Here is a 72,089-nt window from a genome sequence, read left to right on the forward strand (position 1 = left end):
AAGGGACTTATTTATCAGTGTATTTATGTGCTGTTTAGATATTTAAAGGGGCATTAAAGACAGAGATTATAATTTGTAGTTTTTTTCTGATGATGAAATAGATTCAAAATGTCCAATATAAGAAATTTTTCAGTTAAAAATTTAGTATTTGTAATATTCAAAAATTAAGTAAGTACTTTGTATTTTTGTTTGGAAGATAAAAATTTACAGGCAAGATCTTGGGAAAATTGATAAAAGTAAATCTATATTATAAGAAGTGATTTATTACATATCTGTCTTTAGTTCCTCAAAACTTAATTTACTAAATGAAAGATGACCCAGTATACCTTGTGGAGCAAAGGAAAGACATGATGGTTGATTTTGTGCATATTTCTGGGTTAGTATTTCTTCACATTCTATAGTTATCACAAACTCTTAGTGAGTTCACTCAACAAAGGTTTTGTCATTCAGGTAGAGCCATATCTTGTCTTCTGCATTGCCAACACACCTTAATAGGTTTCCAGTCTTAAAGTTTTCAAGCATGCCCACAAAAGAAGCAACCAAGCCCTGGTTGTTTAAGTACACGCCAGTGAGCAGCCTCATTGTCAGTCTTCTGGTTTAGGCTCTATCTCTCACCCTGTGAACTTTATACACAGGGTACCTGAAACTGAGACAGAAGATGCTGAAGCCTAAATGTCTCTGTATTTTAGCTAGTCCAAAAGAGACAGCAGTGACAACTATGAGTTAAATCCCTCGCAGAGGAATTTACTGGCACTAACATTTATAGAGGTTTGCGACAGAGGTGACAGTAGACAGTTCAATAAAAAAAATAAATAAATAAAAAAAAATAGACACTGCCCCAATGTGGTAGTCCCACAAATTCTGATCAGAAAGTATAAAGTATCTATCAAAGTAAAAATATATTTGTCTTTCTCATTACTAATGTAACATTTAAATACACAAGGAGGTGGAAATGAATATATTCTAAGAGAGGTGAGAGGTGATAGTTAAGAAAAAGAATTGTAGAAATAGAATATAGTGCTTGTTTCCAAGATGGTTAAACCTTATTGGTTCTTGGGGGTAGGGCATGGTTTTAAGAAGCAGTAATAGATAAACAATAGGCTCTGGTGTTACTATGAGAATATCTCAAGGAGACAAATACAATGTTTTAAAATAAATTGTACTTTAGTCACTCTGACTCCCCTTTGAGGTTTCACAAGGACTGGATTAGTTGTGTCTTGTTTGGTGATGACTTTAAATGGTTCTTTAAAAGGAGGAGAGAATCACCATTAACTATCCTCACCTCAAAGAGGATTGTAAATATATATGTGTTGGAGCATAAGGGACTAATCTCTACAGATGATGCTGGCTGATGTAAAGAAGCATTACTTAAGCTTTCTTGTATGCCATGCCCTATTGAGCAAGTTCATCTTAATCCATGGTTTTCCAAAAGTCACTGTGAAATATGTTTCTTCCAAGATCCTTTGTTGTATTACAACCTAATTACAGAGATGGGCACTGTGGTGTCCATTTAATGCTTCCCAGATGGTTCATACGTACATTTACAGTTTGCTGGCATCACACATGAGTTGTTTCAATGAATACATCCTGAGGCAAGTGCTCTGTGAAGACCCCAGCCCAGGCACTTGAACACTTAGACCTTATATCTTTATAGGGACACCTTTATCTGCGTAAAATCCTGATTAGGGACCCTAATTAGAAAGACATGACTTCCTTTGTGTTACATGTTACCATGTCTGAAAATAACAACCTATATATAGCTCCTAGATTCTTTGATTTGAAGATGAAAATATTAACTAACAGATATTCATATCTCTGCCTGATGTCAAATACTAAATTAGCCACCAGTTGGGAGGTTAAGTTTGAACTATTGCCTGACTAGCGTTTGCTAGTTCTACATTGATGTGGATGAAGATCATCCCGTACATGAAATCAAACTGAGCAGCACACTCAGAAGAATTGCAAGACCTAAGATCATAACAGAGAAATAAAGCTCCAGTAAAATAACATAATGCAAAAAAATGCACAATAAATTAAATATTCTACTTGAACTTTTTACTTCCACATAGTCCATGCTATGGCTTCAGAGAACAGCAGAACATTTATTCTGAGACATCGCTTCTTTCCCAAATCAGTTCATTGTATTTTAACATGACTCCTATGATGGAGATATCATATCATGCACTTTCCCTCCGTAAGTAAAAATCTGTACCACATTTTACCCGAGTTTCTCTTTAAATTGATGCCTTTAGTTATATAGCTTCATTTTGGTTCTAGCATTGACAGGTACATTGTGGCAATGACATCATGTGAATAGACTCTTGCCTTCAAGTCAACAATATACCCACTACATCATTTTTAATATGTCTAAAAGTAGAACCAAAAGAACTGAATAAGAACTTCCCAGCAAAGTGCTCCCTGTGTGAAAACAAGCTCACATTCATCTCCTATGCACACCCCCAATCCCCCAAATGAATGGGAGGATTTTCTGTTTCTGTTATGGTAAGCTGCTGTGACAGCAACTGAAGATGTTTAGCAGGCTGTTTCATGACTGCTTCTTATGATGACATCACGGTGCACATGAGAAAAGCAGTAATGGTTCAACTGAGGCATATCAGGTTCTGGAGGTTTTTACTTTAATTTGAACCTGGCCTTTGATTTGAAGAGTGAAAGAATCAATTTATAATTTTGCACCTCTGTATGCCGTTCCCTCTGTCTGTCTGATTTAAATTGAAATTAGTGTCATGGGCATTCTGCCACCCGTTTATTCCTTTCATAATTGAAATGTCTGAATTTACTCCAAAATGACAGATTTTGCTACCAGCTTGATGCTTAAAGAGGCTCTAAGATACTTGATGCACTGATCTCCGGCATGATTTCTAACTTTGTTAGTATCTGTTTTAACCCACTTTGGACTACACATTTTCCAAATCTATTATTTAGGTTAGTAATTTAGAAAAATCATTATATTAATCTAACGACATGCTTGATTTGACTTTAGAAAAAACTTAGATTTTGTTTTTTATATAGCTCATGAAACAAAGCAGTACTCAATAAAATTTGTAGTACATGGTGAAAGATACTGCACATAGAAATATATATGTGTGGTAAAAGAAATACTCTAATTCCTTAAAAATGAGACTAGCATTCTTCCTAATAAACTGTCACAATTAAAATTGTAAATAAATGTACATGTTTACATATCACGGTATTAGCACTACTCTTTTTATTATAATTTAGTAAAAGAATGTTACAAGGTCATGATTATATTACACTTTCTATTGGAGAAAACATGGCTTTCATTTTACCCCCAGAGTGCAAATCACTCAAATTCCATGGTTACATTAATTTGTATTTTTGAAAAATAGTAAATCTAGCATCCATGAGACATATACATTGTGGCAAAGACAATGTTTTGAAACTATTACAAGCTTGCTAAGAAGTCTGACACATGTAATGATTATAAAACCTATAGATTTTATACCAGAAAATTTAAGAAAATTGTATCTGTGTGTACTTATAATTTTGTAGTAAACATTTAACACAATATGAATATAATATATGCTCATTAAAAGTAATTATATTTTTTAATTTTAAAACTTGTCTAATTTCAGAATGCAGATAAATTTCAGAATCCATGGCTCTACCACCCTTTCCTGTCTTTCCTATCAGCCAACCTCTATGATAATGTTGGAGAAGTTAACACATCAGGGACCTGAGAATTGATTCTTGAAGAGAATATTCTCCCCATCTTCAAAAGAGAGGGTGGGGGGAGAGAGAGAGAGAGAGAGAGAGAGAGAGAGAGAGAGAGAGAGAGAGAGACTCTTTTTAAATGGTCACTTTTCAATTGGTGATTATTAAAGATGGAGCAGAAAACCTCTTTTGTTTCTGCCTGATTTCTCTGTTTATATTTTTTCAGTTGTGTTTTCATTATTATTTGACATTTGTCATGTTCTTGAATTGGTTTTGATGGCTAATTACAGAGACTATTCAGTTGTTTAAAGTCCATCTTACAACAGATAACACCAGCTGCATTTCTATTGTTTCACAGTTTTGCATTCATCTCTTGATCCATCAGTTACAATGTGATAGAGAATTATGTAATTGTAACACACTAACTTTTTTTGCTGTGATATTTGGAGTAATATAGTCTGCAGATATAACTGGCTCTAACACTTCATCTTGCCTTGCTTAGGTGAAATTAGTTTTATAGGCTGCCCTTAGCTCCCAGGGAAAGAGAAAAGCCAATTGGATGCAATGCTAATTGAGAAATCTCCCTTTGTATAGGTCCTATGGCCCATTCACATAGCCATATTATTGTGTTATTTCCTCCTGATATCCGGGAGTTTCTGCTTTCTCTTTCATTGGCCTTAATTTTCATTATGTACTGCTATTTCCAAGTGAGGCTCATGTGTACCTATCTTTTCTCCTTCATTGGAAGTGGGTAACACTAAACACTGAATAATCAACTTCTTTGCAAAAAGATTAGGTATGTAATAGCTTCTGAACACTGAATATTTTCAACATACATTGAATATCCAAACAAACATGCATTCTTATAGATGTCTCTCTCTCTCTCTCTCTCTCTCTCTCTTTCTCTCTGTATGTATATATATATATATCAGATATATATATCTGCTTAATAAAAATTACTTCATAACAATGCTGAAACATTTTTCACAAAGAAGAAAATGATATGTGTGTCAAATGCACATGAATACATTTTACAATTTAGTTTTTATTGGTCTAATTGAAATTTTTCATTGATATTTTTAGATATTGAATTCTACTAAATCTGGAGATTATTAAGAAAAACATAACTTATTCATCATATTACTAGCAATAGTGCTAGTAGTAATTGTCAGCATAAACAATTTCCTTAAAATGAAAACTCTTAGGAGACATCAATGACTTCCACATAGCATGTGTCTTAGAGTTTCTTTTGCTATGAAGAGATACCATGACTAAGCCAACTCTTACAAAGGACATTTAATTGGCGCTGGTTTACAGGTTCAGGAGTTCAGTCCATTATCAAGGCAGGAAGCATTTCAGCATCCAGGCAGGCATGGTGCAGGAGGAGCTGAGGGTTAGACATCTTGATCTGAAGGCAGCCAGGAGAAGACTCTCTGGAATGCAGCTATGTGCATAAAATATTCAAAGAAAATGTAGGTAAGAAGTTTAGACAAAAGAATGGTTTCCAGAGCTGAGAATGTAAGCCATTTGTAATGCTTATTGAAATAAGGAAGGACACTGCCTTTTAACCTAACAGATATTCTTTCCTCCTCAGAGTGACAAATACCTACAACAATTAGAAACTCAGCAATGAAAATTGAGGACGAGAAAAACATTTTTTTAAATTGGTTACCATGTTACATAAATTAAAAGGACTGAATTCTAAAAAGGCCTCTGGGGAAGGAAAGATTACAAAAGACTAAGCAATATCACCAGGAGGAATCACCTTGAGTTCTAAATAGTGCTCAATATGCACACCTGGGAAACTAAATTAGACCTAAAGCCAAGTCCACTGTTTGGTTTCTTCATATTCTGAGAGGTGACTTAGGTTTATTTTTTAAAAAAGGCAAGCTACTTGTGATTTAGCTTCCTTCATTGTTCAGTGAGGAGATGAAAAGGACATATATGTCTCACAGAATACAATAAATAATAGTAACTATGCAGAAATTTCTGGTGGCAACTACAACTGAGAATGACCACAGCAGGCAGGAAGGAGGCTAGTGCTAGAGTAGAATGACCACGATAAGTTAGAAAGCATGTAATGGGAGATTGAGAACACACTTGGAATGAAAAGCAGTTTACTTATTTTTTGTTTTTTGGTAAATATATTAGTGGACTTTCTATCAAATAATCCCAAAGCATATTGGTGCACTTTTTATCAAACAATTCCAGGTTTTGAGATTGCTACTCCATATATATGCTAAATTTTTATGAGCCATTTTTAAAATTTCTAGAAGGCAAAGGGACAATGAATTTGGTAACCAGCACAGAGCAATGCTTCACCCAAATAGTAACAATAAACAAAATATTTTTGATATGCTTTCAGAGGATTATATTTTCATGGAAGGGGGATGAGTGTCCCTGAGTATGGAGGAGACCGCACTTCATGTGGTATTAACTTGAGAGTGAACAAAGCTTCACTGAGTTCCTGTCTCAGTCTCCAAATTTCAAGAACAGAGTGTGGCTTTATAGAGGATCTTTTATTATAGAAAGGGAGCTTAAAGGGAAGCTTAAATTGATTAAAAGGCAAACTCCACAGAGAAACAAAGGCTTAAGAGAACACCAATGTGAGGTTTGCCACTAAACTTCCTGTTAAGAGTTGTTTTGTGTTGATGTTGTTTTCTCTTTGTTTAATTTTATCAGGAGTTGGATCACCAACAGGATAAAAACTGAGGCACCTTTTACTGGGATGGATTGAATCACAGAACATATCTTGAGCTAGCCAACTGGAGAACTCTGTACACTGCATGTGACCCTTTCACCTAACAAGAGAAATGGCAATGTTCCAATCACAAATTTTCCATCCAATCTGGCATGTTTGACACCCACTCTACTCATTTTTGACTCCTGTTTTGTCACCTGCCCACCTTGACAGTCAGTGTCTGCAAGCCAGTCTTAGAGTCCTTTACTTCCTGGAATCTATCAGCTTCATGTTCTCATACTCAGCTCTAAGCCCTTTTGTTTCTCATCCCCTGTCCCATACTTTACTGTTGACAAGTCATCCAAATACGTTATACAATGACCCAAAAGGTCCTTAATGAAAATTTTCGATCAGGTGCATTGGAAGACTTTTCCTTCTTGGAAGGAAGGAGTTTTAAAAGGTAATTTTATGTAATTCTTAAGCATAGCCTAATTTTAGGCTAACAATAATTCAGTTTATGTTTTTTTAGACCTACAGTGTTTTGGTGCTAAATAAGCAACTTTAAGTTGTCCAGAGATTTTCTTTTCCTCGTCCTCTTCCTCCTTTTCCTCCTTCTCCTCTTCCTCCTCCTCCTCCTCCTCTTCTTCTTCCTCCTCCTCCTTCTTTTCCTTCTTTTGTAGTAGTAGATAAGTACACCATTCTCTATATTTTGTGTATAAGTAAGTGGAGATGCAGAGTGCTATCACTTGTCTCTGGAAGGAACAGGGGCAGATATCCAGGCACAGCTTCTACTCATTTAATCATGGATGACACAACTAATGGCTCCATCTACAAATCGGCTCAATCAATACAGTTCATTTCTGAAGCTCATTCACGTGTTATTGTTGGACTGCTTGAACATGCAGTTTTCCCAGGCAACCACAATGGTTTTTGAATTGTTATTTGCTTCAAGACCCTCTCGGTATATTTCATGGGTATTAAAATTTGGAAATAAAAACGTTTCATATCTTAGTCTCTCATGGAAAGAGTTTGAAATCTTAATTTTAATCTTCAGCAAGAAAACTGGTAACACTGCAGAAAACAGTGTAAATTGCAAACATTTTTATCCAGAAAGTATCAGAGAAATGGATGCTCATAGTCTCCTCTAAAACAGTCAGACAACGTTCCAATAATCAGAGAAATAAATCAAGGAGTGTTGCTCTAGCAAAAGCTGGGTAAAAGCCATATTTTCTAATGTTTGTTCTTTTTCTAAAAGAGAAAGTACTGAGAAGAAAGCTGTATTTGTGAACGTCAACACTAGGAGACTTCATAGTTATCTGTACAGTTCTCTCAGTCAATGCTGAGAACCGCTCCCCCCAAATCCTTGTAGTCATGATTGTGTGTCCAGTCGACAATTCCTTAAGGTTTTCCCTCTTATTTTCTGACTTCATCTACAAAGGCATCTTTGTAATATGATACTGACAATTTCATTATTGACAAAATAGTGTTGAAAAGTTATTTGTAACTTCTACCTTGAGAAAAATGAATTTGAGAAATATGGAATTTCTAGACAATACAGACATGGTCAACATGAGACTCTGAGAGTTGGTGAGAAGGCATTTGGGCGAGGACCCTGTACTCTGAGAAATAATTCAAAGCACATACTGGTTCTCTTTTTCATCTACAACCTCATTTTATGCTGAAAAAAGAAACATAGCAATTTCAAGAAAGCACACAAAAGCAAAATCAAAAGCACAAAGTCTCTACTTCGTTAGTCAAAGACCAAGCAAAAACCATTATAACAAAGGAAACAAATACAAATAACTATAGGTAGCATTCCCTTTATTCCAAAGACTACAGAAAAAAATAAAACAAAACAAAAAATCCAAAACTAAAACCAAAACTCAAACCACCTCACAGCCAAAAGGTGTTCTTTAGTACATCATACCAAAAGAATTGGGTAAATAGCTTAGACTCTACCTTTATCAAGGTCTACCAGTCATTCCACTAGGCAAAACAAAGAAATCTTATCCAGGACTGTACTTTCAGACCAATGATATATTCCTGATGTGAGTGGAAAAGAGTGGTGCAGGCCTAATAACAAGGGACATCTCTCCATTTTGTTGCAATGAAGTCAGATGTGGTCTAGTCGGAGTCAGGAAGTTCATGCCTGTGATGATTAAGATTGTCCCATGTTGCTGTGGGAGGAGGCTACTTTACTATCAGTGATTTGGAGCCCCTTCTTCTTATGGAGGTTCCTGTCATTCATCGCAGTAACAACAATTCCACCCATGACACTGGCTATCAGTGGAGTAGTGAAGAATTTGGATTTCTGCTCCCAAGTAGTACTGGGCAAGAATCTAAATCATTTCTTCCAGCATTTGAAAAACTGTGTGCTTAAGCACAATATTTAAATAAGATCCACTCACAATAAAACAACTAAATGTAAAGATTCCAATGGAGCAGATAGTCATCATGCCAAAGACCATGAGGAATCCGAATGAGAAATGAAAACACACCCAAATATGGCTTAAAAAAATCATCTGACAAATGTTTTAAAATAGTCATAACAAAATACTTAAAAATAAGCTATTGTGAACATCCTTTTAACAAGTTTAAAATAGACACTATGAAAGAAATACAAATTACAAAGAAAAACTAAATGGAAACTTAGAAATAAAAATTTACAAGACCAACAATAACAAACTCAATCCATGTCCTTCATAAAGATATATAAAGATAGGGAAGCAAGACAAACAATGGGAATTACCCAGTCAAAACAACCAAAAAAATAGATGATAAAACTATTACAGGAACAACAGAGATTGTAGAAATAATTCAAACCAAAAGCAACTTTTAGAAAGAGCTGGAGACAAATAACTCAGCAATCATGGATAAATCAATCTACAGAGATCCATTCACAGAGAAACCATGGAAACCAGAAAGAAGTGTTATAAAGTAAAAGAGGTGGGTGCCAAATTAGATGTTCATGTTATTACTAAATTAAGGAGAACTTCTATTGATTTTTAAAGAATGTACACATGGACCAATTGACAAACTTCTGGCTTTGATATTATACTAGAGTTAGGGTCTAGTGATTGGAGAAAAATGGGGGAGGTATAAATAAGTTACCTGGGCAGTCACTGCAATCTCCTGTGAACACATTATAAACACTGAAAAGTACCTGTTAAACGGAATTGGTCAGATTCAGCCGTAAGTGTAGAGGAACAGTTACCATGCCAACAGGTTTGTCCCCTTGCGTTGACAGAAGTTCAGTTCCAGCTCATTAGACTGCATGTTTTCCTTGAGTGACTCTACCTCGGGAATACGTCTATGGAAAAGGAATTTATCTACCCTACTGTTGGGAGGGATTTGCTAGGATGGACATCCTGTCAACTCACCCTCAAGCCACAGATTCACTTGTGAGTTTAAAGTCTACTTTATAAAACCTGTTCCTGGAAATACTGCTTTTTAGTTTCTTTAATATGTATTTGGGCCGCAAGTGGTAGGTTTTGCAAACCCCTTCAACTCCAGTTGTTTTAAATAGAAGCCAGTGTCTCATCGCGTAGTCATAGTTAGCATGGGATTCTATGTATAAACCAGACTGGCCCTGGACTCGTGACCACCTTCCCGATTCTGCCTTGCTAGTGCTGGGATTAAAAGTGTGGACCACAAAGCTCATCAATTTCACCTGCAACATTTCCTTAATGCCCTTAGAATAAGAAAACGGAAGCGTGACTAGAAGTGCCCACAAGAATGTATCCAGTTATCCTTAGAGACAGAAAGAGGGGAATAATGAAAACAGGGTTGATCTATGATAAAAAAATCTTACTGATGCAGACATTGAGTTGTTGAGGCTGCGGAACAGAAGAAAGAAATACATTTAATGGAGAGGGTTCCAGAGAGCTGAACTGAAGTGAAGATTCATATGTCCATGTTAATCTGGATTCAATTCACTCTTACAGTCTGAATCCCTTCTGCCTGTTTCTGTAGGAAAACACAAGGCTATACCAGGGTTATTGTTTCTCAAAGTCCAGTTTGAAGAAGGCTTAGCTGAGCTGTCACTGTGGCACTGCTCGGGGGTTGTGGAAACTCTCAGAGCTGGGTCTTGGTAGGAGATGTTCTTACTGTGACTCTCTGAAGGGACAGTGAGTCTCCAGTCTCCTCCTTTCCCTTAAGTTTGCTTCCAAATTAGAATGTGAGTGGCTTTGATCTGCTAGCTTCTCTCCTCTGTGCTTTCCTGGATGCGTCGAAGTGACAACTTCTTAGACTTGTGGTTCAAGATTAAAACAGAAAACAAAACAAAACAAAATAATATGAACTAAAAATCAAAAATAATCAACAGATATGAACCATCTAATAAAGAACAACAACAAAACCACAACACTACCTTACCCACACACCCACCCCCACATGCTCTTACAGAAAACTATTGTTTCCCTGTATAGGTTGAAATGCTAGGGTTTTTTGTTTTTTGTTTTTGTTTTTTGTTTTGCTTTGTTTTGTTTTTTGCATTGTAACTGAGTTTTCTTTTTTTTTTTTTTTTTTGGAGCTGGGGACCGAACCCAGGGCCTTGCGCTTCCTAGGCAAGCGCTCTACCACTGAGCTAAATCCCCAACCCCTGTAACTGAGTTTTCAACTATATTTTTGAAATAGTGTAGATTTTAAAGAGTGATGACTAATTTAAGTTTGACAATCATAGAAACACTAAGTGAGAATTTATTGCTATAGATATGTTTTTAATGTGTATATGAGTATGTATTACTGTATTTGTATGACATGTGCACAAGCATGTTTTTAGGTGTGTGTACATGTGTGTATGTACATGGAGAAGTAAGAGGAATCACTTGCTTCCTGACTCTACCTCAGCACACTTCCTGTCTCTACTTTTCCTCAGCACAGGGGCTATGGGTGGGTAAATCTATGCCTTTTTTTTTAAGTGGGACCTGGAGATTTGAACTTAGGTCCTCAAGTTTGCTTAGAAAGTGCTCTCCCTCGCCTTATTCCCTTTGTTTGTTTTTCATAATGGATTATTTAAAGCCTTTTCTGGTAATTGCCACTGCATCAGTCCATTGCAGTGAATTCCTGACTTAAATGGTCTTTAGCTCTTGGTGCCCTCTCCCTAGACTACAAGAGCACTTCTTACGAAGTACTTTGCATCAGGTAGTGGTCCCTAAGGAATCCATTGAACATTTTTAGAGTGTGTCTACTAGATGAGATGCATCAGTTGAAAAATCAGGTAAAGGACAGAATTATAAAATCACTTAAAAAGAGAAAATGGATTTTTTTTTCTATTTCCAAATCAAGCAAACAAATAAACTCAGTCAGGGAGCTGGAAAATGCAAATAATTTTAAAACATTATTCCTCTTCTACCATCAAATGCTGGAGCAATTTGTGGATGGTCTCAGTAAAGAAGCATCGGCCTACAGATCTGCCACTGAATTAAGAGCCTCAGGGGCACAACTCAGTTTAAATACAAGAATGGAGCATGCTTGGCTTTAACACTCCAATCACTGTGATTTTAATCTAATGAATATGTTAGTGCTCTTTCCTTTTGTGGAGTACAGTTGAAGAATATGTAATTCGGTGTCATTGTGATTTCACAGAGAGGAAGCTAAAAGTGATTTGCCTATTTTCAAATACATTGCAAATCATTTGGAAGACATTAGCAAATGGCTTGTGTGGGCCCCTGACTTTTTAAAGTAGACCACCCGTAGAACATTTTTTGAAGGTTATAATTTATGTTAATGGTAAGAACAGGACAATGAATCTTTAACGTCTTAGATTCAGGTATTACACTGAGTGGAGTACTAGGGAGTGGGAAGGGGTTCAAAGTATGTGGTACAAAAGAACTTTTAGGTGATTTTTGTAGGTTCTACCTAAGCCAGTGTTAATATAAAAATTGAAAATGTTGATGGGAAAATTCTAGTCTTTTACAAAGGAGATATTGGACTGCTATGTTTCCTATCCATTCAGTGAGTCTAGGCAATCAGCTTTGCTGGATGAATAAACTGTTCACTCTTTTTTTTAATACTAAGCAGAACATGTTATAGTCAGAAAAGTTCTCTTTACAATTTGTACTTTAAAATGTCTAATTATGTGAATTCATGGTCTGCATGTAGGCATGTGCATATCAAAGCATGTGACCACAAGGCCAGAGGCATTTGATTCTCCTGGAGCTGGGGTTATAGATGGTTGTAAGACACCTAGTCTGGATGGATATCTGGGATACAAACTTGGATCCTTCTGAAGAGTAATGTCTTCTCTTAACTCTTCATCTCTCCAAGCTTTAGAAAAACTTTAATACCATTATCCATGCTTTAAGATTTATCACCATGGGCCAACAAAATGGCTCAGAGGGTAAGGAGGCTTGCTGCTAAAACTGATGATCTGATTTCCTAATTCCCCAGGTGGTAGAACAGAAATGATTTCTGTGTGTTCTTCTATGACTTCCATAAACATGTCATGAACACGCATACACACACACACACACACACACATACACACACGCACACACACACACATACACACACAGACACACACACACACACACACACACACCATTGAAACAACACTAAAATTCAAAGATAATTTATCTGGGGGTTTCATTAACTAATCTGTATTTTGAACATATTTGGTTTATAGGCTAAACTTTATCTTTGGTTTAATATTTTCCATCTTATTTAGAATGGCGAGGAATGGCTGGAGAGATGGCTCAGTGGTTAAGAGCACCGACTGCTCTTCCAGAGGTTTTGAGTTCAGTTCCCAGCAACCATATGGTGGCTCACAACCATTTGTAATGAGACATGATGCCCTGTTCTGGTGTGTCTGAATACAGCTACAGTGTACTTATATATAATAAATAAATTAATAAAAGATAAATAAAATGGTGAGGAAATGCTGCTGAACTCCTGGAATGTGAATAAATTTTCTGTCATAATCCCCAAAAGAAACATGTTCGAAATATCCTTGTTTTAAGACACTAAAGCTTTATTTAAGTCTTCTAACCTTCAGAAATATGGGATAATAAATATGTATTGCCTATGTTACTAAATTTGTCCTAAGTTGTTAAAATAATAAGAGGATGCTAGTATACATAGTTTGCAAGAATGTTTTAATGATTATGTTGAAGTTAATATGGCATATTTGAAATGATGGGGACATTGAAATAAAAATGCACAAAATTATATTAACAATTTCTTTCTAATTACTACTTACTGACAGTATGAATTCAGGCAAAATTGGTGGCAATCCAAGTGTCCAATGGTTAATAAATGAATGGATGAAGAAATGGATAGTTGTCTCTCCATAATTATTTTGCCATGAAGAGAAATGTGATTCCAACGTGCATTATGATGTGAAAGGTTTTTTTTTTTCATCTTTATTAATTTGAGTATTTCTTATTTACATTTTGATTATTATTCCCCTTCCCGGTTTCCGGGAACATCCCCCTAACCCCTCCCCTTCTCCTTCTGTATGGGTGTTCCCCTCTCCATCCTCCCCCCATTACTGCCCTTCCCCCAACAATCACATTCACTGGGGGTTCAGTCATGGCAGGAGCAAGGGCTTCCCCTTCCACTGGTGCTCTTACTAGGCTATTCATTGCTACCTATGAGGTTGGAGCCCAGGGTCAGTCCATGTATAGTCTTTGGGTAGTGGCTTAGTCCCTGGAAGCTCTGGTTGGTTGGCATTGTTATTCATATGGGGTCTCAAGCCCCTTCAAGCTCTTTCAGTCCTTTCTAAGATTCCTTCAACTGGGGTCCCATTGTCAGCTCAGTGGTTTAATGATGGTATTCTCCTATGTATTTGCTGTATTCTGGCTGTGTCTCTCAGGAGAGATCTATATCTGGTTCCTGTCGGCCTGCACTTCTTTGCTTCATCCATCTTATCTAGTTTGGTGGCTGTATATGTATGGGCCATAGGTAAAGCAGGCTCTGAATGGGTGTTCCTTCTGCCTCTATTCTAAACTTTGCTTCCCTATTTCCTCCCAAGGGTATTCTTGTTCCCCTTTTAAAGAAGGAGTGAAGCATCAGCATTTTGGTCATCCCTCTTGAGTTTCATGTGTTCTGTGCATCTAGGGTAATTCGAGCATTTGGGCTAATGTCCACTTATCAATGAGTGCATACCATGTGTGTTTTTCTGTGATTGGGTTACCTCACTCAGGATGATATTTTCCAGTTCCTTCCATTTGCCTATGAATTTCATAAAGTCATTGTTTTTGATAGTTGAGTAATATTCCATTGTGTAGATGTACCACATTTTCTGTATCCATTCCTCTGTTGAAGGGCATCTGGGTTCTTTCCAGCTTCTGGCTATTATAAATAAGGCTGCTATGAACATAGTGGAGCACACGTCTTTTTTATATGTTGGGGCATCTTTTGGGTATATGCCCAAGAGAGATATAGCTGGATCCTCAGGTAGGTCAATGACCAATTTTCTGAGGAACCTCCAGACTGATTTCCAGAATGGTTTTACCAGTCTGCAATCCCACCAACAATGGAGGAGTGTTCCTCTTTCTCCGCATTCTCGCCAGCATCTGCTGTCACCTGAGTTTTTGATCTTAGCCATTCTCACTGGTGTGAGGTGAAATCTCAGGGTTGTTTTGATTTGCATTTCCCTTATGACTAAAGATATTGAACATTTCTTTAGGTGTTTCTCAACCATTCAGCATTCCTCAGCTGGTGAATTCTTTGTTTAGCTCTGAACCCCATTTTTAATAGGGTTATTTGTCTCCCTGCAGTCTAACTTCTCGAGTTCTTTGTATATTTTGGATATAAGCCCTCTATCTGTTGTAGATTGGTAAAGAGCTTTTCCCAATCTGTTGGGTGTTGTTTTGTCCTAACCACAGTGTCCTTTGCCTTACAGAAGCTTTGCAGTTTTATGAGATCCCATTTGTCGAGTCTTGATCTCAGAGCATAAGCCATTGGGGTTTTGTTCAGGAAATTTTCTGCAGTGCCCATGTGTTCGAGATGCTTCCCACTTTTTCTTCTATTAGTTTGAGTGTATCTGCTTTGATGTGGAGGTCCTTGATCCACTTGGACTTAAGCTTTGTACAGGGTGATATGCATGGATCGATCTGCATTCTTCTGCATGCTGACCTCCAGTTGAACCAGCACCATTTGCTGAAAATGCTATCCTTTTTCATAGGATGGTTTTGGCTCCTTTGTCAAAAGTCAAGTGACCATAGGTGTGTGGGTTCATTTCTGGGTCTTCAATTCTATTCCATTGGTCTATCTGTCTGTCTCTGTACCAACACCATGCAGTTTTTATCACTATTGCTCTGTAATATTGCTTGAGTTCAGGGATAGGGATTCCCCCAGAAGTCCTTTTATTGTTGAGGATAGTTTTAGCTATCCTGGGTTTTTGTTATTCCAGATGAATTTACAAATTATTCTGTCTAACTCTCTGAAGAATTGGATTGGTATTTTGATGGTGATTGCATTGACTCTGTAGATCGCTTTTGGTAAAATGGCCATTTTTACTTTATTAATCTCACAATCCATGAGCATTGGAGATCTTTCCATCTTCTGAGGTCTTCTTCAATTTCTTTCTTCAGAGGCTTGAAGTTCTTATTATACAGATCTTTCACTTGCTTGGTTAAAGTCATACCGAGGTATTTTATATTATTTGAGACTATTATGAAGGGTGTCGTTTCCCTAATTTCTTTCTTGGCTTGTTTCTCTTTTGTGTAGAGGGAGGCTACTGATTTATTTGAGTTAATTTTATACCCAGCCACTTTGCTGAAGGTGTTCATCAGGTTAATAGTTCTCTGATGGAACTTTTGGGATCACTTAAATATACTATTATATCATTTGCAAATAGTGATATATTGACTTCTTCTTTTCCAATCTGTATCCCTTTTATCTCCTCTTGTTGTCTGATTGCTCTGGCCAGAACTTCAAGAGCTATCTTGTATAAGTAGGGAGAGAGTGTGCAACCTTGTCTAGTCCCTAAATAATTGTGTGAGTGAAAGTTTTCAGTATGAAAAACAATACAATCTTATGAGTCATTCTGTCTGATATGTTCATATTAGCCAAGTTACTAAAGAGTCTTAGTAGTCCAGGGCTTACACACATGGAGGGATTGAAGGTGTGTGATACAGGGGAGTTTTGGGAGGGGAGAAGTTCAATGAAATATCCCATGTAACGGGAAACTATTTGTTCGTTCTACTACGTGAAGACATAGTATCATCATCTATGAACCAGAAAACAGGGTTCTCTAGAAAACAAACTAACCATTATCCACTGTCGGTTTTAACTTGAACTTCTCACACTCCATGTTTGTGAGGAAAATTTTTCATTCACAAAACAAGCAACTAAATAAGAAAAAGAAGAAAACATATAACATTGACTCACAATGATTTTACAATTTAAGATTTACCAGTATTGATTCGAAAACTGTTTTGTGAATTATGTATAGAGGAATTTTAATCCAGCAACATAGCTCATAGCAAGGGTATGGCTGGAATACAGACATGCCATTAGTACACTCATTAGATCTGTAACAGTGAAGGAAAAGTTAGTTTGTAGAAGGAAGCAGCATGTTTGTTAGTGACATCTAATTGAGCAGCAGACAAAGTGATGAGAAAGATTTGACAGAATGAATCAGAAATAGGATATGCTCAGTTCACAGGAGAATATCAGGAGAAGAGCGTTTACTTAAAACCAGCAAAAGTGAAAAAATGGCGATATGGTTTATGGTGTGTTTTGTGTGTATATGGCAGTTTTACTAGGACAGTTTTATAGACACAGGGTGCAGAGAGGAAACAAGCTAGGCGCAGGTGAAGACAGCAAGCCAGAAAATGAGAATGAGCCAGAAGATTAGAACATATTGCCTAAGTTTGCATGAGACCAGGCAGAGCAATTCAACAGAAGTTGAATAAGTCAGCTAGGAAGATTAGATTATATGGAGGCTAGAAGCTTCCAGGCCTAGGCCTAGCAATAGTTAGAACAGAGAAAGAAATGCCCTGGGCTTAGACCAAGGCATGTATTCTCACACATTGGGTCTGTCTCTCATCCCATCACTGTATCTGATGAAAGAGATATTACATTTACAATTATGAATCAGGAAAACCATTACCAAAACATTATTAGGAACATCATGTCTGTAGAACTGTATTCTGCCTGCACAGAGGCTCTCTGGTCTTGGTGTTCAGCCATCATGTTGGAATTTTGTCTTCAGGTCACATTGGTCATTAGTCTTTTGTTTCTCTTGTGGTTTTGCTGTTGTGCAACGGCAGGCATTGTTCGACTACCAAGGATGGCTTCATGACACAGTCTTCATGTATGACCTTACAAAGTGCGTATTATGCCCTGACACATAATTGATGGTTTAGCTGAAATTATACACAGGTTGGACTCATTTGTATTCAATTTTCTGAAGCTGTGCCACACTGGATTGATTTTTTTTTAAATAATAGAGCAAAAATCCAAATAAAGATTCTTGGATGACATTTATTTTACTGCTATTCCTCTGCAAGCATTTAGAACTATGTTTCCTTTACTTATATTGCAAATGTATATTGACTAATTCATTAAACTCCTTCTACCCTGTAGGTTCTAGGACTCAAACTCAATTGGCCAGGCTTTGCAATCGGAACCTTTACTATCTGAGTCATCCCCCTTGCTCTATTTCTTTGTTTTGAATTGACACATTTATTCTTCTTTTTAAAAAAATTTTTATAAGATATATTTATTTACTTACATTTCAAATGTTATTCCCTTTCCCGGTTTCCTGTCCATAAACGCCATCCCCACCCCCACCCCCATATGGGTGTTCCCCATACCCACCTCCAACATTCCTGTGCAGTGCACTGGGGGTCCAACATTGGCAGGAACAAGGGCTTCCCCTTCTACTGGTTCCCAAACAAGGCTATTTTCTGCTACATATGCAGTGGAAGCCCTAGGGCAGTCCATATATAGTCTTTTAGTAGTGGTTTAGTCCCTGGAAGCCCTGGTTGGTTGGCATTGTTTTTCTTTCTTTTCTTTTTTTAATCTTTATTAATTTGAGTATTTCTTATTTACATTTAGTATTAGTTATTCCCTTTCCCGGTTTCCGGGCCAACATCCCCCTTCTATATTGGTGTTCTATCCCCATCCTCCCCCCATTACCGCCCTCCCCCCAACAATCACATTCACTGGGGGTTCAGTCTTGGCAGGGCCAAGGGCTTCCCCTTCCACTGGTGCTCTTACTAGGATATTCATTGCTACCTATGAGGTAGGAGTCCAGGGTCAGTCCATGTATTGTCTTTGGGTAGTGGCTTAGTCTCCGGAAGCTCTGGTTGGTTGGCATTGTTGTTCATATGGGGTCTCGAGCCCCTTCAAGCTCTTCCAGTCCTTTCTCTGATTCCTTCAACGGGGGTCCTGTTCTCAGTTCAGCTTGCTGCTGGCATTTGCCTATGTATTTGCTATATTCTGGCTGTGTCTCTCAGGAGAGATCTACATCAAGTTCCTGTCTGCCAACACTTCTTTGCTTCATCCATCTTATCTAATTGGGTGGCTGTATATGTATGGGCCACATGTGGGGCAGGCTCTGCATGGGTGTTCCTTCTGCCTCTGTTTTAAACTTTGCCTCCCTATTCCCTGACAAGGGTATACATGTTCCCCTTTTAAAGAAGGAGTGAAGCATTCACATTTGATCATCCCTCTTGAGTTTCATGTCTTCTGTACATCTAGGACAATTCAAGCATTTGGGCTAATAGCCACTTATCAATGAGTGCATACCATGTGTGTTTTTCTGTGGTTGGGTTACCTCACTCAGGATGATATTTTCCAGTTTCATCCATTTGCCTATGAATTTCATAAAGTCATTGTTTTTGATAGCTGAGTAGTATTCCATCGTGTAGATGTACCATATTTTCTGTATCCATTCCTCTGTTGAAGGGCTTCTGGCTATTATAAATAAGGCTGCTATGAACATAGTTGAGCATGTGTCTTTGTTATACGTTGGGGCATCTTTTGGGTATATGACCAAGAGAGGTATAGCTGGATCCTCAGGTAGTTCAATGTCCAATTTTCTGAGGAACCTTCAGACTGATTTCCAGAATGGTTGCAATCCCACCAACAATGGAGGAATGTTCCTCTTTCTCCACATCCTCGCCAGCATTTGCTGTCACCTGAGTTTTTGATCTTAGTCATTCTCACTGGTGTGAGGTGAAATCTCAGGGTTGTTTTGATTTGCATTTCCCTTATGACTAAAGATGTTGAACCTTTCTCAGCCATTTGGCATTCCTAAGCTGTGAATTCTTTGTTTAGCTCTGAACCCCATTATTTAATAGGGTTATTTGTCCCCCTGCGGTCTAACTTCTTGAGTTCTTTGTATATTTTGGATATAAGCCCTCTATGTGTTGTAGGATTGGTAAAGATCTTTTCCCAATCTGTGGGTTGCCGTTTTGTCCTAACCACAGTGTCCTTTGCCTTACAGAAGCTTTGCAGTTTTATGAGATCCCATTTGTCGATTCTTGATCTTAGAGCATAAGTCATTGGTGTTTTGTTCAGGAAATTTTCTGCAGATTTTCAAGTTTTGTTGAATATAGGCTTTTGTAGTAGGATCTGATGATTTTTTGAATTTCCTCTGATTCTGTAGTTATATCTCCCTTTTCATTCCTGATTTTGTTAATTTGGACACACACTCTGTGTCCTCTCTTTAGTCTGGCTAAGGGTTTGTCTATCTTGTTGATTTTCTAAAAGAACCAACTTTTGGTTCTGTTGATTCTTTCTATGGTCCTTTGTTTCTACTTGGTTGATTTCAGCTGTGAGTTTCATTATTTCCTGCCTTCTACTCCTCCTGGGTGTATTTGCTTCTTTTTGTTCTAGAGCTTTTAGGTGTGCTGTCAAGCTGGTGACATATGCTCTTTCCTGTTTCTTTCTGCAGGCACTCAGAGCTATGAGTTTTCCTCTTAGCACAGCTTTCATTTTGTCCCTTAAGTTTGGGTATGTTGGACTTTCATTTTCATTAAATTCTAAGATGTCTTTAATTTCTTTCTTTATTTCTTCCTTGACCAGGTTATCATTGAGTAAAGCATTGTTCAACTTCCATGTATATGTGGGCGTTCTTGCTTTATTGTTATTGAAGGCCAGGTTTACCCCGTGGTGGTCTGATAGGACACATGGGATTATTTTTATCTTTCTGTATCTGTTGGGGCCTGTTTTATGACCAATTATATGATCAATTTTGGAGAAAGTACCATGAGGTGGTGAGAAGAATGTATATCCTTTTGCTTTAGGATAGAATGTTCTATAAATATCTGTTAAGTGCATTTGGCTCATGACTTCTCTTAGTCTATCTATGTCTCTGTTTAATTTCTGTTTCCATGACCTGTCCATTGATGAGAGTGGGGTGCTGAAATCTCCTACTATTATTGTGTGAGGTGCAATGTGTGTTTTGAGCTTTACTAAGGTTTCTTTTATGTATCCAGTTGCCCTTGTATTTGGAGCATAGATATTTAGGATTGAGAGTTCATCTTGATGGATTTTTCCTTTGATGAATATGAAGTGACCTTCCCTATCTTTTTGATGACTTTTAGTTGAAAATCAATTTTATTCTATATTAGAATGGCTACTCCAGCTTGCTTCTTCCGACCATTTGCTTGGAAAGTTGTTTTCCAGCCTTTCGCTCTGAGGTGGTGTCTGTCTCTGTCTCTGAAGTGTGTTTCCTGTAGGCCACAGAATGCAGGGTCCTCATTGAGTATCCAGTTTGTTAATATATGTCTTTTTATTGGGGAGTTGAGGCCATTGATGTTGAGAGATATTAAGGAATGGTGATTATTGCTTCCTGTTATATTCATATTTGAATATGAGGTTATGTTTGTGTGCTTTTCTCCTCTTTGTTTTGTTGCCAAGTTGATTAGTTTCTTGCTTTTTCTAGGGTGTAGCTTGCCTCCTTATGTTGGTCTTTACCATTTATTATCCTTTGTAGTGCTGGATTTGTAGAAAGATACTGTGTAAATTTGGTTTTGTCATGGAATATCTTGGTTTCTACATCTATATTAATTGAGAGTTTTGCAGGATACAGTAACCTGGGCTGGCATTTGTGTTCTCTTAGGTCTGTATGACATCTGTCCAGGATATTCTGGCTTTCATAGTCTCTGGCGAGAAGTCTGGTGTGATTCTGATAGGTCTGCCTTTATATGTTACTTGACCTTTTTCCCTTACTGCTTTTAATATTCTTTCTTTATTTTGTGCGTTTGGTGTTTTCACTATTATGTGACAGGTAGAGTTTCTTTTCTGGTCCAATCTATTTGGTGTTCTGTAGGCTTCTTTTATGTTTATGGGCATCCCTTTCTTTAGGTTAGGGAAGTTTTCTTCTATGATTTTGTTGAAGATGTTTACTGGTCCTTTGAGCCGGAAGTCTTCACTCTCTTCTATACCTATTATCCTTAGGTTTGATCTTCTCATTGAGTCCTGGATTTCCTGTATGTTTTGGACCAGAATTTTTTTTTTCGTTTTACATTAACTTTGACAGTTGTGTCGATGATTTCTATGAAATCTTCTGCTCCAGAGATTCTCTCTTCTATCTCTTGTATTCTTTTGTTGATGCTTGTATCTACAGCTCCTTGTCTCTTCCTTTGGTTTTCTATATCCATGTTTTTTTCCCCTGTGTTCTTTTTTCATTGCTTCTATTTCCATTTTTAATTCCTTCAACTCTTTGATTTTGTTTTCCTGGAATTCTTTCGGGGATTTTTTGATTCCTCTCTATAGGCTTCTACTTGCTTATTTTTGTTTTCCTGCGTTTCTCTAAGGGAGTTCTTCATGGCTTCCTTGAAGTCCTCCAGCATCATGATCAAATATGATTTTAAATCTAGATCTTGCTTTTCTGGTGTGTTTGGATATTCAGTGTTTGCTTTGGTGGGAGAATTGGGCTCTGATGTAGCCATGAAGTCTTGGTTTCTGTTGCTTGGTTTCCTGTGCTTGCCTCTCGCCATCAGGTTGTCTCTGGTGTTAACTTTTTTCTGCTATTTCTGACAGCGGTTAGATCATCCTATAGGCCTGTAGACCTGTTTTCCTGTTTTCTTTCAGCCAGTTATGGGAGCAGAGTGTTCTGCTTTCGGGCTTGTAGTCTTTCCTGTCTACTGGTCTTCAGCTGTTCCTGTGGGGCTGTGTCCTGAGTCGACCAGGCAGGTTGCTTGGAGCAGAAAAGTTGGTCTTACCTGTGGTCCTGTGGCTCAAGTTTCTTGTGGGGGGCTGCTTTTGAGCTTTCCATGAGTGCGGCAACCAGGAGGTCCTGTGCCACCTTTTCAGGGAGCCCCCATGCACTGGGCTCCCAGATGGCTTTAGGTGTTTTCCTCTGGAGTTAGAAATGTGTGTAGAGTGTAGTCTCTTCTGGCTTCCCAGGCATGTCTGCTCCTCTGAAGGTTTAGCTCTCCCTCCCATGGGATTTGGGTGCAGAGAGCTGTTGATCAGTCCCTTCAGGTCTGGGAGGTGTCTGGACTGTGGGGGACCTGCAGTTCCAGTGCCCCTGTCTTCCAGTTCCCAGAGGCTGTATACAGTTTCCTCTTGGGCCAGGGATGTGGGCAGGGGTGGGCAGTATTGGTGGTCTCTCCCACTCTGCAGTCTCAGGAGTGCCCACCTGTCCGGGAAGTGAGCTTTCTCTCCCAAGGGATTTGGGAGCAGTGAGCTGGGGGCTGGGAAAGCCAGGTTGGGGCACCAGCTAAAAACTGGAAGTGTTCTGTCCCAGAAGAATTTTGCCTCTGTGTGTCCTTAGACCACCAGTCAGGTTGCTTGGAGCAGAAAATTTGGTCTTAACCTGCGGTTCCGCGGCTCAAGTTTGCTGGTGGGTGGTTGCTTTTGAGCTCTCTGTGAGGGCGGCAACCAGGAGGACATGTGTTGCCTTTTCCAGGCATTGTTTTTCTTATGGGGTTGCAAGTCCCTTCAGCTCTTTCAGTTCTTCCTCTAATTCCCCCCCAAGGGGGTCCTGTTCTCAGGTCAGTGGTTTGCTGCTAGCATTCACCTCTGTATTGGACATTCTCTGGATATGTCTCTCAGGAAAGATCTATATCCATTCCCTTTCAGCATGCACTGTTTAGCTTCATCAATCTTATCTAGTTTTGGTGGAGATATATATATATATATATATATATATATATATATATATATATATATATATGGGTCACATGTAGGACACGCTTTGAATGGCCGTTCCTTCAGTCTCTGCTCTAAACTTTGCTTCCATATCTCCTCCTATGAATATTTTTTCCCCTTTCAAGAAGTAGTGGGAGCATCTGCCTTTTGGTCATCCTTCTTCTTGTGGTCTATGGTCTGTGGATTGCATCTAGGGTAATTATATACTAAAGTACATTTATTAGATAACTGTATAGAGTATGTAATGAGCAAATCTGGGTAATTAACACTACTGTATCTTTAAAGATTTAGTATTTGGGGAAAACTCTAACCTTTCCAGTTACTTTAAAATATGTCATATAAACTGTTATAGACCATATTTGTCTGTATTATAAGGCCTGATGCCTCATTGTACTTTGTTTCTTCTCACTTATTTGTACCCACTTCCCCAGTTAGTACCTTGAGGTAATATATAGTTTCCAGTTAATTGTTGTTAAATTTTACTTCTGCTTTCTAACTGCAATGATATGTCACTGCTAACAATAAGTATCAAAGTAAAATTACAAATCCATTCCCCAAAATAGAAGAGTATAAGTTTCTGTATAGAAAAGGCCAAGCAAGGATGGGAAAGTGTCTTAGTCTCAATAATGTGACCAGGCAAGCGTGAGTTCATGAATTTAGATCCCTAGGAACCATACAATAAGGCATCAAAAAGCTGGATATGGAAGCCTGTGCTTGTAACTTAAGCTCTGGGGAATCAGAGACAAAAGATTCTTGACATTGCTGATCAGACAATATAGATAATTGAGAATCTCTAGGTGAGAGATTCCCATCTCAAAAACCAAGGTGCAAAGTGATAGGGGAAGACATATTATATTGAAAGTTCGTCATCATCACATGCATCCACATACATGATGATATACCTACACACACATACACACACACACACACAAACACAAATGCACACATACACCTGTACACACATACACCCACACATACACATATACCCATGCACACAGCTATACTATACACACACAGAGACAAAGACTAAATAAATATACAAGTAAAGAAGGAGAGAAACAAGTGATCAAAGAGAGAAGAAAACAATCTGGATATTTATTCTTCAGTAAAATCACAGGTGATTTCTCCCTCTTCAGCAATGTAAATATAATATTTTGAAAATATTATCATCTTTCGTATTAAAAAATTGGTAGTCTATACCTATTCTGAGAAAAATGCAGATAGCTGGTAGGTGTGTTAAAGTTAAGAAGAATGTACAGGGTTTCATGTTTTTCAGTTCATTTTAATGATACCTTTGTTTTATTTGGATTTGCTTTCGGGGAGTGGGGGTTACATAGACCAAGCTGGCCTAGAACGCACTCTGTAGCTCAGGTTAGTCTTTAACTCATGATCCTTCTACCTCTACATTTTCATCCTGTGGCTGGATCTAAATCAATTACAGACAGTTTTCTTCTATGATATAACCCCTTAGAGTCTGATCTTTCTCCAGTGGATGAGCATACGACTGTGTGTGCACTGCCACATTATTGGGCTCAGTGGGTTAACAAAGAACAATGAAGCTCCAAGGAAGACCTTGCAGGGTAGAACTAGCAAGAAATGAGGGTGAGGAATCATGGGTTGATCTGAACAAATGCATTTAATACATGCATGAAATTCTCAAAGAATAAATAAAAATGTATTTTCAAAAAGAAAGCCTTGTATTGACTTACTGCATTAATAATCTTGAATATTAGGTCACTCTTTCTTATTATGACTATTCCTAGCAGCAACAATTAGAATGTATAATGCACATAAGCTAAAATGTGAATTAAATTCTCATGTAATTTCTAACATGACCAAGGACGTGTCATGGTTACCAAATCTCAGCAAGGCATTCAAGACATACCAGAGGCTGAGTGTATATTTTATGTTACTTACTAAGAGGATTAGTCCTGTTCTTTGTGAGTAGCATCCAGTAATACCTCACCAAGCTGGCTAACAGTGTATTGATCCATAGAAATTCTGTCCTAGTTTTATTTATATTGCTGCGATAAAACATCCCAACAAAAGGGAACTTAGGGGATAAAGGATTTATTCTAGTCTACAATTGCAGGTTTTAGTACATCTCTGTGGGAATTGACAGTGATGTGGGCTGAAGGCTCTTCAAGCAGCTAATCATGTCACATCTACAATCAGGAACATAGAGAAATAAATGTATTCATGGTTAGCACTCAGCTACATTTCCCTTATCTCTCATTTCATTTTAAGATTATATCATAATTACAGTATCTGCCTCATCTTTCTTTCCTTTCTTTAAACCCTCCCATGTGGTCCTCCTCCAAATTCATGACCTCATATTTTACTGACACTTTCTAGTGGTTATAATACTAACACACACACACACACACACACACACACACACACACGCACACACACGCACACACACACACACACACGCACACACACGCACACACACACACACACACACACACACACACACACACACACACACACACACACACACACAGTGTGGCCAGTGACTTCATTTCTGACTTTCCTGAACTACATGACAGGGGAATGGGGAGAGGATAGTACAAGCATTTTTGTTCATGCTCGCCAGTCTCTGTTACCATGAAAAAGTAAAAGGTTGACCGGAAACATGCCTGTGATACATACCTACTAATCTTACATACATACATATCTTCTGACTGACAAACACAGTTTGCTTTTTAAATATTAAATAAGTAACTTAGTGAATTCATATCATCTCAAAAATATTTGATTTATATTTCTGTGGATGACAAGAGGCTGTCAAGACTGATGAAATGGAATTACTGACAAAAATATTCAGTGACTCTTCATGCTTCCTATGCATGTGCAGAGATGGACAGCATATAGAAGTGTGCCTCTTCGTCCTCTCTTTTTGCCTGCATGCTGTGTGACAATAGCTGGTAGTGTGAGAGTAAGGAGCCCACAGAGCAGCAGAACCATATTTTACTTCTTTTGAGTTAGGATGATCTTCTCAGCTTATTTTTCTCAGGAAATTGAAATCTTGATAAATAAAAAGTAGCTGTTACAGGACCACAAGATATGTAGAATAAACTAGTTAGGTAGTGTTCAACATATCCTTAATTCTAAACAGCAACTAACACAACAGAGAGAAGACTGGGTGCAGCACCTGGAGATGTCTCCCTCTGACACTGGCTCCCTCTGTTACTTTATAAGGACAGTTCCTGTGTCCAACCTTTATGTCTTTTAATAAGGAGCTTACATGGAAATAGGAGAGACTCATATGAGCCCCCCAAATGGACAGGAATGATCCCTATGCTTCCATTCTGAAGGGTGATTGGAAACACTGCAACCCCACTGATGGCATATTAAAGAAAAACCTGTAGTTCACATGACCGACTGTCATGAACAGAACATATTTCTGTGATCCCTGAGAAATGCACATGCAAGGATATTACAAAAAAATTGAGCTATTGGTAATTGTAGAATGACTGAGACACATATACATACTCTGTGTGTGTGTGTGTGTGTGTGTGTGTGTGTGTGTGTGTACACCAAGACCTTGTATGGATCTGAAACTGGAGAGTTAGGAACTGTGGTGAAGTCTCTGGCTCTTAAGCATGTTCTTTCCCATATTCCTTTATGTAGTAGCTTTGTTATACTTTCCCTATCACTTAACAGTTTACCTTTGCTTTCTTGTCATGGCTATGCTCACTTCTATACAAATTCTCTTCATAATCTTAGCATGTCACTGGTGCCACTCAGCTCTTATTAACCACAATGTCACTCTTTTATCAAAGTATTGAAGAATTAAAAACTGCATTATTTTACCTGATTATCTACTTTCTCCTAGGTTACCTGCCCACCCTTAAGAAAGTATTGGCAGAGTGGGTGTGCATGGACATAGTCGATATATTGTACAGTGGCTTTGCTATAGGGAAGTAAAACACAAATGAAAATTTGAACAGAAGTTCTATAACAAATACTGGAGGCAAGCAGCTCATGTAAAATGAAGTCTTATTTTTGCAAACACTTGCAGAGGTTCCTGCTCTGGATTGCTTACACCATTGCTTTCAAGAACCTCAAGGTATGAGAGAGCTTAGGAAGCTGGTGTTGTCCTCATACAGAACCAAAATTAGAAAAACATAAAGCATGATGACAAACAGAGAAGGAGGTATCAAAAGTAACTTCTTGAGCTGGCAACCAGTGATGTACTTTCTCAAATAAGTGGCTACAAACACTTATTGATCTTTATAGACTTTTTGTTTTAAAGTCGATTTTAATTTTTTATGTATTTGCTTTACATCCCGATCACTACTCACCTCCTAGTCACCCCTTCCACAATCTTCTCTCCATCATCCTTCTCCTCCCAGTAGGTGGGACACCTCTAGGTATCCCCCCACCCTGGCACTTCAGGTCTACATTGAGGTTAAGCTCTTTTACCACTGAGTCCAATCAAGGCAGCCCAATTGGAAGAACATATCCCACCTACAGACAATAGCTTTGGAGATGTTCCCCATTCTAGTTGTTTGGGACCCACATGATGACCAAGCTGCAATTCTGCTACATATGTGTGAGGAGGTTTGGTCTAGCTGATGCACATTCTTTGGTTAGTGGTTCAGTCTCTGAGAAACCCAAGAGTACAGATTAGTTGACTCTGTAGGTTTCCTGTGGAGTCTTATTCCCTTGACGGCTAGCAATCCTTCCTTCTATTCTTCTATAAGAGTCCCCAAGCTCCATCCACTGTTTGGCTGTGACGATTTTTCATACTCACCAAAGAAATAAATCTACCAAGATAATACCTCAATTCTGAACATCTATGTCCCAAACATAAGAGCACCCACATTTGCAAAACAAATATTGCTAAAGCTTATACACACATCAAATGCCACATATTAATAGTGGAAGACTTCAATACTCTATTCTTACTAATTGACAGCCCATCCAGAAAAAAGCTAGACAGAGGAATAATGAAACTAAAAATCATTCATACAATATTTTACCCAAACACAAATGAACAGATTTTCTTCTCATCACCTCATGGATCCTTCTCCAAAACTATCACAAAGCAAGCCTCAACAGATACAAGGAAACAAAAAAGGCTTTGCATCTTATCAGACCACCATGGACTAAAGCTGGAATTCAACAACAACAACAGAAGCACCAGAAGTCTACATACGCATGGGAATTGAACAGTTCTCTAATTGATCTCTGGGTCAGGATAGAAATAAAGAAATTAAGGACATCCTAGAAATCAATGAAAATGAAGAAACAACATACCCAAATTTATGGGACACAATGAAAGCAGTGCTAAGAAGAAAGTTCATAGCACTACACACCTCCATAAAGAAATTAGAAATATTTCATACAAGCAATTAAAATGTAGACCTCAAAGCTCTGGGGGAAAAAAGAATCAATTCACCCAAGAGGAGTAGAAGGCAAGAAATACTCAAAATCAGGGCTTAACTCAAATAGTTAGAAATGAAGTAACAATACAAAGACTCAACAAAACTAAGAAATGGTTCTTTGAGTAAAATCAATAAGATGGAGAAAACCTTAGTCCAACTAACCAAACAAGAAAGCCAGTATTTAAACAAACAAAATCAGTAATGAAAAGGGAGCCATGTCAACTAACACTGAGGAAATTTAAAAAGTCATTAAGTTTTACTTCAAAAGGTTTATCACAAAATCAGAAAAACTTAACAAAATGGATAATTTTCTAGACAGATACCACTAAAAAAAGTTAAATCAAATCAGGTAAACTCTTTAAATGCCCTATCACCCTTAAAGTAATAGAATAGTCATTAAAGTTCTCCCAACACAAAAGGACCCAGGGCCAGGTGGTTTTAGTTCAGAATTCTACCTGGCTATCAAAGAAGAGCTAATACTAATACTCTTCAAACTATTCCGTAAAATGGAATCAGAAGAAATACTGTCAAATTCATTCTATGAGGCCACATTCACCCTGATCTCTAAACCATACATAGACTCAACAAAGAAAGAACTTCAGACTTTATCTTATGAACATTAATTCAAAAATACTCAATAAAATACTCATGAACCTGAATCCAAGAACACTTCAGAAACATCATCCATAAAGATCAAGTAAACTTCATCTCAGGTATGCAGGAATGGGTCAATATATGAAAATCCATTAATATAGTCCTTCTAGCTCTTGAGTGTCATCTAAAACTTTGTTTTACTCTTCCTTAACTTCTAACTTAAGATATTTTGTGGTTTTTATACATTTATATTTATAATTACACATCAATTTACATATTATTGTCACTTATTCTCACACAGTATGATTTAACATGTAAATGAAGCTATTTTGCTTGTGTTTAATTTTTGACTTGTTGCTGCTGGTGCACAATATTGAGGATCTTTCTGGAACAGATCCTCCTCAAACCTCAAAGCAACCTAGGGGAAATAATATTAATTACCTATAAAAGCTGAACTAAAACTGAGGAACAACATCAGAACTTACTATCTGTCTATTATTTTTATTTGTTTCCTTCTGTGTCATCTATTTCAGTCTGAGTAGTTGCCTGGTGTAATACAAAACACATCAGCAGCTCCAATAATAAACCAGCTACAGAGATTCCTTTATTTCAATGGTCCTACAGCCAATGGAAAGGCTTGAACTCTTAGATGGAAGCTGTTGGTTTATAGATATTTGCAGCATTGCAAATGCCAAACTTGACCCAGGTTTGATGAACACGCTACTTTGAAAGCCTCAGAATATGGTAAAGGGACATTAGGATAAGGCTTTCAAGAGAGGGAAGAAATGAAATGGATGCTATTGTAGATATTACTCAAGAGATACATACGAACATTCTTAATTTTTAGTTATTGATCTCTTCTACAGCATCCTTTGTGAAAACTCTTACCGCTTCTGAGATATTTCAAGACATGTCAGTACATCAATAAATAAGGTACAAATTAACTTTGAAATTGTTTTACATTATTTTCTCTCATAATATTTGTTTGTCTTGTATCTCCAGTAAAATGTTGAATAACAATAATACTAGAAAGTCATATTGATTAACAACTATAATGAGACTGCTTTCCATACTTAATGACAAACTCCAAATGCAATCTTTAATTCCTAATAGCTACATTTATTAAGATAAAGAGATCCTCTTAAGCACTAAATTTGGTTTTTTATATTTTCAATAAAAATTTGTTAGATTTAATGAAATGTTTCCTATTATATTAAAACCATCTGACTTTCTATCTAAAACTGTAAAAAGTTAAGCTGCTACCAGATGGATGCAATAAATCTTCACTTACTGCCATATTTGCTTCATATTTTTATTTGAATAAAAACAATTTGGATACAGTTAAAATCTCAATGTAACTTAGAGTTCATGTATAATTCTTTACTATCAACCTTCCAAAAATGAGAGGTTGGTTATATATTGAGTGGAGGATTTCGCCATTCATATTGCTACAATGAAATCTGACTATAACAGTGTAAATGTATGTATTTTGAATAGCTGGAGAGGAAGGGCAATAATGAAAATGCAAATCAAACTACATCTTATTTTACCACTAAAAGAGCTACATGCCACTCTGTGTGTCAAAATCTGCTTGTTTTAGTTTGTGTTTTCCAATAATTTTATATTTCATACTCTTGTAATAACTCGACTCCTGCTGTACCTTTCTGGGCTTAAATACCATTATAGTTTTGTGTTCTACCCGGCTGCTGTGTTGGGGTAACTGCTACTTAGGCAGGCAGAACGCAGAGATGCCAGACTGCATTCACCCTGCACCACCACTGCTGGGTGCTGGGATCAACGGAAGCACTGATGCACCACTCAGGGGATAGCAAAACGCAGCTTAAGATGTGGGAGCCTGAAGCCGGTGTTCCCAGGCTCCCAGGCATCCAGTTGAGCTGGAAACCACTTGGAATTGGAAACAAAGGGTTAGGGGGTCCACTGGCCTGTGATGAGGTCCTGGTGCTGGGGGCTCCCATCCTCCTGGATATCCAGATGCTACAGGGTTGTGGAGAGTGGGGGAAGGAATGAGCCTGCAGGCTGAGGGTGAGCCCAAGGATGCATGCTCAGACTTCTGAACATCCAGACGCCACTGGAAGTCAAGGAAGAACAGAATTGGAGGGAGACCTGCAGGCTGAGGATGAGCCGGGGATGGTGGAAGGGAGCTCCAGCTTGGCTCATTGGCGAAAGTTCCTAGCTAAGCAGTGGTTGTCTGGGAATGCAGAAGGGTTTTCTGTGGGAGACCTAGGCCTTCTCCATGCTCCCTATGGCAGTTCTTGATGAAAGGAGAGTCCTTGGTTCCGAACTGTTAATTGATCGTTCATTGTGGAGAATGGGTGCATTCCACCTCCTCAGAGTGGACCGGAGATATTAAATACCTTTTTGCAAGAAGAAATGTCCAGGAAGGGAGGCTTATTGGCTAAACTCTCAGGGCCTCTAGAAATATTAGATTGGAGCACTCTTGGGCTATGTGACCACAGGTTACTATCCTATGTGGGAAGTGTGGCACGTGTTCCAGGCCAGGAATCTGGTAGGGACCAGGGAGCTGCCTACTGTCTAAGGTCAGTGCCTGTGTGCTGAGGACTCTGAACCCACTCAACATTACCGAGTTTCCTGTCAGAGTCCAGTGTCCCATTACATTACATTAATGGTAATTAATGTTGTTTCCACAGATACAATTCATAATGAATATTACTGCGTTGTTTGTAGTACAAGCAGAATCTTAAAACAGTAGTTTATATATGGTTTGTGTTATGTTGAAATCAGGAGTGACCCTGATTCATACCAAACAAACCTTATAAATTATTTTTTAAAATATTAAAAATATTTTTCTTTTAAGAATAATATTTAAGAGCTGAAGAGTAATGGTATTCTACTTTGGAGAAGGACTATTTGGATTCTAGTTACTTAATCTCATTCTTGATTTACTGATTATTCAATATCTATGACTACACAATGCTATAAATGCTTGCTGAAGCACTATACATGCAGAGTAGTATATAAAATGTATGGCTAGACTTTTCAAGTCAAAAACCTCTAGAAACATTTTCAAGTTTCATTATTAAGCTTTTACATTCAATAAATGAATGCATTCCACTTACAATCTCCCTTGGCTTTGAGATGTAGAGTAAAGTCTTTTCTCAAGATTTGTCTTCATTCATTTGAAAACCTGATAGAGGATTATATTAATGGTTCAGATCTTCTCTGTCAGTAAATATATACATTAATATATGCACAAAGAAAGAAACCGCAAGCACAAATAAAGTACCATGAACACTCTTTCATTCTTTTGAGGATAAGTATTCCAAGTCTCTTAAATTTTGAAGAAGTATGCCTATTTTTTTTTTGCAGGGAGTTGGGCTGTGTTGTGAGAGAATTGCAGCTTGCATTTGGACAGACCACACCAAGTCAATGCAGACCCTCGTGGGAGAGGTTTATTGTGGGGTAAAAGGACAGAAGAGGGTGATGGAGACAAAGTGGGAAAAGAGAGAGAATAGGAGCGAAGGTCAGGAAGGGTCTGCATTTTATTTAGGCTGTGACACAATCACTCACAGGTTAAGGTGGGAGGTAAAACAAATGAATGTTGGGAATATACAGCAATTGCAATGGCAACAGATGTGTGGGTCCCTGTCACTATGGGTGATATCACCTCTGGTTTTGGAGAAAATCTGCAACCAACTATAAAGGCAATTCCTGATACCAACAGGCTGGGCTTCCTGATCAGTAAAATTAGTAAAATTATTTAGTAGTCTTAGGATATTCAAGTATATTCACATTAAAATAATTTTACTTGGGAAGTTTAGTTGGGTAACACAGAGCAGATATTCACTCAACATTGAATTGCCTTGGTTTTCAACTGTCTCCCCAGTAATCCTGTTGTAATATTTTCTTGAAATGTTCTTATACAAGATCAGAAGACACAAAAGAACATAAACACTAGTCTTATAGCACAATACAGTCTGGCATATCCTTTATGTTTTTTCAAGTTGTCTATTAAGTGTTGTCATTTTTTTACTTATCTGCTATAATTCAAGTATTATATTAAATACTCTATATAGTCTGTATCACTAAAATTTCTTGACTATGTAATGAGGTTAATATTATGGCAGGCATACAACAGGAGAGTTGAGGAATAGAATATTAGGTACATATTTTCATGTTACAAAGCTTAGGTAACATGTCTATTATTTAAGCCCAAGTATAGTCATCCTTAAAGATTATGTCCTTAATCTATTCCATGCCATGGGTCTTATTGGTAGATAATTCTTGATTCTATATGGATTGCTGTTTTCAAAACATTGTATCAATGCTCTATTAATGGTGGTCTTTCACTATTACCAGTGATGGGCTCCTTCCTAGAAGAAGCCTCTCAGTCAGAAACATTATTTAGACTTTAAGTTGGAGTATGCCAAGTGACGATCATATTCATGTAAATGGAATACCACCTTCAATAATTTCTCTCATTGCTGGCTGTCTACAGTCATTTGATCAAACTTGGTCCATTTGTGCAATTTTAAAAATAGTGTCCACTCTTCTAGAACCTACAAATTGCTTCAGAAGAATGCTCACAGCTAACAAGGTTGCATCTGCTTTGCTCAGTCCACCTCCTGCATCATCTTTCATTGCCATCCTCATCTGTAGTACAAACCAGATTTCATCTTTCCTTGAGTTGCCCAAGCATCTCAACTCTCTCAGGGTCAGGACTCTCAGAAGTAGCTAGTCAGAGTTTTGAGTCATTAAGTAACATACTATTTAAAACCATGTGATCATGATATTTTTCGTGCAATCAATAGATATTTTATGGTTTGCACTGTCTGTGTATTTTCAATTTTGTAGTTAGAACTCATGCGCTCTGTGGTGTAAGGGTGCTTATGAATAGCATTTACATGTTAAGTGACCTTTTAGGTCTAATAATATGTGGTGGTATAGACTCATTGAGATATTTTCTTGGTTTCAAATATCAAAGAAGTTTAAGTTAAAGCATGCTTTTGGAGGATAACTTTATTGTGCATGCCTCAGACAAGGTCACCTTGAATTATGTCATGGGAACAGTACAAGAACAGAAAAGTTGGCTCCCAGTGAACATCTTCAGGAGAACCTTGAAAGACTATGTGGTGTTAATGAGTTAATAGCAGGCTTGTCTGCTAATAAAGGGTATCATGCCAATCAAGATGTTGTGTCAGTTAGGACTTATGTGCCATTGAACACACAAATCAAAGCAATAAAGCAGTGAGAGAACAGTAAGCTTTCAAATCCATTTCATTCACGGATTTTCAAATGTCAAAATCAATGTCCTATTAAAATACCCCTCATTATTAATTCAAGAACTGATTCTTCTAGTCCACTTTCATCCTGGATTCAGAGTTTGTTTATTAAATCACAGTTTACAGAAGTATATTAGCAGTATGTAAGTAATAAAATTTACCTAAAAGCCATTTATTCATTTTAATGTACAAACAATTTGAATGACATCTCTATGTGGGGTAGGTTTTTTTGTGGAATGCTGGTGAATGCAGAATGAATAATGTGTGATTTCTGCCTTCATGTGGCTGAAATCTTCACTGAAAATCTTCATTTTTATAAATGTCAAGTGATGTAAGTTCTATGATAGAGATGTTCAGTGCAAGATATCCTATACAACCAGGTTTTCAAACTCAAATGGTCAGAGATTTGAGACATATTATTCCTAAACTTGGGTTTAATATTAGCTAAATAATGAAGTGAGAATGAATGAATGGAATAAAAGATCAGAAAGAGGAAAATGTAGCATTATAAAATTAACTCATGAATTTATATTATTTTATAAGACAGTAATGAAAAATTCCTATAAGGAGATATTCAAATATGAAGCTGAGAAGACAAGCAGTAGCTATGCTATAGAGGATCATAAGTGACCAAACATTTTACTATAATGGATATAATAAAAATTAAGGATCAATTAATATTAAGCCTTTTTTGTCCTTTTATACAGCTTAATTGGTAGCAGAATTGTTGATAATTTAGAAAAGCCATGGATTTGTGTCAGAATGACCAATGATAATCATTGTGAAGATGTACTTATTTTTAGTCATGATTTGATAACATGAATAAATATAAAATAAATAACAATAAGAAAGTAGAATAAATTAGTTAGAAAATAACATCCCAGAGAAATTCATAATATATTTATGTAATGTGTATACACACACACACACATTTATATATATATATATAAAGGAAGAATACAAAAAAGGTCTATACATCTTTGCCTCCAGTGATGAAATGAGGTAGGCTTTAGAAGGAAATATTGAAACTAATATTTCACTTGTATAATTTGTGATATCTGTGGAATGTCTGCCTAGAGGCAGACATATTGATTTGTCAGTATTAGCTATCTAAGCAGAAGCTCAAATTTTATATGTGAATGAAATAATTTAAGAGTTATGTAAAGAGCAAGGCAAGCTTCCAGCCAGACTTTGCCCTCACAGTACATCAATATTTAATAGAAAAACAAGACCTTGGTTAGGACACTGATATATACTGTAATAGAAACAGGAGTAGAACGATCATAGAAGTGAACTGAATCTAAAAACTCTAAGTGATAAACAAAAGGCAGTGGCCAGCACCAGCAAGGAAGTCTCACTAAAACTGTTTATTTATAGTGCTGACAAACACAGAGCCATCATGGATGAAGACACACAGAAAACTGAGCATTGAATAATTCAGAATTGCATTTAAAAATCATTAAGGATCCTTCTTCAGAGTTACAGTCAAACGACAAGGGCAGAGTTAGAGTATAGTTTTTTGGGTTATTATGGAAAAAGAACGAGTCATAGTGCAGAAGCTAGTCATCACGAAGCCTATAGCAAAGTCAAGGGAATACTGGCTGGGGCATAGTTACAAATAAATAAATTTGTTTTTAATGTTCCGTGGATGTGTTTTAATTCTTCAAATGTGTACAGGATATTAAATTTAAGAGGTATTAAGTCACGTACCTCTTAGAGTTCCTTCAATTCTAGCACTTGATTTCTCCTCATAAAAGAGAGTTTTGCTTCCATTTTGTCCTTAAGTCTTGGACAGAATGGGTATTTGGATAATTCTGCTTTTGCATACGTTCACATATATTTATATTTAAGATAGGTAATATTGTGTCTTGAAGGCAGTGCTATTTTGAAAGGTAGCAGTGCATCCTCAGTGTTCTTCTACCTTAGCCTGTACGTAGCCACTCTGTTTTTAATCAAGCGAGATCTTCAGTCAAAAACAATGATCCAATAATGACACAAATTTGCAGTAAGTTGACTTTTTGCTATTATTATAGAATTTAATTATTACTGTTTCTAAGAACTGCATATTTATGTTTATGTTCATTATTCTCAATGATTAGTCTTTCCCTAATGATACTTATATATCTATTCAAAGAAATATTTGCTTTACCTTAAGTTCTTAAAGTAAGAAACTGAAAACTATAACTATACAGAAGTATTAAAATTCTTTATTTCTTTAAGTGAAGTTCATTGATGGCTTACTAATATCAGGATTTTATTTTTTCATTACTACCTCATCTAGGATTCCTTGACAACATTATTTTTCACTGTTTCTTTTTTATGAGAACTTTTTTCTTTAATGTCTATTTATTTGTTATTTTAAAATAAAGTCTGATTCTATTACTCAAGGTGGCCAGGAACTCACTCTGTCACCTAGCCTGGACTCAAACTCACAAAAAATTTCTGCCTCCACTTTAAAAATTCTGGGCTGATATATTTGGATTTTGATGACTGGCTTATCTACTTATTTTTAAATAAAACATATATATTTAAATATTTAAAATGAATTGTGCATCTATAAAGTGAATATTGGCTAAGACATCTAGAGATGTGATACTCAACTGAGACAGAGGGAATAGGGCATAGCAAGCCAAATGAATGGTGGCTTTTGAGAAGTCAAAACAGATTCATATAGAAGTTTTCTTGGTGTCAGAAAGGATAAACCCAAGGTAGAGGCAGAGCAATTATCCTGGGTCACAGAAGAGAATAATGCTCCTCATAAACAGTATAAATAATAGTAGAGAAGGTAAATATCAGGTTCAGGGTGGGGGATCTTCCTAAATATTAGATTGGAATTCTAAGAATTTTTTGCATGCACATGCATGCATGCAGACACACAGACACACACACACACACAGACACACACATACACACACACACAAACACACACACACACACACACACACACACACACACACACATTTATGGAGGCAGGGTCTCTCCATGTATTTCAAACTGAAGTTCCTCCTGACTCAGCTTCCCAAGTGCTCTACTAGGGGTAAACACTACCACAACTGGATTCTATTTTGTGAATATTCCAATATTATAAATTGATAAAACCACATGAATAATTAGAAACTTTGAGAATATCGAGAGTGTTTATGTCATGCTATTTTCAAAACTGTCTGTGGATCACTACTGAAAGAAATGACTGATGAAAAGAATATGTACAAATGGAAAGATGCAATAAATGAATTTATAAAGAATACAAATCATACTGAAATCCACTTATTTTTAAATTATTTCATTATTTCATATGTGCATTTATTAACATGTTCAATTGTAAATAATAACAGTGGTTTCAATAACTATTGCTATTGCAAAAATGTCAACTATAAATGGTGTATTTCATATCCAAAAAAAACAGCTTAGTAGGTAAAAATGTCTATAATTCTTTTGATGACATCGTTATAAAACTCTAAATATTATCTTTGGACATTATATATTTTTTGATTAAAGGTTGTTGGTATTTAAGCTATGATAGGATTTTTAATTCAAAAGTCATCCCCTGAATTATAAGCATCATTGTTTAGGGAGAACAAATTATATGTTCACTGAATAGTAAATATTGAGAGAGACAGAAACTGTGGCTAAATGCTAGTTTTTACAGTTCTGTATTTTTTTTTACTTTTGTAGAGATTTATACAAGATGCTCAGGCTTTCAAGACACTGAATTACAAGTTTGGACTTTATCTGAAAGTATGATAAGGTCTATTTTTAATTTGAATGAATTGCAACAGAGAGCTATTTAATGGGTGCTCTGTTCTTAGTTGGAAATGGAGACCATACTATCAGAAGAAAGGCCATGCACTCGCCAAAGTTTAGTTGTCAGAAAGCTAAGTGGCCTCAAAGAGGTTGAAGTAAAACAACTGCTCCATCCATTCCGTCTAATGGCAGCTGGATGATAAGAATTTAATGATTGTGCGTTACTGTTCTGGTGTACTGTGCTAATCATCATGCCGATAGAAACTGACTACGAGGTCACTGTTACTGGGAATTCAATAATTTGGTCTTTTGAACATCTTACTACATGGAGGCATAAGATTGTGCTAGAAGAAAACTGTATGAGAAAGGATATAATCTGCCATATTTAAAAATTATCAATATATATGAGAAATTTGAAGACAATAGTAAGGTGGAATGCATATAAGCAATATATCTAGTTTTGAAGTACTATAGCATGAATCATGGTTTCTACCTATTGATCACTTTTCTTTACTTTTTAACATACAGGAGTAGGAAACAAGTTCTGTGTGAGATAAGACCAAGAAAATCACTTTCTTCAGAGAATTTGCTTCAATATGCAAGATGAACACATAATCAACAAATCATATCTCAAGTATAAACAATGCAAGGAAGACACATATTAAAGCTTGTTCAGACCTATTAGCTATCTGAGTACGTAACCATACAGATGCTTATTACTTAAATAATTTTAGGGATTTTGAAATTCCATAAGAACCTGTTCTTAGGTATGCATGTGTAGGGAAACTAATTTAAATTTGTCTTATAACAGCAAATTCCATATATATAATGTTATACAATGTTTCACATGACATATGTTAAAGCATGCCAGTTTTAACTGTCTTTGTTCTTGAAACACTGATTTTATTGTATGCATTTCAAACTCTTATGCAATGAGCAATAATCTCACATACATAGAAGGGGATGTAATTAAGAGTCCCTTACTCATACAGATTAAGATGCTTGCAGCCAACCATCAGACTGAACAGGGGGCCCAATGGAGGAGTTAGAGAAAGGACTGAAAGAGCTGAAGGGGTTTGCAACCCCATAGGAAGAACAACAGTATCAATCAACCAGACACTCCAGAGCTCCCAGAGACTAAACCCCAAACCAAAATGTACACATGGAGGAACTCATGGCCCTGGCTGCATATATAGCAGAAGATTGTCTGGCATTGTCTAGCATCAATAGGAGGAGAAGCCCTTGGTCCTGTGAAGGCTCATTTCCCCAAAGTAGGGGAATGCCAGGGTGTTGAGGTGGGAGTGGGTGGGTGGGAGGGGGAGCATCCTCATAGAAGCAGGGGGACAGGGGATGGGAGAGGAGGAACCAGGAAAGGGGATAACATCTAAAATGTAAATACATAAACTATCCAGCTTTAAAAAAGGAAGTAAACATTATAGGCAGGATGAAGTTTGGGTTGAGAGTTTTGTGGATGGATTGAAGCCCTTCACCCTGAAATTCCTACCTGGCAAAAGGAGATGGCTACTTCAGTCTCAATATTCTAGATGGTAGGAATCCCAGCTAGGATCACTCACATAGACTCCCCAGAGCCTCCCAGTACCAGGCCTCTAGCTAGATCCAAATGTGCCCCCTACTTATTTCCATTCTCATTCCCAGTCCTCTCATGCCTTGACACTCCCCAAACATCCTCACCACCCCTGCTCCCTGTTGTTAAACTTTCAAACCCTAATAAGTCCATATAAAAGATGCACAATCTAGATGTTTTAATTCATAATTCATATGCCCAGATTGGGCAAATGTAGAGCTATACTAATGTATTCTCTATCTGTAAAACCATTTGTTACTTCTGGTTTCTCCTGGCCACACAGTTGTGGTCCATAATGGCTTCTTCCACCTCTTCCTCTCTCCTCTCTCTTCTCCCTCTACCTGCTACCCTGTACTGAGCCTCTAGTCCCACATTTCCCCTCCACCACCCAATCACAAACTCTAGCCTTTTATTGGCCAGTTAAAATGTGAAGAAGACCTGAGTGTGTGATGGTCTGCCTTTTGGGGACACACCCTCTTGAGGAACCAGTATTAACAATAGAATATGAACATCAGGCCAACTCACTACAGTTCCCCTCCTCACCCCTTCACCCATCCACTTTCCTCTCTCTATGAACCTCTGATGACTATTTCTCCTTCTGAGTGGGATTCACACATCCCTCCATTGAACCTTTATTGTTACTTAGCTTCTTTAGGTCTGAGGAGTATAGCATGGGTATCCTGTACCTTATGACTAATATCCATTTATAACTGAGTAAATACCATGCATGCCTTTCAAGGTCTGAATTACCTCTCTCAGGATAATATTTTCTGGTTCTATTTTTTGTTGCCTACAAATTTCATGCTGTCCTTGTTTGTACTTGCTGAATAGTATACCATTTTATAAACGTACCACATTTTTTTTTTATCCTTTCTTCAGTTGAGGGACATCTAGATTGTTTCCAGTTTCTGATTATTACAAATACAGCTGTTTTGAACATAGTTAAGCAAGGTTACTTGTGGTTTAGTGAACCATTTACAAAGTGCACACGGACAGAAACTGAAGGAATTGCCAACCAGTAACTGGCCTAACTTGAGACCTATCCCATGTTTAAAAGCCACCTTCTGATACTATTAATGACAGTCATCTATGCTTGCAGATAAGAATCTAGCATAACTGTCTCCTGAGAACCTTCATCCAGTAGCAGGTGGAAACAGATGCAGCAACCCTCATTCAAACACCAAGCAGAGCCCAGGAAGAGTTGTGGATAGAATTGAGTGAGCAGGATGTGTCAAGAACTCCATAAGAGTCAATTAACTTGGGCCGGTGAGGACACTCACACACTAAATAACCAACCAAAGAGCAAGCAGGGGATAGAGTTAGGGCTTCTTCACATTTGCAGTGACTTTGTCTTCATGTGGGTGCTTTAAAATAGGAGTGGAAAATTTCTCTGACTATGTCACTTGCCCTTCCCTTAACTGGACTGTCTCAGTGGGAGGGGATTGCTTAGTCCTGCTGGGACTAGATATTCCAGAGTGATGTGTTACCCAAGATGGGGCTTCTCCTTTAAGCAGAAGGGGAGGGGTAATTGGAGAAGGGATTTGTAAGGGTGTGGTAGAGAGAAGGGAGGAAGCTGAGATGAGGATGTAAAGGGAATTAATTAATTGATTGATGAAAAACAAAGAAGTAAACAATATATTACATATATATATATACATAATGAAAAACAATATGCATGATCATCATAATTTTTAAAATAGAACTAGAATAGATAACCTGTCACTTCTACGTCTTGCCATGCACCTAAAGAAAATGCAATCAGTCTGGTGAGTCATCTTCATTCCATGTTTACTCTGGCATAGACACAAAGTGAACACTGTTCAAGCATTTAAAGTGAAGTACTGTCATTCATGACAGAAATGGAGTTGGAGGTCACAATGTTAAGTGATATGAGGACAGAAAGATGTTGTTTTCGTGTGGAAGGAAACTCAGCTGTAGAGTAGAAAACATATTGTTCTCATTGGCCTTGGAAGTAGAGTATTGTTACCTAGGTCTAAGGATCACAGAGAGCAGGGAATGGTAGAGTTTCATTGTTAGGTGTCTATCTAGTCATTGTTGGAAAGTTGTAAGAGTTACTTCATGATCTTTTGTAGTAAAGAAACTACAGATAATGTACCACATATTTCAAAAAGTTATTATAATGAGATTATACAGAAACATTTTAAGTTATTCATTTATACATAATCGCTTAATTTGTTATATCTTTATTGTACTTATGTACTATTAGGATGGCTATGTAGAAACTACTTGTTTTGTTCATTCCATTCTACTGTATTCATTAAAAATAAAATTGAACTATAGTTTATTATCTGCAAAATTTGTTATAAATCCCAATTATCTTAATTTTCTACATGCTTCAACAGCGATGAAAAGTGGGCCAAGGCATTGGTTCTATCATGCTTGTTAATTCTTTCAGAAAGGGAAGCCACTTACATTAAGGATCCTGAGAGTCCCAGTCTACAGATTTGTACCTCTTTAATATACTGATCATAGGTTGCAACAATTTAAGAGATTTTTAATTGTAGTACTAAACTAAAGGGATTAAAACTTTGCAGCACATATCAAACTGTGTTTCATATCTGAAAATTAGCAGTGATAATTGACTTGAAGAAAAAGGCAACTGCAAAAAGTAATATAAAGTTATCACATTATGAATTTACAATAAAATGCTAGATTATCCTATTAAAATTTGCCAGCAGCTAACTGAGACAGACACAGATACTTACTCTCAACCATTGGACTGAAGTTTGGGAACCCTATGGTTGAATTAGGGGAAGAGTTTTAGAAGCTGAAGGGGAAGGTGACTACATAGGAAGACCAGCAGCATCAATTTACCTGGACCCTAAGGAGCTCCCAGAGACTAAGATACCAACAGCATACATGGGCAGTCCCAGGTCCCTGGCATATATATATAGCAGAAGAATACCTAGTATGGCCTCAGTGGAAGAAGATGCACTTAATCCTTGAGTGACTTGAGGCCCTAGGGAAAGAGGAGGTCTTGGGGGAGAGCACCTTCTCAGAGGCAAGGGGGAAGGGCAGTAAGTTGAGGAACCATGGGAGGGAGTACTGGAAGGGGAAGCAGTGACTGGAATGTAAAAAATTCAATAATTAAAATTTAAAAATATTTCCACAAGACTTCCAAATAAATAATAATGCAGAAATTCATCCTTATATATATCGAATTGAGAATTTTAATCTTGGCATATTCTTAAATACATAACTACACACATATTTCATGAATTTATAACCCAATATGTGGTCTTGTATAAGCCATTTCATACAACTTAATTAAATTGAGCTACATTCTCACTTTCTTCTCTCTCCTACTTACAAACATATTTTATATAATATATAATTTACATAAAATATGCACACACACACTATAAACTATTTAATCCAAAAATAACCAAGCCTATGCCTTCAACCCTTTTCATTATGTTTCTTAAGTTCCACTATCATAGCTGATGTTTGTCTATTATCTTATTCTGAAAATGCTTGCTTCTCCTAAATTTACACATATCAAATCCCAGCATGATATCATTTGGAGTTGAATACTTTGTAGACAATTAGATCATGACAATTCAGCTGGTGGATAGAATTAGTACCTAATCCTTTCTCTCCCTTCACAGAGGTTGTTGGAGAATCTGCTTCTTCTTCATCAACCTTTATCTTGTGATGACACAATGTAAGTATGTTTATGCACAAACCTTAAATGGGCCTATTCAGGGATTCACTTATTATAACTTTCCCTATGAATCAATTAGTCAACCACATTCTACCTGAGAAGGAAAACTCTCACTTCTGATGTCTTATTTTCCTACTGTTCTCCAGGATAACTCCCCAGTCTCTCTTCTTGCCTAACACTATTTCCCTTTTCCATCAGTGTATCTATGTCATTCACACTGAAACTACCTTCCACTTGAAGCTTGGAGCTAAGGTACCAGGTGTTTGTGGATTTTCATAAGTTGTGTTGGTTTGATACTTCAAAAGAAACTTTTAAATTTCTCATATCACACATATGTTCAGTCAATTCTGACACAGTTACCTTAATATAATACATTGGGAGGTTATCAACCAGAATTTCTTCCTAGTGACGTTCTCCTTATAGGTCAGCCATCTACTACCTGCTTCACTAACCCCAGTTGACCCCTACAACCCAGATAAAATGCACAGTACACTAAGAATACATCTCTTTGTCATTGTGGTGCACCTGGACCCTTGTACAGCTAAATTTACAAGTTAAAATTCTTCATGAGATACATTTTTAGAGAATGTTTTAGACTCAGTAAGACCCTAACCCATAGGTCCCTAATTCTATCCCCCTTGACCTTTGAGTGTCAAATGTGGTTGTGTTGTAGATATTCCATGACTAGCAAGCTGTAAAAATTTTCCTCATATGTCTCTCCAAATTACCAAAGAGGTGCTCATCAACAAAAAGATGGGCATTATGATACAAATCAATATACCATATTCAATAGCACTTAAAAACATCAGACATGGAAATCCTTAAAATGCAATTAATAAATGCACTTTATACAAAAATAAAATTAGAAACATTAGAAACACATATGAGAACACATGCGAATACAAAAAGGCTTTGAGGAGAAAAGTATAATTGGCTTTTTAATTTTAAATATCTAGGCAAACAAGAGATTTGCTATGTATCACACTGTTGTATTTAATACTGTAAATATGTGGTCAACCTTAAGAAAAAAATAAAAATATTTGCATTTATGTATGTTTAGATCTAATTCTAAATAAACTCAAAGCAATTCTTTGAGTGTTTTTAACACACAATTTTAACATGTATTGGGAATACAGAGATTTATTAAAAGGTAGGGGACTCTCAGAAATCTAAAAAAGGACATTTCCTCAAGAGATATCAAGAATTATAAACCCAAAGTAATTAAGACAATGTACAATGGGGACAGAGTTAAATAAACTAACAGCACACATTAGAGAGTTTAGGCATAGACAGTAGGTTAATTGAAAAGAAGAATCTTAGATAAATGATGCTGGGACCTGATATTAAAATTTAAAAAGAAAGAAATTACACTATAAAATTACCCCACTTGCCAAATATCAACTCTACCTGGAATGTATGTGGGTAAAACACTGGAAAGTAATAAAACATTTTGAAACAGTATATATCAATGTATCTTTATGACATCATAGTATGTAAAGGTCGTAAATGATGGCCAAACAAATTAAAAATAAACAACCACAGGAACAAAACCACTGAATATCCAAAAGTATTTAGAATTCAAAATTTGGCCTTGTAGGACTTAAAAGATAATAGGACATAAATTTGGGTGGATAAGGAAGTGGAAGTGAATCTGGGAAGAGTTTAGGGAAGTGAATGAATTTGGACAAAATGTGTTATGAAACTCAAAAAGAATAAAAACAGGCCTTCCAGGCTCCATCTGAACCCCTGAGCAAAGGCTGTCCCACAGACCTCCCTAACAAAATCCTGCCCTGAGAGAGCTGGTCTCCCAAGAGTGCTGACACACCTAAGATAACAGGCTTACAGGGAGAAGATCCAGTCAGAGACTGCAGGACCAACAGCAGAGAACCAGATGGCAAGTGCAGGAAGCTAAGCAGCAGAAACCAAGGTCACTTGGCATCTTCATATCTCAGTTCTCCCACCACAGCAAGTCCTGGATACATCAACACAACAGAAAAGCAAGATTTAGATTTAAAATCAAATCTCACAATAATGATAGCTGACTTTAAGAAGGACATAAATAACTCCCTTAAAGAAATACAGGACAGCACAGGTAAACAAATAGAAGATTTTAAAGAGAAAACAAGAAAATACATAAAGAATTCCAGGAAAACATAACCAAAGTGGTGAAGGAATTGAAACAGATACAGTATCTAAAAATAGAGATAAAAACAATAAGAAATCACAAAGGAATACAACCTTGAAGATAGAAAATCTAGGAAAGAGATCAGGAGTCATACATGTAAGCATCACCAACAGAATACAAGAGATAGAAGAGAAAATGTCAGGTGCAGAAGATAACATAGAAAACATTGACAAACAATCAAAGAAATGCAAAATTAAAAAGTTAGTAACCCAAAACATCCAGAAAATCCAGGACACAATGAGAAGACCAGTCCTAAGGATAATAGATATAGAAGAGAGCAAAAACACCAACTTAAAGGAACAAATATCTTCAACAAAATTATAGAAGAAAACTTCCCTAACCTAAAGAAAGAGATGCCCATGAACGTACAAGAATCCTACATAACACCAAATATACTGGACCAAAAAAGAAATTCCTCTCATCACATAAAAGTCAAAACAACAAATGCTCAAAACAAAAAACGAATATTAAAAGCAGTAAGGGAAAAAGGTCAAGTAATGGGTAAAGGCAGACCTATCAGAATTATACCAGACTTCTCACCAGAAAATCTAAGCCAGAAGATCCTGGGCAGATGTCATTCAGAGCCTAGGAGACACAAATATCAGACCAGGTTACTATATGCAGCAGCAAAACTCAATTATCATAGACGGGGAAGTCAAGATATTCCATGACAAAACCAAATTTGCACAACATCTTTACACAAATCCAGCGCTACAAAGGATAATAGATGGAACACTCTAACACAAGGAGGGAAACTACAACCTAGAAAAATCAGCAAACCAAATCTTTCAACAAACCCAAATGAAGATAGCCACATAAACACAATTCTACCTCTAACAACAAAAATAGCAGGAAGCAACAATCACTTTTTCTTAATATAGCTTAAGATCAATAGGTTCAATTTCCCAATGAAAAAACATAGACTATCGGACTGAATATATAAATAGGACCCACAGGCCCCAACATTTTGTTGCATATAGGAAACACATTTCAGTGACAAAGATAAGACCTCAGAGTAAAAGGCTGGAAAAAATTATGCAAGAATATGGTCCCAAGAAACAAGCTAACATCAAATAAAGTCTACTTTCAACCAAACGTTATCAAAAGAAGATAAGGAAGGACACTTCATACTCGTCAAAGGAAAAATCAAACAAGATGAACTCTTAATTCTGAATATCTATGTTCCAAATGCAAGGGTACCCACATTCATAAAAGAAACATTACTAAAGCTTAAAGCACACATTGCATATCATCATCATCATAATAATAATAGTGGGAGACTTCAACACCACACTCTTATCAATGGACAGATCATGGAAAAAGAAACTAAACAGAGACACAATGAATCTAGCAGAAGTCAAGAGCCAAACGGATTTAATAGATCTCTACAGAACATTTCCATCCTAAAACAAAAGAAGATAACTTCTTAGCACCTCATGGTACCTTCTCCAAAACTGGCCATATAATCAGCCAGCAAACAAGCTTTAACAGATAAAAAAGATTGAAATAATCCCATGCTTCCTATCAGAATACCATGAACTAAAGGACCAGCATTAGGTGTTCAATAACAACAAAAACAACAGAAAGCCCACATACCCATGGAAAATGAACAATGTTCTACTCAATGATAACTTGGTTGAGGAATAAAGAAAGAAAGAAATTGAAGACATTTTAGAATTTAATGAAAATGAAGGCACAATGTACACAAACTTATGGGACACAATGAAAGTGCTAAGCAGAAAACTCATAGCTCTAAGTGCCTCAAAAATAAATTCGAGAGAGCATATACTATAAGCTATATAGTACAAGTGAAAGCTCTAGAACAAAAAGAAGTGAATACACCCAAGAGGAATAAAAGGCAGGAAATAATCAAACTCAGGGCTGAAATCAACCAAGTAGAAACAAAAAGAACTATACAAAGAATCAACAACACCAGGAACCTAGTTGTTTGACAAAATCAAGAACATAGATAAACCCTTAGCTAGAATAACCAGAGGGCGGAGAGACATTAGTAAAATTAACAAAATAAGAAAAGAAAATGGAGACATAACAACAGAAACTTAGAAAATTTGAAATATCACCACAACCTACTATAAAGCATATACTCAACAAAATTGGAAAACGTGAATGAAATGTACAAATTTCTAGACAAATACCAGTTATCAAAGTAAAATCAGGATCGGATAAACCACCTACACAGTCCCAAACCCCTAAAGGAATAAAGGTAATCATGAAAAATCCCCCAAACAAGAAAGCCCAGGTGCAGAGGGTTTAAGGGAAGAATTCTATCAGACCTTCAAAGAAGACCTAATACCAATACTCTTCAAGTTATTCCACCAAACAGAAACAGAAGGAATATTATCCATTTGCTCTATGTAGCTGTAATTACACTTGTACCTAAAACACAAAGAAATAAAGAGAACAGCAGACAAATTTTCCTTATGAATATCAATGTAAAAATATTCAATAAAATTCTCACAAACCTAATCCAAGAACACATAAAAATGATTGTTCACCATGATCACATAGACTTCATCTTAGGAGTGCAGGTATGAGTCAATATACAGAAATCTGTCAATTTACACTGTGGTTAGGACAAAACGGCAACCAACAGAATGGGAAAAGATCTTTACCAATCCTACAACAGATAGAGGCCTTATATCCAAAATATACAAAGAACTCAAAAAGTTAGACCAGGGGGAGACAAAATAACCCTATTAAAAAAATGGGGTTCAGAGCTAAACAAAGAATTCACAGCTGAGGAATGCCGAATGGCTGAGAAACACCTAAAGAAATGTTCAACATCTTTAGTCATCAGAAATGCAAATCAAAAACAACCCTGAGATTTCACCTCACACCAGTGAGAATGGGCTAAGATCAAAACTCAGGTGACAGCAGATGCTGGCGAGGATGTGGAGAAAGAGGAACACCCTCCATTGTTGGTGGGATTGCAGACTGGTACAACCATTCTGAAATCAGTCTGAGGTTCCTCAGAAAATTGGACATTAAACTGCCTGAGGATCCAGCTATACCTCTCTGGGCATATACCCAAAAGATGCCCCAACATATAAAAAAAAGACACGTGCTCCACTTATGTTCATCGTAGCCTATTTATAATAGCCAGAAGCTGGAAAGAACCCAGATGCCCTTCAACAGAGGAATGGATACAGAAAATGTGGTACATCTACACAATGGAATATTACTCAGCTATCAAAAACAATGACTTTATGAAATTCGAGGCAAATGGTTGAACTGAAAATATCATCCTGAGGAGCTAACCTAATCACAGAAAGACATACATGGTATGTACTCATTGATAAGTGGCTATTAGCCCAAATGCTTGAGTTACCCCAGATGCCTAGAACAAATGAAACTCAAGACGGATGATCAAAATGTGAGTGCAGATCACCATGAGAGACACAGCCAGAATACAGCAAATACAGAGGCGTATGCCAGCAGGAAACCACTGAACTGAGAACGGGACCCCTGTTGAAGGAATCAGAGAAAGGACTGAAAGAGCTTGAAGGGTCTTGAGACCCCATATGAACAACAATGCCAACCAACCAGAGCTTCCAGGGACTAAGCCACTACCAAAGACTATACATGGACTGACCCTGGACTCTGACCTCGAGGGTTGCAATGAATATCCTAGTAAGAGCACCAGTGGAAGGGGAAGCCCTGGGTCCTGTAAGACTGAACCCCAGTGAACTAGACTGTTGGGGAGAGGCAGCAAGGGGGAGGGGGTTGGGAGGGAACACCCATAAGGAAGGGGAGGGGAGGATGTTGCCCGAAACCGAAAGGGAATAACATTCAAATGTATATAAGAAATACTCAAGTTAATAATAAAAAAAAAAAAAAAAAAAAACTAATTTATGAAATTCGTAGGGCAAATGGTTGAACTGAAAATATCATCCTGAGTGAGCTAACCTGATCACAGAAAGACATACATGGTATGCACTCATTGATAAGTGGCTATTAGCCCAAATGTTTGAATTACCCTAGATGCCTAGAACAAATGAAACTCAAGACGGATGATCAAAATGTGAATGCTTCACTCCTTCTTTAAAAGGGGGAACAAGAATACCCTTGGCAGGGAAGAGAGAGGCAAAGATTAAAACAGAGACTGAAGGGACACCCATTCAGAGCCTGCCCCACATGTGGCCCATATATATACAGCCACCCAATTAGACAAGATGGATGAAGCAAAGAAGTGCAGAAGTGTAGATCGCTCCTGAGAGACACAGCCAGAATACAGCAAATACAGAGGCGAATGCCAGCAGCAAACCACTGAACTGAGAATAGGACCCCCGTTGAAGGAATCAGGAAAGAACTGAAGAGCTTGAAGGGGCCTGAGACCCCATATGTACAACAATGCCAAGCAACCAGAGCTTCCAGGACCAAGCCACTACCTAAAAAGACTATACATGGACTGATCCTGGACTCTGACCTCATAGGTAGCAATGAATATCCTAGTAAGAGCACCAGTGGAAGGGGGAAGCCCTGGGTCCTGTAAGACTGAACCCCAGTGAACTAGACTGTTGGGGGAGGGCGGCAATGGGGGAGGGGGAGGGAACACCCATAAGGAAGGGGAGGGGGGATGGATGTTCGAAACCGAAAGGAATAACACTCAAATGTATATAAGAAATATTCAAGTTAATAAAAAAATAAATAAATAAAAAGAAATCTGTCAATTTAATCCACTATATAAACAAACACAAAGAAAAAAAACAACCTGATCATCTCATTAGATGATGAAAAAGAATTTGACAAAATGCAACACCCCTTTATGATAAAAGTCTTGGAAAGGTGAGGAATTCAAGGCCCATACCCATACATAGTAAAAGCAATATACAGCAAACCAGTAGCCTACATCAAACTAAATGGAGAGCAACTTAAAGAAATTACATTTAAAATCAGGGACTAGATAAGGCTGCACTCTCTCCCTACCTACTCAATATAATACCCGAAGTCCTAGACAGAGCAATCAGACAACAAAAGGAGATCAAAAGGATACAAATTGGAAAGGAAGAAGTCAAAATATCACTATTTGAGATGATATGATAGTATACTTACCTGACTCCAAAAATTCGACCAGAGAACTCCTAAACCTGATTAATAACTTCAGCAAATTGGCTGGATACAAAATTAACTTAAACAAATCAGTATCCTTCTTCTACTCAAAGGATAAACAGGCTGAGAAAGAAATTAAGAAAACAACACCATTCACAAATTTTACAAATAATATAAAATACCTTGGTGTAATTCTAATGAAGCAAGTGAAAGATCTGTTTGACAAGTACTTCAAGTCCCTGAAGAAAGATATCAAAAAAGATCTCAGAAGTTGGAAGAATTTCCCATGCTCATGGATTGGCAGGGCTGATAGAGTAAAAATAGTCATCTTGCCTAAAGTAGTCTACTGATTTCCCCATTAAAATTCTACCTTGATTTTTAGTAGAGTTAGAAAGAGCAATTTGCAAATTCATTTGAATGACCAAAAACCCAGGATATTAGAAACTATTCTCAAAAATAAAAGAGCTTCTGGGGCAATCAACTGACTTCTAGCTGTATTACAGAGCACTAGTGATCAATTGAACACTATTGAAGGTAGATAGATCAATGGAATAGAATTGACGACCCAGAAATGAATTCACACATCTATACTCACTTGAATTTTGACAAAGGAGCTAAAACCATCCAGTGGGAAAAAGATAGTAACTTCAACAACTGGTGTTCAGTATGTAGAAGAAGGAAAATCGATCCATTCTTATCTCTTTGTACAAAACTCAATTCCAAGTGGATCAAGGACCTCCACATAAAACCAGATGCAGTGGAACTAATAGAAGAGAAAGTGGGGGAGAGTCTCAAACACATGGGCTCAGGGGAAATTTTCCTGAACAGAACAACAAAGGCTTATGCTCTAAGATCATCAATAGACACATGGGACCTCATACAACTGCAAACTTCTATAAGGCAAAGCACATTGTCCATAGGAGAAAATGGCAACCAACAGATTGGGAAAAGATCTTTACCAATTCTACATATGCTAGAGGGTAATATCCAATATATAGAAAGAACTTAAGAAGTTAGACTCCAAAGAACTAAGTAACCCTATTAAAAATAGGGTACAGATCTAAACAAAGAGCTCTCAACTGAGGAATAACAAATGGCTAAAACACCTAAAGAAGTGCTCAGCATCCTCAGGGAATGCAAATCATTCTCGGACACATCATCTGGATTGTGCTTTGTGTCATCATTTTTAGAGATTCTGGTGTTGTATTTTTCCTTTAACTTTATGATTTGTTTTGCGTTTATTTAGTGGAGGTGTGGTGTCTCAGCCTAGGCTTGCTTTATTTTCATGCAGTCATTGAATGTATATTTTTCTCATGGCACTGCCTTTACTTCTCTATTCTGTTATATTGGATTAATTCAGTCTTTTTTGACAAAATACATTGAATTGCTTAACTCATTCTTTCAGTAATTGACAAGCTCATGCAGTATCAGCCTGGATTTTATTTATCTTCAAAATTATGTTGAAGACAGAGCTTTTAGTCTTTCCATATTCATTTCACAGTGATCCTGAGTCCTCTTTCTTGTAAATTGGCAGCGTTCATGACTTTTTATTTTAAGATGGCCCAACGAGTTATGCGTAAATTTCTTTTTGTTATTAAATCTAAGTATATGTTTCCTAAAGTCCAATTATTAGGTTGAACTAGATGGGAAAGAAGAGAGACCAACTGGAGTCCTTGTCCACCTCCCCCCCCCAACCAAGAGTTCACAGCTTCAGCTTGAGGCCCTTGGTTTGCACTATGGGAGCCTCTTTTTGAATGAAGGATTGAATGGGCTAGGCTCCTTGCTGGCTGCAGTTCCATTGGTCCCTGCAGAGTAAGAGCAGCTCCACTCCCCAGCGTTTCTTGGGGCTTGAGGCAGAACAACACCCTGATACCTGGGCAAGCTGTTCCTGTAGTGACTCACATTGTTATGCTGCTCTTGGTTTGGGGGATCAGTGGTCTTTTGTCTTTGTGGACTGTACACTTGTCTTCCTCTCTTGTTGCCTGAAAATACCTCCCCATGAGCCTGGCAGGGCCAGTCACTGGAGTTCATCATGGCTGGAGAAGCCTCTCTTGAGGCACAGTTTCTCTTGTAAGCACCTGGGAGGCTGGAAACAGAGGCATCAGAGGCTGAGGGAGCAGCAGAGCCATCACTTGGGCCCCTCAAGGACACAGACACTAGAGAGCTGCAACGAGATCGGGTTGAATATCTGTTCTTTGGATGAGACACTTGTCCTAATAAATCAATATTCTGTTTCAGAGTCTCCACATCACAGATGAACTGAGCTACTCTTCCAAGGCTTTCATCTTATTTATACTCACTAACAAAGCGCTTGATAGCAGCCCCGAGTTCAACCAAGTGCTCCTCTGACATCTGAACGGCCACATCTGTCATCTTCTTTAGAAGCTCTGCTCTCTTCTGCCGGCTGAGCAAGATCTCCACTTTTCCCCTTTACCAGAGTCACTGTTCTTGTTCATGACATTTTTAAAGTGGAAGTTTCTGTCTGTGTCATGTGATGTAGACTCAAGAGGTGTTTTCCTGTGGCAAGGGTTTTTCTGTGTTTCCTGTGGGAAGACACATGATATTAATAGTCAAAACACCAAATGCATAAAACAAAGAATATTAAAAGCAGTAAGGGGGTTAGGGATTTAGCTCAGTGGTAGAGCGCTTGCCTAGGAAGCGCAAGGCCCTGTTCTGGTCCCCAGTTCAAAAAAAGAACCAAAAAAAAAAAAAAAAAAAGCAGTAAGGAAAAAAGGCCAAGTAACATATAAAGGCAGAATTAACACCAGACTTCTAGGTAAGAGACTACGAAAGCTAGGAGATCCTGGACAGATGTCATACAGAACCTGAGAGAACACAAATACCAGTACAGGGAAATATACACAGCAAAACTCTCAATTACCAGAGATGGAGAAACCAAGATTTTCTATGACAAAGCTGAATTTACACAATGTCTTTCCACAGATCCAGCCCTACAAAGGAAAATAGATGGAAAACTCCAACACTAGAAGGGAAACTACACCCTAGAAAAAGCAAGAAAGTGATCTAATTTCAAATAACCCAAAAAAAGATAGCCACACAAACATAATTCCACTTTTAACAACAAAAATAACAGGAAAATACAGTCATTGGTTCCTAATATCTCTCAACATCAATGGAATCAATTTCCCCAATAAAAAGATATAAACTAACAGACTGTATATTATGGAGGACTCAACATTTTTCTTCAAACAGGAAACTGACCTCAGTCACAAAGACAGACAATACCTCAGAGTAAAAGGCTGGAAAACAATTTTTCCAAGCAAATGGTACCAAGAAACAAGCTGGAGGCACTATTCTAATATCGAATAAAATCAACGCTCAACCAAAAGTTATTAAAAACATTAAGGATGGAGACTCCATGTTTACAAACAGAAAAATCCACAAGACGAACTCTCTCAATCCTGAATATCTATGCTCCAAATACAAGGGCACCTACATTTCTAAAAGGAACCTTATTAAAGCTCAAAGCACACATTGCACCTTACACAATAATAATGGGAGACTTCAAACACCCCACTCTCATCAATGGACAGATCATGGAAACAGAAATTAAAAAAAGACAAGAGAGAAACTAACAGAAGTTATGAACCAAATGGATTTAAGAGATATCTATAGAACATTTCATCCTAAAAGAAAAGAATGTATCTTCTTCTCAAAAGATCATGGTATCTTCTCCAAATTGACCACATAATCTGTCACAAAACAAGCCTCAATAGATACAAGAACATTGAAATAATCCCACGCAGACTATCAGATCACCACAGACTATGGCTGGTCTTCAATAACAACAAAAATGCCTGTACAAAGCTCAAGTCCAAGTGGATCAAGGACCTCCACATAAAACCAGATACATGCAAACTAACAGAAGAGAAAATGGGGAACAGCCTCTAACACATGGGCAGAGAGGAAAATTTCCTGAACAGAACACCAATGGCTAATGCTCTAAGATTAAGAATTGACAAATGAGACCTCATACAATTGCAAAGCTCTGTAAGGTAAAGGACACTGTCATCAGGACAGAACTGCAACCAACAGACTGGCAAAAGATCTTTACCAATCCTACATCTGATAGAGGACTAATATCCAATATATACAAAAAAATCAAGAAGCTAGATTCCAGAGAATCAAATAACCCTATTAAAAATAGGGTACAGAGCTAAACAAAGAATTCTCAACTGTGGAATATGGAATGGTTGTGAAGTCACCTAAAGTCAACATCCTTAGTCATCAAGGAAATGCAAATCAAAACAACCTTGAGATTCCACCTCACACCAGCCAGAATGGCTAAGATCAAAATCTCAGGTGACAACAGATGCTGGCAAGGATGTAGAGAAAGAGGAACACTCCTCTAATGTTGGTGGGATTGCAAGCTGGTACAACCACTCTGGAAATAAGTCGAGTTTTCTCAGAAAATGGGATACAGTACTACCTGAGGACCCAGATATACCACTCCTGGGCATGTACCCAAAAGATGCTTCAATGTATAACAAGAACATGTGCTCTACTATGTTCATAGTAGCCTTATTTGTGATAGTCAAAAGCTGGAAAGAATCCAGATGTCCTTCAACAGAGGAATGGATACAGAAAGTGTGGTACGTTTACAAAATGGAGTACTAACCAGCTATTAAAAACAATGACTTCATGAAAATCTCAGGCAAATGAATGGAACTAGAAAATATCATCCTGAGTGAAATAACCTAATCACAAAAAACCACACATGATATTTATTCACTGATAAGTACTCACTGATAAGCATAAAAACTAAGAATACCCAAGATACAACTTATAGACTACATGAAACTCAAGAAGAAGGGTTACCAAAGTGCAGGTGCTGAGGAGATATGGAGACAAAGTTTGGAGCAGAGACTGAAGGGATGGTCACACAGAGATTGTCCTACCTGAGGATCCAGTCCATGTATGTACAGCTACCAAACCCAGATAATATTGCTTATGTCAAGAAGTGAGTGCTGACAGGAGCTTGATATAGCTGTCTCCTGAGAGTCTCTGTCAGAGCAAGACAAATACAGAGGTGAATGCTCACAGCCAACCAGTGAACTGAAAACAAAGTCCCCATTGGAGTAGTTAGAGAAAGGATGTAGAACCTGAAGGGGTTTGCAACCCCATAAGAAAAACAATACTAACCAACCAGAATTCTCAGTTACTAAACCAGCATCCAAAGACTACACATGGACAGACCCATGGCTCCAACTGCATATGTAGCAGAGGTTGGCCTTGTTGGGCACCAATGGGAGGAGAAGAAGCCCTTGTTATTGCCAAGGCTTGATCTCCCACTGTAGGGGAATATTAGGGCAGGGAGGCAGGAAGGGGTGTGTGTGTGTGCTGGGGGGACACCCTCATAGATGAAGGGTGAGGGTGAGGGTACAGGGGGTTTATGGAAGGGAAACCGGGAATGGGGATAACATTTGAAATGTAAATAAAAAAATCCAGTGAAAAATAAAGAACATGATTCAAAAATTAAGCAAAATAAAATAAAATAAAAAATTAAGGACCACAGGCAAACCAACATTGCTGATCTTTAAAATATAAATAAATATTATAGTATGCTCTTAATTGTGTAAGAGTTTCTTCATTCTCTATACTTCAACAAAGCTAAATACCAAGAAAATAAACAAAGCAAGCTCTCATTTATACTGTATATACATATAAACATAAATATATGTATACAAATATGCACACAAATATAAACACATAATACATGTGTGTATATGTGTATGTATACATGTGTGTATACATGTATTTCATAAAACACCCAGACCAGAATCTGAGTATGGACAGAGGTTAGGGAAGAGAATAGTGGAGCCCTGCAGTCTGAGGGAGATGGAAAAGGTCTATGTTGTTCTGGACAAAGGGACAGATCCTCAAAGCAAGATGGCTAGACCTTGTGATTCCTAGAATAATTACTATTATCATTATTTTATTATTATCATTATTATTATTATCTCAGGTCCTAGCTTTCTTAATCATCTTTGATCTTCTGTGTTTTTCTCTTTCATTTTTGATTGGTACTAATAAATAAGAAAAGTTATTCTCTTATGAATACAACCACATCTCTTCATGTTCTTTTGTTTACTGTAGTCTCAACTTTATTGCTGAGTTAATTAGCTAACTGGGTCACTTTCTGGTGACTATTCTTATTGAAAACACTCTATGGGTTTGTTTTCTAAGGTACATAGTTGAGATTCCGCCTGTATTTATAATCATGATTTGATACTTAACTTACATATGCTAAATGATGTATGTAGATAAGGTGAGTGAAGAAGGATAGCTGTCCACTGCAGTCTGAGTGAAACATTATTTAAAGCCTTTGATCGTTGACAGATACTGCGAAATAAGATCAGTTTTCTTAAGGGTATGACATCTGGTAGGGATATCATCAAATGGTATACTTAGGTATTTTTTTTGTTTTCCTTTTGAGATTATAATATAATTATACCATCCCTTCCTTTCCTTTCCTCTCTCCAAACCCTCCCTTGAACCTCTCCTTGATCTAGGTTCACTCAAACCTACAGCTTTCCTCATCCTCCTGTTGGCTTCATTATAGAGGAGACTATAACGATAGAGTTGGATTTAAGAGCCTGTCTTCAGCGTTATCAACTGTGATGCAGAAGGACGAATGATAGCATTTGAGAACTCACTGATACTGTGATATTTCACAGGGAAATACATACTCACTGTCAAACTCTATACATTTCAGATTCACAATCACAGGTAATATTCTAAAAATTGATTTTATTCTTAAAGCCTTGTCTTTCACTGAACCCATGTGTCTCTGTTGTCATAGGAAAACTGGTAAAAATGTAACATTTCCTGATTTCCAGATCTACAAGATTGTTTTGCCCCTTGGAATTAAAGCCACAATAAAAGAAATGATTCCCAAATATTTACCTCTTTACAGTGTTATGTCTGTTGGTCATAGAGTTAAAATTCCATTTCTATTTAGTCTTATGAAAGCATTACTTGTATGCTGGCATTTAAAAAATGAATACCACCTAAATAACTTTTATTTGGTTATAGAATATAAGCAAGCCCAGATATGTGTAATTTTATGACTCCTACTTCTCCTTGCTCTTAACTCCATTCTGTAACCTTCTTCATTCTGAAATATTCAGCATGATTTCTAACTCTATTTACCATTTTATCTCTACCTCTCCTTGGAAAACATTAGTTTACCAATCAGAGTTTCATCTCTTCTCTGAAAAGATAAAGTTTTGTGCTGCTAGATACTTACTGAATTTTTCTATGAATAAGATCTTAGAAAGGATGACCACTACTCTGAGTGGTGGAATATAAGACAGTTTGCATGTGACCAGACCTTGCTTGCTTTTAAAGGTTATTGCTAGGTGACATTTCTTGTCTCATGCATGCCTAGGAACATTTACAATAATGGAGGGCTACCATCATGTCTGCTGGTCCTGATTCTGTCAACCAAGTACTGTTATCATCTCCTAGAATAGGAGTTAAAGAATCCCCAAAACACTGAAAGACAAGGCCCTGAAAGAAAGAGCTCTTCCAACTTCCAAGCATCAGAGACATTTTGTTCCATTCTCTCAGTCATCATGAGGCTTTCCAGTCTTTCTTCCTGGCCACTGTCAATTTTCCATTTCAGTTCTCCTGAGCCTTGCCTGTCCCTCAGCCTTAAATGAGGTGAATGGAAAGAAGGAAGAACATGGTCTTATCGGTAAGGAAGTATGAACTCCAAGTTTGCTTACTACTTCTCAAGGTCCTTGGACCATCATGGAGGTTTCATATGCATATAAATTCTCTCTGCCTAAAATAGAGGGAAAGAGTAGGATTATTATCAAAATTATGATTCTAAGAGTAAATACTTTGATATGATTCTGAATCTTCCAAATATATATCATTTATATTTATTATAGAGGGCATATCACATTTAAATTTAATTTTACTGGTAAAATGAGGATATGTTAATACATGCCAAGTGGTTTTGGTTACTAGCTCTCTTTCTGATGAAAACATTTCCACCAGACTTATTAAAAAATCTTAAAATTGTTTTTTTTTTTAATGTGAAAGCCAAGCCTTGCTCACTTCTCCATTTTCTGGAGCCAGTGTTTTTTTATTCCCTGGATTTTTTCATCACTTTCAGACTTTCCAGAGCATATTAAATAATCCTCAGTGGATTTTAACTCAGACTATTCTTTCCAACATCTAAAAGTGGATTTTAAAATGATTTTTTCCTTAATGGTTACAAAATTCAAAATGAGGTGAAAGAATATTTGATTCAGTTTATTATTTAGTAACATAGAGAATCCTGTGCCTGATTACTGCAATGCCATTTAACAAGAAAGAGTCTAGTAAATGAGGAAAGTCTACTGGGGATGTGATTAACATCTGGCAATCATATTTATGGCCTGTCCTCTTCACAGCAGTGCTCCCCATGGTACAGAGAAAGGCTCGAACTACATGACCAGGGTGGAAGAGTTACTTAAACAAGAGCCAGAAGGATTCATTTTCAGAGAAGTTCAGGCTAATTGTTTTATTTTTACAGATATAAACCTTAACAAGTACAGAGTGCAAACCAGTGAGCAATCTCTCCAGCCCCCATTGTCTGCTTTTAAAATGGCGAAACTAATGCACAAAGGGACAGCAAGGCCTACAATAGGGGCCATATGAGTTCTGTAGTCCCAAGCCCACAGTTAAAGTGGGATGTAGAACATAAATGATCATACGCCATAGTACGTCATGGGGGTGGAAAGAGGATTAAATCACCATAGATGCCTATCTACTGACACTAAGTCATCTGAGCATTGACTACTCAAAGTCAGTCCTAAAGTTGCATTTTGCACACATTTCGAGAGAAGTTGCATAGCACATATACATATATGTATTATGATAAAATACATTTGTACAGAATTGTGTCAAAAACATTCTCTATATTTGTATATATGTGTATGAGTTTAAGTATGTGCATATGTGTGTTCATGTATGTACTAGTATGTGAACATTTTTGTATGTAGAGACAAGATATTAACCCTTTTGCTACTCTTCAGTAGCAGTCTATCTTCAGGATACTGAATCTCTTACGGGGGACCTTAGGATCTAAATCAAGCAAATCTTGCTATTGGCCCCCTTATCTCCCCATTGCTGGTATACACCTATTACTCCAAACTTGGCATTTCACTTGGGTACCAAGGTCAAAATCAGATCTTTATGCTTACCTGATAGGCAGGCACTTCACCAGTTGAGTTGTCCATTTTACCCATTTTCACCTTGTATAATTTCTGTGTCTTAGTTACATTACTATTGCTCTGAAGAGACACCATAACCAAGGAAACTTATAGAGGAAAGACTTTATTGGGATTTACAGTTTCAGAGGTGAGTCTATGGCCACTATAGAGTGGAACATGGCAATAAGAAGCCTAGCATAGCATTGGAACAGTAATTGAGAGCTTACATCTGACACACAAGGAGGACACAGGTTTGGCCAACTGGGAATATCCTGAGCTTTGGAAACCTCAACCTTACTCCCAGTAACATACCTCCTCAAACAAGGCCTCATCTTCTAATCCATCCCATGTGTTTCACCAAGTGGTGACCAAGCATTCAAATATTTGAACCTACGGGATTTTTATTCAAGCCATCACACCTAGACTGTCTTTGTCTCTACACATTAGAAAAATACCTGTTCTAATACATTAAGAAGTCATTTTCTATAATTCATTTTCTATAATTCCCAAGCTCATTTTACTATGTACCTGAATCTGAAGGTCCCAGCATAGTTGATTATAGGAAACTAGAATAAAAACACCCTGAACCAAATGTACCATTATCTTAGATGAGGTAAAGAGGGGCTTGCCTCAATTATTATTTCCTCATTCTGTCAGCAGAATGTCAATGAGGTAACTAGCTTAATAATATCCCTGTCAAGAATTGATTAGGCAAAAAGGTATTTTTCATTTTCTCTATAAATATGAAATCTGTTCCTTTAAACCTCTCAGGAATCAAAACACATTTTGTTCTGAATTGGTACAAAGATATCTAATGCAAAATTGAAATTTATTCAAAATTCACTTGTTTTAAAATTAACTGTAAGTGTTCTGACTTCTTTTATTTTTCATTGAGTACAAATACAAGAGACTGAGTAGCCAGCGAACCTTCTAAAAGAATCAAAGAAAGCAGGCTGGAAGTTAGACGTGCGTTTGAAACCACAGAGTGCAAATGTTGGGTCCATCATTCATTTCCTCTGCTGTCTCTCAATCTCAGCACATCTGCCAGGATCAGTGAGGCACGAAGAGCTCTGAGAACTCCCCTAGGTTCTGAATTGATAAGCCAGAACCTGTGACCCTAACACTCTTAGGGACTCTAAGTACATGTTGGATTTTCTTCCTTATTTTATCATGCTGTCTTCTCCCAGAAATCCAATAGTATTAGTGAGGCAGCAGAATCTCAGTCTCAAATAAAAACACTGAGAATGGAGAGCCTTTCCTTTTGTTCCACAAATACCTTGGTCCCACGAGAATCAAATGTATTAATTATTTATGTCTGTCTTTATCTTCTTGCCACTTAATTCTAGTCATTGGAAACAGGTACAGAAATCTAACTAAGAGTGGGGCAATGGATGCACCTACCTTTGTAGCATAGGGAAAGAAAGCAAAGGGAATTCTAGGGACTAAAACACAACACACTGAGACTCCTGGAGAGAAAGGGAGGGATTCAAACATGTTGAACCTGCTCCAGTATGTATTGCATCCCTCCTTCATGCCAACAGCAGTGAGTACTGAACAACAAACTACCTGCTAATCTGCACACATGTTAATAAGATCCTAGATTCCCATAATGTGCTATTCAAAATATCCACTTATAATTTAAAATTTCATTGGCATATAAACGTTAGGAGTATCTCAACTTACATGGGGATGTTTTGGTCTCAGTATGTGTCCTATAGAAAATTTCTGCAAGGCTACGTAACAAAATGATTAAGACATTATGAACATCATGAAAATCAAAAGATAAATTTTTAACATTCAGCAAAAATGGAAATTGTTAAGTGGGTACAAACAAGATGTTAATAGTGAAAAGGAAATAACTACACTAAACTTGACCTGCATAGGGACAAGAACAGGAGCAATGATATTAACAATAAGTGAACGGGAAGCTACTTCTCTATAAGGGGAAAATACCCAGTCTGAAAAAATAGTGATAAAAGTTAAAAATCAAGTCTCTTATATGCCCTTGTGGTGTTCTTGGAAAATAAAATCTAGTTTTCTGCCTATTCTAGGAGACTAAGTTAAGGATTTGGGAGGCTTATATTGTTTCTGTATAATCTTGTTTATGTATCCTATCTGCTCTAGTGACCTTTTCTGACATTTTCACTGATGTGAAACACATCACCCACACACAATGTTCTTGTTTATTTATAAACATTGTTGACTTATGTCTCTACCTCTCGCTCGCAGTCCCAGCTGCCCTAGCTATGTTCAGATCCTTTGGTTTTATTTTAATTCAATGTTACATTTGTTCATTTATTATTTATCCACTCAAAAATTCATTCATTCATGTGCTTGTGTGAATGTGTGTGTTGGAGCCAACAAGTGGAGTTGAGAAGATAATTCTTGGGAGAGCGTTCTCTCCTTCCATAACATGGGTTCTAAGGATCTATCTCTTAGACCTTCAGGTTTGAAGCCAAGCACTTCTACCAGTTTAGCAATCTCATTAGCCCTAGACCATTTTTTTAAAGATAGAACTATGAGTATCCGTCTTGGCTTACTGATGCCTGTGTGGAGTTTTCTTCTCATCCTGGAAAATTCTCAATTATCTCATAAACCATTTCTTTCTGTGGCATTTTCAAGAACCCAGAGTACTCAGGCCTGAGATCCATTGTGATTCCTGAGCCCAAAATCTGTAAGTCTATTCAAGTCTTTCCCACATGGTAGTTTAAATTGTGCTATTTAGGCATCCAAGAGGTTTTGAGGACATATAGCAGAAAATATTATTTCTCCCCATGGGTCCCTCCATGTGTACTCTTTGGTTAGTGGTTTAGTCCCTAGGAGCTCGAAGGGAGGGGTTGTTTGGTTGATATTGTTGTTCTTCCTATGGGGTGTAAACTCCTTCAGCTTATTCAGTCCTTCTACTAACTCATCCATTGGGGTTCCCATGCTTAATTCAATGAATGACTGCAACCATCTGCATCTGTATTGATTAGGTCTGGCAGAGTCTCTCGGGAGACAGTCATATCAAGCTTCTGTCAGACAGTACTTTTTGACATCAGCAATAGCATCTGAGTTTAGTGTCTACATATGGGATGGATACCCAGGTGGGCCAGTCTCTGGATGACTTTTCCTTTAGTCTCTGCTCCATTCTTTCTCCATGTATTTTGTTTAGACAGGAGAAATTCTGGGTTAAAATTTTGGAGATGGGTAGATGGACCTATCTCTCAACCAGGGGCTATACCTAACCTCTGGATATGATCTGTACAGGTTCTCCCTTCCTTTTATGGGTATTACAGCTAATGTCATCTCTGTTGGGTCCTAGGATTCTCTTGCTTTCCTCCAGGAATCTGGGTCTTTCTGGTAGCTACCCCCAGTTCCCCATCCCTTATTGCTACAAACCTCTGTTCAATTTCCTGACCCTCTGTACATCTCCCCTATCGCCTCCCATGTTGGATCCTGCCCCATTTTTCTCCTCCCGTTTTTACTTCCTCTCAACTCCCTCCTACTCTCCACCGCCCATGAGTATTTTGTTCCCCTTTTAGGAAAGACTGAGAAAAAGAAGGAATGAAGCATCCAGCAATGAAGGAGTATTCCTCTTTCTCCACATTTGCTGTCATCTGAGTTTTTGATCTTAGCCATTCTGACAACTGTGAGGTGGAATTTCAGAGTTGGTTTGATTTGCATTTCCCTGATGTTGAACATTTCTTTAGGTGCTTCTTGGCCATTTGATATTCTTCAGTTGAGATCTCTTTGTTAATGTCTTTAACCCATTTTTAATAGGGTTACTTTGTTCTCAAGTCTAACTTCTTGAGTTCCTTCTATATATTGGATATTAGCCCTCTATCAGAAGTAGGATTGGTAAAGATTTTTTCCCAATCTGTTGGTTGCTATTTTGTCCTATTGACAGTGTTCTTTGCCTTACAGGAGCTTTGCATTTTTATGAGGTTCCATTTGTCTATTCTTGATCTTAGAGCATAAGCTATTGGTGTTTTGTTCAGGAAAATTTCCCCTGTACCCAGGTGATTGAGAATCTTCCCCATTTTCTCTTCTATCAGTTTCAGTGTGACTGGTTTTATGTGGAGGTCCTTGATCCACTTGGACTTGAGTTTTATACAAGGAGATTAGAATAGATCAATTTGCATTCTCCTAAATGCCTACCACTAGTTGAACCAGAACCATCTTTTGAAAATGCTGTCTTTTTTCCACTGGATGGTTTTAGCTTCTATGTCAAAGTGACCATGGGTGTGTGGGTTCATTTCTGGGTCTTCATTTCTATTCTATTGGTCTACCTGTATGTCTGTGAACCAATATCATGCATTTTTTATCACTATTGCTCAACAGTACAGCTTGAAATCTTGGATGATGATTCCCACAGAAGTCCTTTTATGGTTGAGAATCCGTTTCCCTATCCTGGGGTTTTGGCCATTCCAAATGAATTTGCAAATTGCTTTTTCTAAGTCTATGAAGAATTAAGTTGGAATTTTGATGGGGATTGCATTGAATCTGTAGATTGCTTTGAGCAAAATGGCCATTTTTACTATATTACTATATTAATCTTCTTTGATATCTTTTTAGAGACTTGAAGTTCTTGTCTTATAGGTTGTTCGCTTGCTTATTTAGAGTCACACCTAGACACTTTATATTATTTGTGACTATTGTGAATGATTTCATTTCCCTATTTCCATTCTCTCAGTCCATTTACCCTTTGAGTAGAGGAAGGCTACTGATTTGTTTGAGTTAATTTTATATTCCGTCACTTTGATGAAGTGGTTTATCAGCTATAGGAATTCTCTGGTGGAATTTTTGAGGTCACTTATGCTTATTATCATATCACCCTGTAAATAGTGATATTTTGACTTCTTCCTTCCAATTCGTATCACTGTGAGCTCTTTTTGTTTTCTAATTGCTCTGGCTTCAAGTACTGTATTGAATAGATAGAAAGAGAGTGGGCAGCACTCTCCTAATTTCAGTGGAATTGCCTTAATTTTCTTTCTATTTAGTTTGATGCTGACTGCTGGTTTATTATATATTGCTTTTACTATGTTTAGGTATGGACCTTGATTTCTTGCTCTTTCCAAGACTTTTAACATGAAGAGGTTTTGAATTTTATCAAATGCATTTTTCAGCCTTTAATGTGATAATTATGTGATGTTTTCTTGAGTTTGTTTATATAGTAGATTACATTGATGGATTTCTGTATATTGAACCTTTTTTGGAATAAAGCCTACTTGATTATGGTGAATGATAGTTTTGATGTATTCTTGGATTCAGTTTTCAAGAAATTTATTAAGTATTTTTTGCATTAATATTCATGAGGGAAGTTGGTTTAAAGTACTTTTTCTTTTTTATTGGATATTTTATTTATTTACATTTCAAATGTTATCCCCTTTCCCAATTTCCCATCCAGGAACCCCTATGACATGCTCCCTTATCCTGCTTCTATGAGGGGTCCTCCCCCACCCACACACCCTCTCCTGCCTCCCTGTCCCTGCAATCTCCTACACTGGGGCATTGAGCCTTCACAGGGCCAAAGGACTCTCCTCCAATTGATGTCCAACAAGGCCATCCACTGCTACATATGCGACTGGAGCCATGAGTCTATCATGTATCCTCTTTGGTTGGTTGTTTAGTCCCTGGGAGCTCTGGGGGGGGGGAGGTCTGGTAATTTGATAATTTTGTTCTTCCTGTGGTGTGAAGAACTCTTTCTTTATTGAGTCCTTGTGTGATTTAGGTATCAATGCAGGAGGAATTAGGTAGTGTTCCTTCTGTTTCTATTTTGTAGAATAGTTTGAAGAGTATTGGTATTAGGTCTACTTTGAAGGTCTCAAAGGATTCTGCACTAAACCCATCTGGTCCAGGGTTTTGTTTTGTTTGTTTGTTTGTTTGTTTTTTTCCAGGAGACATTTTTTTATTGGATATTTTCTTTATTTACATTTCAAATGTTATTCCCTTTCCCAGTTCACCTCAGTAAACCCCAATCTCATCCTCTCACCCCCTGCCAGCATGAGGGTACTTCCCCTTCCATTCCATGCTGCCTCCCTGCCCTGACCCTCCCCTACATTGGGGCATCAAGCCTTCACAGGACCTAGGGCCTCTCATTAATTCCTGACAAGGCTCATCCTCTGGCACAAGGTAACTGGAGCCATGGGTAGCTACATGTGTACTCTTTGGTTGGTAGTTTAGTCCCTGAGAGCTCTGGGTTATCTGGTGGGTTGATATTGTTGTTCTTCCTATTGGGTTGCAAACCCCTTTAGCTCCTTCAGTCCTTTCTGTAACTCTTCCATTAGGGACCCAGTTCTTAGTCTAATTGTTGGTTGTGAGCATTTTTCTTTTTTATTTGTCAGGCTCTGTCAAAGCCTCTCAGGAGACAGCTCTCTCAGACTCGTTGTTGTTGTTGTTGTTGTTATTTGTTTTTGTTTTTTTCTATCAGACTCATGTTAGCAGGCACCTCTTGCTTGGCATCCCCAGTAGTGACTGGGTTTGGTGACTGACCGTAAGATAGATCCCCATGTGTAGCAGTCTCAGGATAGACTTTCTTTCATTCTCTGTTCCATATTTCTTTAGCAGTTGTGGTGCTGTTTGTATGTTTATCTGATCCTGATTTAACTGTGATACCTAGTATCTGTTTAGAAAATTATCCGTTTTATCCAGATTTTTCAGTTTTGTTGAATATAGGCTTTTGTTGTAGGATCTGATTATTTTTTGAGTATCCTCAATTTTTGTTCTTATCTCTCCCTTTTCATATCTTTTTTTAATTTGCATACTGTCTCTGGTTAGTCTGGCTAAGGGGTTTATATATTTGTTGATTTTCTCAAACAACCTTTTCCTTTTTTTATTTATTTGTTCTTTGTATAGTTTTCTTTGTTTCTACTTGGTTGATTTCAACCCTGAGTTTGATTATTTCTTGCTGTCTATTCCCTCTTGAATGCATTTGCTTCTTTTTGTTACAAAGCTTTCAGATGTGCTGTTAAACTTCTCAGGAAATTTTTCCCTGCCTTTTACTTTGAGGTAGTGTCTGTCTTTGTCACTGACATGGGTTTCCTGAATGCAGCAAAATGCTGGGTCCTCTTTACATATCCAGTCTGTTAATCTGTGTCTTTTTATTGGAGAATTGAGTCTATTGATTCTAAGAGTTATTAAGGACCAGTGATTGTTGCTTCCTGTTATTTTTGTTGGTAGAGGTGGAATTATGTTTGTGTGGCTATCTTCTTTTGGAGTTTGTTGAAAGAAGAATAATTTCTTGCTTTTTCTAGGGTATATTTTCCCTCCCATGTTTGATTCTTCCAAGTATTGTCTTTTGTAAGGCTAGATTTGTAGGAAACTCTTGTTTAAATTTGACTTTGTCATGGAATATTTTGGTTCCTCCATGTATGGTAATTGAGAATTTTGCTGGATATAGTAGCATGGGCTGGCATTATTGTTCTTTTATGGTCTGTATGACATCTATCTGCCCAGGATCTTCTGGCTCTTAGAATCCATTGAAAAGTCTGTTGTAACTCTGATTGGTCTGTCTTTACTTGATCTTTTACTCTTACTGCTTTTAATATTTTCATTGTTTTGTGCAGTTGGTGCTTTGGTTATTATGTGACAGGAAGAATTTCTTTTCTGGTCCTATAGGCTTCTAGTATGCTCATGGGCATCTTTTGCTTTAGGTTGGAGAAAGTTTTTTCTTTTTTCTATAATTTTATTGAAAATATTTACTGTCCCTTAGGATTTTAGATACATTTCATTTAATTTCTTCTTATCTGTTAATCCAGATGTCTTTGAAGTCTTTTGTAATGAATACCTCTATAATAGCAACCTCAAATTTGAATTGGTCAGATGAGTTATAAATTTTCATCATCCAGAAATATCATGTCCTATGAAGCAGGCTTCTTTTAGTTTTTGATCATTCATTTTATTCTTTAGAATCTAGAGGGAAGTTTTTATGTAAAACAAATACAAAAAAAAAGAAACACACAAAAACAGCCCAGGTAAAATTGGAGACATAGGGCTTGTCAGATGACAATGAAATTCCACTAGGTTTTGCATGTGTATGCATTGAATGGTATTTGAGCTTTCATTGTTTTCTATTTGCAAGGACAGGCAAAACTGTTAGTCTCTGTCTGTACTCAGTGACTTCAATAGAGTACAACAGAATCCAGCAGTTGCTGATGGAGGATAGTATTGACACTGTGATTCTTTATTGTGTTGTGCAGTGAGCACTATTTTCAGAATGAGGCATGGCACAAACACTTGAAGGGCCATAGTCTTACTTTATGAAGACATTAGGATTGAATTTACTTTGTTCTTGTTCTGCTAGATAGAGATACACTTGGGTTATTTCTTTTAAAAAAATCAACACCTTCCTATTTTTATTAGGACTCCAGCTACCTTTGAATACATTGTCACCCAGTTAATTGGATTCTTATTACAAACTTTGTTGACGTGTGACCTTCAAGTTAAATTCATTAAGTACACTGGGACTCCATTTGTAGTCATGAATTTGGAATTTTTCAGAATGACGGTCATTAAGTATTCATTATACTCTCAAGATGATTCTAAAACAATAATGAAAGAATTCGTTTTCCTTTGTAAATAAACAGCTTTTTATTCATACAATGACCAGAATAATTTAAACTATATAAAAATCAGAATATCCACCCAAAATGAAGAACTACCCTCAAATTTTGTACTTATTTCACCTCCATTAGCAATCATTTATAAGGTCCAAATGTGACATACAACCCAACAGTTCTTACAGGGTGTGATCAGCATTGTCTATGGAATATTCATGTTAATAAGCAGCTTGTGCTTAGCAAGGTAGAAAAGATGGAAGTCATCAAGCATGCTATCGGCAAGCCTGGGGTCAAGCTCTCAATTCCAGCTCACAGCCAAATGCTCATTTCATCCCACAGCTTCTCCTCTCCTACTCAGGAGAAGTGAATCCCATTGAATTAAATGTTCAGCTAGAAATGCAGTATGACTAAGTTCTTATATCATGTGAAAGCACTCACGAATGTTTGCTGCCTACCTTCATTTCCATTTGTTCACCAGGAGGAGAAAGACAATTCTCTAAAATGTCACACCTTCCTTAATGTCATTCAAACACCAAGTACAAAGTATATTATATTAAAACAAAATGACTCAGGAACACTCAGATGTAAAGTGTTATGCGATATGCACAAAAACATTGGCATAAGTTTCCTTGTCAAGTTTTATGCTTAATATTATAAAGAAAATTATTCATTCTGGCCTTTAAGCAGTAATTTAATTGTACATTCAGTACTAGGGAGGATCCTGGAGATGACAATCACTTTGCTCATTATCTTTAGGGCTCTGCTGTGTGTGGGCTATGGACATATGCTGAATCCCATCATTTGTAAAGCATCCTCTTAGTTTCTATTTCCTCTGGATCTTTCTATTGCTTCCATGACTGTATAAGTTTTAAAAGCAAAACCATTTACCTATTTATTTTTACAGCTGACATGAGAACTAGGGAGTTCTGTTTAAGCTTGCAGTCTATTTTAGGTAAATGCTAAATACTGGAGGTTGAGTTCTAATGATTTAGACCTGGCTGACTTCATTAGCTACCCTTCTTACAACATATCTCTTCTCTTTATATTCCAATAATAATGGAAATTCTAAGAACACATAACACTATCATATTTGTATATACATTGGAATCTATTATCTTACCTCCTTAATATGTAATACCACATGCATCCATATTGAGATTTTTTGTTCTTAGCTATAAAAGGAAAATGTAAGCAATCAACATAGCATGTTTATGCCAATAAACTCTGTTCTCAAAAAAATTCTAATGTATCTTTCTAGAAGTTTCTTAGAGGCATCGATTTTTCTGAGCACCATTTATGGAAGGTGTTTATTTTTGCCATCTTTGCTAAATATCCGATGACTGCAGTTAAATGCCTTCATGTTTGGGTCTTCTATTTTGTTCCATTGATCTTTATGGGGTGTGTGTGTGTGTCTCTCTGTGTGTGTGTGTGTGTGTGTGTGTGTGTGTTAATTTGCTTCTTTATCTTATAGCTCCAGCTCATATTTCATGCACTACATTGAAAAAGAATATAGATTAAGAGTATCACTCTGTCTCACTCCTGAAATTAATAGGATTGCTTCATGTTTTTTCTCTACTTATGGACACTTTATATGTGCATTTATATAATTTTATAACTCATTTTTCAAACTAACTTGATCCTGAAAGATGATCATTTTGATATATATCCATAATTGACTTATAACTATTTAAAAAATTACTTCTGTTATTCACTGGTATTGACCTGTAATTTTCTTTTATGCTGTGTCAATACCAGTTTGGGTACTAAAGTAATACTGCAGTTCTAAACCTGCATAATTTCTATATGCATTACAAATAACTGTTATTAAGCCCACAGATAAGTACAGCACTCAACCTCTCATTAAAGACATTTCTTTTTTAAAGCAGACTGAATACATTACTAAAAACCACAACTTGCTAAAATGGAAAGAACAAATGACCATGTATGTCTGGTCCTGGTGGATACCTCTACAGTAAAATTGTTAGTTTGAACACTCAGAAAAAGACAGTGCAAGAAGGAACAGAAAGATTGAGAACAATGAAGACCAAGATGGCTACTGTGAGACAGGTCCTTCTTTACATAATAGGAAAATTTCAAAATGATGGTCATTCGAACATGACCTTTACCAATTCCAATGTTAGTTGGGACTCTATCCTAAATAGAGAAAATATCACAAGACCATACTTCCTGATAAGGAGTTCTGTTATTAATGGGTGTTTAAAGAGGAAAAACCAGCTTCCTCTAATGATGTGCCCCTATAGGTTATGAATGCCAAGCTGTCAGCTCCTAAACGTGCACATAGGTGCAACTCTAAATGGAGTCAGTCGAATATACTTATGCAAAATAACTAAATAAGAGATCATGTATTTAATAGAATTTAGGGCAAATCAGAAGATGGATACAGAAGAAAGGAGAGAAATGATCTAGCTGTAGTACTCAAGTATAAAATCCTCAAAAAAGAGTTCTTAAATTCCCAAGAAGTTTTTCAGATTTTAACTTCTCAACATCATTCTTAAACTCAATGTCAGAGTCTGGACAGAGCTGTTTATTTCTTGGTTGTTGTTATGTCTTGGCCCTGTGCTTGCCTTGCAGCAGTGCTGCATATTTGATTGAATCTGCTCCTTTAAATCCTGGAGGAGATGCATCATTATGTTGAGTACCACATATCATGGATTGCCCTTCATTTTCCACGAACTCATTGCAATATCTGGGAGAACAAAGATACTTCCCAGTAAACCACATGTTTATATAATTTTCATGAAACTCAAATCTTTTCATTGCAATTATTTAGGAAAATGGAAATCTATTAACTAAGAAAACAGATTATAGGAAATAGTATACTGACTGATGAACTGAGTATTAATTAAACCACCTTGTCAATAAAATGAGAAATTTATTCCTAAGACTTTGATGCTTCTGGGTTAATGTATCACATCCATTGGTGACTATAATGACTTATTGGAGACAGCTTCATTCTTTTTGTTAACTGAATGCATGGGAGTATTTTCTTCCTTTTTTAAACTCAAATTTCATGTTTGTTCCATTTGGAAATCCATTAAATTAATCCACTATATAAACTCACGTGATCATCTCATTAGATGCTGAAAAAGCTTTTGACAAAATACAATAGCCCTTCATGGTAAAAGTCTTGGAACAACCAGGAAATCAACACCCATTCATAAACATATTAAAAGCACTATACAGCAAACCAACAGACAATATCAAATTAAAGGCAGGAATACTTGAAGTTGAAGCAATCGCACTAAAAGCAAGAACAAGACAAGGCTGCGCATTTTTTTCCATATCTATTCAATGTAGTACTCAACCTTCTATCTACATCAATAAGACAAAAGGAGAACAAGGGGATACAA

At 37.1% G+C, this 72,089-nt stretch overlaps 1 pseudogene; it reads right to left on the bottom strand.

Annotated features, from left to right (window-relative positions):
* Positions 1-1,856: 1,856 nt before the first annotated feature.
* Positions 1,857-59,685, bottom strand: LOC116905601 (annotated as a pseudogene).
* Positions 59,686-72,089: the final 12,404 nt, after the last annotated feature.

This window comes from Rattus rattus, chromosome 7 (assembly GCF_011064425.1).
Source record: "Rattus rattus isolate New Zealand chromosome 7, Rrattus_CSIRO_v1, whole genome shotgun sequence".
NCBI classification, from domain to species: Eukaryota; Metazoa; Chordata; class Mammalia; order Rodentia; family Muridae; genus Rattus; species Rattus rattus.